General features: G+C 55.9%; 6 protein-coding genes and 1 long non-coding RNA gene across 8 annotated transcripts; 2 read left to right on the forward strand and 5 right to left on the reverse strand.

Annotated features, from left to right (window-relative positions):
• Window positions 1–389: 389 nt before the first annotated feature.
• Window positions 390–7,897, reverse strand: NAT16 (N-acetyltransferase 16 (putative)). The gene is given in 7 exon segments (XM_042922910.1): window positions 390–1,927; window positions 1,929–2,047; window positions 2,050–2,098; window positions 2,719–3,320; window positions 3,486–4,035; window positions 6,962–7,001; window positions 7,872–7,897. Coding segments are annotated over 5 exon segments (1,701 nt in total). The 5' UTR covers window positions 4,032–4,035; window positions 6,962–7,001; window positions 7,872–7,897; the 3' UTR covers window positions 390–1,542.
• Window positions 7,898–19,713: 11,816 nt separating this feature from the next.
• Window positions 19,714–23,430, reverse strand: MOGAT3 (monoacylglycerol O-acyltransferase 3). The gene is made up of 7 exons (XM_042922233.1): window positions 23,078–23,430; window positions 22,767–22,874; window positions 22,611–22,681; window positions 22,116–22,320; window positions 21,558–21,732; window positions 20,041–20,243; window positions 19,714–19,953 (listed from the first exon to the last, which is right to left on the reverse strand). Exons 1-7 carry the CDS (start codon window positions 23,148–23,150, stop codon window positions 19,799–19,801), a joined length of 990 nt encoding a protein of 329 aa, XP_042778167.1. The 5' UTR covers window positions 23,151–23,430; the 3' UTR covers window positions 19,714–19,798.
• A 3,676-nt stretch (window positions 23,431–27,106) lies between these two features.
• PLOD3 (procollagen-lysine,2-oxoglutarate 5-dioxygenase 3) lies at window positions 27,107–34,894 on the reverse strand. The gene is made up of 19 exons (XM_042921908.1): window positions 33,932–34,894; window positions 33,411–33,502; window positions 33,116–33,252; window positions 32,843–33,006; window positions 32,587–32,699; window positions 32,376–32,439; window positions 31,871–31,968; window positions 31,537–31,638; window positions 31,247–31,372; window positions 30,961–31,082; window positions 30,616–30,720; window positions 30,394–30,519; window positions 30,020–30,161; window positions 29,821–29,934; window positions 29,537–29,605; window positions 28,933–29,037; window positions 28,245–28,391; window positions 27,868–27,993; window positions 27,107–27,553 (listed from the first exon to the last, which is right to left on the reverse strand). The coding sequence occupies exons 1-19, from the start codon at window positions 34,044–34,046 to the stop codon at window positions 27,398–27,400; spliced, it is 2,223 nt and encodes a 740-aa protein (XP_042777842.1). The 5' UTR covers window positions 34,047–34,894; the 3' UTR covers window positions 27,107–27,397.
• Window positions 30,095–32,912, forward strand: LOC122209755. Its single transcript, XR_006197726.1, has 4 exons — window positions 30,095–30,186; window positions 30,414–30,535; window positions 30,633–30,726; window positions 32,772–32,912. It is a non-coding gene; the product is annotated as an uncharacterized LOC122209755 (long non-coding RNA).
• A 90-nt stretch (window positions 34,895–34,984) lies between the features above and the next one.
• On the forward strand, window positions 34,985–40,704 carry ZNHIT1 (zinc finger HIT-type containing 1). Its single transcript, XM_042921910.1, has 5 exons — window positions 34,985–35,082; window positions 38,513–38,683; window positions 39,981–40,060; window positions 40,195–40,364; window positions 40,459–40,704. The coding sequence occupies exons 1-5, from the start codon at window positions 35,061–35,063 to the stop codon at window positions 40,478–40,480; spliced, it is 465 nt and encodes a 154-aa protein (XP_042777844.1). The 5' UTR covers window positions 34,985–35,060; the 3' UTR covers window positions 40,481–40,704.
• A 3,892-nt stretch (window positions 40,705–44,596) lies between these two features.
• CLDN15 (claudin 15) lies at window positions 44,597–49,789 on the reverse strand. Of its 2 annotated transcripts, none has more exons than XM_042921709.1 (5): window positions 49,010–49,789; window positions 46,255–46,419; window positions 45,216–45,297; window positions 45,037–45,148; window positions 44,597–44,947 (listed from the first exon to the last, which is right to left on the reverse strand). In XM_042921709.1, exons 1-5 carry the CDS (start codon window positions 49,224–49,226, stop codon window positions 44,822–44,824), a joined length of 702 nt encoding a protein of 233 aa, XP_042777643.1. In that variant the 5' UTR covers window positions 49,227–49,789; the 3' UTR covers window positions 44,597–44,821. The 2 variants fall into 2 exon arrangements, with proteins under 2 accessions (XP_042777643.1, XP_042777642.1); XM_042921708.1 differs by having other exon boundaries at window positions 44,597–44,942; window positions 45,026–45,148.
• Window positions 49,790–51,290: 1,501 nt separating this feature from the next.
• On the reverse strand, window positions 51,291–55,295 carry FIS1 (fission, mitochondrial 1). Its single transcript, XM_042921710.1, has 5 exons — window positions 55,150–55,295; window positions 54,133–54,265; window positions 52,749–52,825; window positions 52,203–52,308; window positions 51,291–51,607 (listed from the first exon to the last, which is right to left on the reverse strand). Exons 1-5 carry the CDS (start codon window positions 55,192–55,194, stop codon window positions 51,510–51,512), a joined length of 459 nt encoding a protein of 152 aa, XP_042777644.1. The 5' UTR covers window positions 55,195–55,295; the 3' UTR covers window positions 51,291–51,509.
• Between the last annotated feature and the right edge of the window lie 11,067 nt (window positions 55,296–66,362).

The following is a 66,362-nucleotide window of genomic DNA, read 5'->3' on the forward strand; positions in this document are numbered from 1 at the left end:
CTGCTGAGAAGTGAAACAGACACAGAGGGTGGGCTAAGGGTCCTTTTTATTGTAATACAGCCACGGCTGAGTGACAGGGAGGGTGGCAGCATGGCCAGGCGCTGAAGGCAGACAAGCAAGGCAGTGTAGCACAACAGCAAAACCGGAACTGGGGGAAGTGATGGAGCAGCGGCTGTCCTCTGTGCCCACCTTCTTCCACCTCCTGGCGCCCTCCTCTGCCCACGTCTCTGATTCCATCCCCAGCGACCCCTGTGCTTACTGTCAACAAATCCCTAGCAACTGTCCATCGTCCAACAAGAAGTTCAAACAGTCATCGCCACAACGAGTGAGGTTCTGAGGCATGCTCTGGCTTGGGACAGACCTGAACTCCAGTCCCTGCCAGGCTCCCAGCTACTCTGAATGACTTGGAAGTCACTTTGATCTTTCTGAGCCTGTTTCCTCCCTCGGTGGTAGATGTGAGGATCCAGTGTAGAAGACAGCGCTGTGCAACTGCAGCTGTTACTACTTGCATTGAAATAGAAAACTGGCAAAGTCCAAAAAAAAACCCCATAAAGGAACCAGAGGAAGGGAGGGATGTCCAGAAATATCTGGAGGCAGGGGTTCCAGTTGCACTAGAAGGAAGCCTGGTTAGAGCCAGAAGACAGCCCCATATTGGGCTGAGGAAACTGCCCTTCCCAGCTCAAGCCCCCTGTTTCATGTCCTGGTTAAGGCACTAGTTGGGGATATAGGAAGGGGGGCTGGGAAATAGCAACATCTTGCAAAGTTGGACGAACCCCATCAGAGGGGGCAGTCTTGTAAAGATGCGTCACCAGAGGGTCAACAGGGCATTATGATTGTTTCATTTATAGGCTTTCTCTCCGTATTGCACACAGGGCGGGTGATGAAGAGTTCATGGGGAAGAGGAAGGGAGGAGCAGACAAATGGGCAATGAGGAGCTAAGTGTCTGGGGGGGGGGGGTCCGGGGAATAGGAGGATGGGAGCTCAGAGAGAAGGAGAGAGGGGACACTGATGTAGAGGCGCAGGAGACTGAGAGGGAGGCAGGAGGGGAGCGCGGGGCAAGCTCTGAGAGCTTGAGAAAGGGCGGGAGGAAGAAAAGTAATACATGTTGGGCAGCTGGACCTTGCACATCCCTCTACCTGCTTCCGCCCACGAGGAGGCAGAAGGGAGAAGCCAGGAAGGACGGAGTTCCCCGCCAGCCCAGGGCGACGGACAAGGAAAGGCTCTGAAGCCTGTGAAGGAACCCATTCTTTGGCCCGTGAGGGGAACGGGCGGGCCATAGCAGAGCAAGGGCCTCCCCCAAACCCGGCGATCGGATCCAGTTGTGGGCCATAGAGTGGGCGCGCTAGAGGCGAGATGGCAGAGAGGCAAGGCTAAAAGGTTGGGGGGGGGGGGGCGCTCCGGTAAGGGTAAGCGGGCTTCCCAGCAGACCACGGAGAGTAGGGGGAGGGGGCGGAGCTTGCAAACACTGGGGGGCGGGGCTTTCTGAAGATCAGCGAAAATGGACGGATCTAAATGCTCCTCTCGCCTCCGAGAGGAGAGGCCCTAGATGTCGGCCTCCAGCGGGTACTGTTCTGTGTAACCCTTGACCAGCTCGAGCCCCAAGCCGGCCTGGCAGAGGTCAGCCAGCTGCGACCATAACTGGGACGCCAGGAAAAGCTGGCGCATGGCGTTGAGACCGGCGAGGCGCGGGGCCGGACCCTGCAGGTGCCGCAGAAGCCGGCTCTGCGCCTGCGCACCAGGGCTGCGCACGGCGTCGACGTTGAGGTAGCGCCACGTGCCGTCACCGCCGTGCGGGATGGGGGAGGGGCGCGTGCACAGCGTGGGTAAGCGCGGGCGCGCGGAGCCGTCTACGCGCCACTCCAGGTCCTTGGCCGCCAGCAGGCGCAGGTTGCTCTCACGTGGCCGGTAGGGCTGCCAGTCCTGGGTGAACGTCGCGCTGCACGGAAGGCAACAGTAGGAGGCGGGCCACGTCGCCGCCAGTCTCCGACACGGTCTCGGTGGGCAGCGGCGAGGTGACGACGGAGGCCCGCAGCGCCGCCAGCTGCACACGCCCAGCCGCGCCAGTAGCACGGAGGCATTGACTCAGACCCAAAGGATGCTCCTGTGGGGGGCAAGAGTGAGCGCGGAGTGGGCAGCGGAAGGGCTGGAGAGCCCAGCGCCTCAGCATCTTCACACCCACGGGCTCCCAGCAGGGCCCCTCAGAAGGACCGACTGTGCCGGGCCAAGTGGAGTGGGGTATGTGAAAGCCTGCCCCACCCCCGAGGGTAGCATGGAGGACCCAGGGGCAAGTCCTCAGGATAGGTTCCTGGAGCCCCAAGGAGGGGCGGGTTTCGTGTGCGGGAGCCAGGGGACTGGGGGTGTGGGCCGTTGGGTCTCGGAGGGGAGTGGAAGGGAGGAAAACAGATCAGTCGGTAGGATAGGGGAGCCGGACGGAAAGGACAAAGATTCACATTAGGATGTTTGGATCCCTGGAGGGAGGCCGGATCAACAGAGAGGAGTCCCGGTCACGGAACTCCGGACGCTTAGGCTCCTCAGCCATCTGGAGTAAGGACTGAGGGTTTGACGGCTGGGAGTCGGGAACTTTTTGACTTCCCCTGGGCAAAAGGGCCTGGGTAAGGACTGGGAGTCCGGGGGCGGGGCTCACGGGCGCCCCCACTCGGTAGAGCCAGCAGAGAAGGAAAGCGGGTGACTGGGCTTGCGGGGAGGACGCCCGGCTACCCGAGCTCCCTTGTCCTCCTCACCTGCTTGGTAATTAGGCCTTGTTTCTTGAGCTCCCGGGGGCCCACTTGGTCGTCCCGGGTGAGCCGTGCCACCTTGACCCCCGGGTTCTGTGTCTTGACCAGCTGCGGGCAGAAGCGCCGCAGCAGCCCGGCCACGCCCTTGCCGCGCTCCCGGGGAGCCACGCACAGCCCCTCCACCAGCGCTGTCTCCCCGGAGTCGATCACGTGCGCCGACTCCAGCGCGATCTGCGGACCCAGGCCGTTAGGGGGCCCTCCGCCCCTGCCGGGACTCTCGGCTCGCAGGGCTCGCCTCTTCCCACACGCTGAGCACTCTGTCGTCACCACCCCGGGCGCCAGGCCAGGCCCGGGCCTGCCCCAGATCTCCTCAGCACTTGGGTCTCGAATTCCAGAGCCGGCAGAGAGGGAGCTCATTCGCCGGGCTCTCGTCCACCTCTTGAGATGCTCCAGCTCCGCGTGCACCCCTGTGCCTGAGCACTGGCCACGCCCCCTTCCCTTGGATCCACCCCAGGAGCTGGCTACGCCCTCCCGCCCCGGGCCTTGCCACGCCCCGCTTCTTCTTAGCTCCGCCCCGGACCCCGTCTAGGGGCTGGTCCTGCTAACCGCGTCCAGGTGCTTTTTCGTACACGAGTTCGGTCTATCGGGGGTCCTGACCCCACTCTTGCTCTCACCCCCGGTCTACCCTCTCTTGCCTGCTCTCTTCTTTTTGTGCTCCTGCTCCCAGGAACTCCAAATGAATGCTCAAACACCGAAGCTATCCCCAGCCCCTCCCTCGGGTTCCTCTGCTACCCGTGTTGTACACGCTCTCCATCCCACCCTCATTGGCTGGGCCCCTGGATCCGCACATCCTACTCTTTGGTTCCAAGGCCAACTGGCTCCTCGGCATCCGGACTGGGGCTGGGGGAGAGGCTCGCCTCCTCTCTTTCTTAAGGTCCACTCACCCAAACGTAGCTTCACCCCCTTTTCACCTGGGCCCCGGCTCTCCTCACTCCTGTTTCGCTTGGCCAGCACCACGGTGCCGTCCTGTTCTGCTGCCACCACGAAGTCCAATGGCTGGGCCGTGGCCTCAGGCCCCGATCCAGACCTGGGGTTGGCCCCCAAGGACTTGGCCTTGGCCTCAGGCCCTGATTCAGCCCCCAGGGGCTCAGTCTCAGCCTCAAGCCCCCATCCGGATCTGAACTTGGCCTCCGCCTCCTGTAGCGGGGTGTTTGAGTGTGGCTCGACATCTGGCTGGTCCTCTTTTTCAGGCTTAGGGAGCTCTGAGCTGGCTGAATCACAACTGGATTGTTTCATCACCCTGCAGAAAATAGACAACCCAGTATCATGGTCAGAGCCCCTGTTTCCACATATAGCACCTGACACGCGCATGCGCGCTCACACACACACACACACACACACACACACACACACACACCCCACAGTACTTTGCTACACAAATACCCCTTCTCTTTCTCTCCCCACACTAACCCTGGGAATTCAGGGCCTCCAACTCTGACCAAATCCCAATCCTACCCTGCCCCACCCTACCAGGGTGCTTCTCAACAGTGACAAACTCAGGAATACCATGAGCTCCTCACGGACTGGCCCCAAATCTCCTTCAACCCCAGTCACCCCCAGGGACTCAGGCAATGGGGCAGAAGGTCCTTGGAGGGGTAAAAAAAAAAAAAAAATGGAAAGACATCCCTCTAGGGTCCCACCATCTCTCTCAGGCCTCTGCAAGAACATGGGAAAGCCCCATCATCCCCACTCCTCCTACAAGAGGGTTCCCTGGGAAAAGCAGAGGGTTCAACCTCCTCCCCTTCCTACCACTGCCACTCTCAATCCCCAGGGCAAAGGGAGGAGGATGTAGACGCCAGATCTTCCCCCTATGTCCACTCCAGTGCCCTCCACTCCCCTCCAACACATACATTCAAACACAAGCCAGAGGAGTGGACAGGTGGACAGCTCCATTAAAAAATTTCAAGTCATTTCTCTCAGGCTAATCAAACCTGCCTTTCCCTTCCTTCTGCTGAAGTTTGTCCTCTCCTTCTCCATTGGAAGACCTGGTTCCACTCTAGGGCTAGATGATTATTTGGAAAAGGGCTCTGTTGGAGCTCCTGCAAACAAGATGTGCACAAGGATCACCGATGCCCCCTCCCCCCATTTGCCTTCCCTACAGAGAGTCTCTGTGTTCTCTCTCTCCCTCTGTTCTGCTTTCAGTTTCTTCCCACAATTCTTGCTCTGTCTCTTGCTCAATACTTTCTGTGCCCTTCCCCTTCTCATTTTTGGGTCAGCTCCTATGGATCTGGTACCCTTTGGCCTCCAGCTCTTCTGTTTTCCCTGCCAGAGACAGGGCCAAAGAGAAAGGCCCCTCCCCAAGTCCTGAAGACTCCTCATTTCCAGACCTCTCTCCTTCAAACCAACCAAATCAACTAATCGTTATTAATTTTTATTTGACTGGGGGAGGGGCAAAGGGAGGGAGAGAGAGAGAGAAACAGAATTCAGGCTCCATGCTCAGCACTGAGCCCAACGCAGGGCTTGATCCCAGGACCCTGGGATCCTGACCTGAGCCAAAATCAAGAGTTGGAAGTTCAACCGACTGAGTCACACAAGTGCCCACCCAAATCCTCCAATTAAATCCTCCTCCTCTCTTTCAGCCAATTATAACTGTCCCTTCATATAACCTACATTAAGCCTCATTAACCAACATCCCAGGGGACACACATACCAGCTACTTTGTGAGAGATAATATGGTGTTGGTTGGCTATTTATTTATTGTTAACAGGAACATGATCTAGGCTTGGGATAGGGGACAAACAATTACACCAAGGAGTTTAGGGATGATCTTAGCCTCCATGCCATAAACATAGCTTACATGAACACAGCGTGCCTGCTGTACAGACAAAGCTTTAAAACAAGAGCCCCATCTCCCTCTTTCTTTTCAGTCTGATGCTGATGTCTAAGGCTCTCCCAGGTAAGCCTGGATGAAGTAAGACAGCATTAGGCCAATGTCATCAGAGGTGGGGGCAGCACAGGCTCAGAGGATCCTAGAGCCCCTGCTAGAGTTGAGGACCATCAGGTTCAACCCACTTCTTTCACAATGAGGAAACAGACCCCCAAGGAGGCTAAGGTCTTGCCTAAAGTGACTCAGCTTGGGCAGAGCCAGGCTAACAGTTAAGTTTTCCTAGCCCCCAGGCTAGTGGTGGGGAGACCTCTTTTTGGTGTATATTTGGATCTCCAAACCCAGCCTGAAGAGCAAGGAATTACTGGGTCCTTGGCAGGAGTCAAAGGTGCCAAGGGCCGAGGGCTAAGAACCAGAGATGGGACCATGGGAGGAATCCCCACTACCCTCTGCCCATGTCAGCAGTTCCTATGCCAACAACAAGCCGGGGACCAGCTCAAGCATCAGATTCCTTGTGACAGGCAGGAATGACGAGGCTCAGAAGAGATAAAAGCAAGTTAGCTGTGGCTCCCATCTATGTCTCCAGGCAACCTCACCAGCTGTTCCTGAGTCCCTAGAAAATAACAAGCTGGTAGTTCTGTGCTGACTCCAGCGATTCCCCACTGCCCCCAAAAGGGACAGAAAGTGAGCAACTTGTAGACTGGGACACATCCAACTAATAATTCAAGACATGAGGTTTTGGTTACCCCTCCTGTGCTTTCAAGATGGGGGAGAGTATTTCCAAAGGGTGTGTCTATGCCTTGGATAAAGTGGTTTGTAAGGGGGTCACAGGGAAGAAGGAAGCGCCTGCAAATTTATCTCTTCCATTTTTCCCCATCACTCTTCCACACCTGCTCCCTTTGGTGGGGAGGCGGGGGACAAAACAGTTCCAAATTATTTAAGCCCTGGGGGAGGTGGGGACTGGGAAAAAAGCAGGTCGGGGGTTCCAGGCCAAGCCAAAGCTGCTGGCTGTCCCCACAACCCTGGCTCCACACTCTGATCCCTTCCCATCCCTCAGAATAGCGCCCTCCAACCGGGCTCCTTGAACTATCGCTCCCATAGGTGTCTAGGCAGAGGAAGGGGCAGCCCTTTGCGTCCAGGGCACTGTGGGAGATGTAGTTCCGGCATCTCCTGGACCAAGCTCCAGGAAGAGGGGCGGCACATCCCCTCCATATCCTCCACATCCTTGGATCTATTCTTTCAATTTTATAAATATAAATGATCGCTCTGGGAGGGGATGATTCTAGTCCTCGCTGGGCATGCTGGGAGCCCCCCTACCCCACCTCCACCGCACCCCACACACCTGAAATATTGATGCCCTTGAGGTCGACAGCTTCTCGGAGCTGGAAGAGGGAGCAGAGAGCGGAGAGGCGGAGACAAAGAGACGGCAGTTACACAAAGCGCCCAAAGAACAGAGCGGGAAGGACAGGAAGGGAGGCAGGAAGGAGACAAAGGCGGACAGGGGGATGCGGGGCAGAAGAGGATGGGAGAGGGGAGTGGCAACAGGCATGGATATCAGACACAGACATGACACCTCGTGACTCAGGGCCCAGCAGATGCCAAAAAAAGTCCTAGCTCTGCACCCCCTCCCCAGAGAGACCATAAATAGAAAACAGCGACACACCCCCTTCTCCCCACGGTGTGCGATGGGGGAAGGGGTCAAGGGGAGGAGAAAGCCAGAAAAGGGTCTGGAAGAGAACAGAGACCTGGGGACAGAGGCAGGGAGACGAGATAACATGGGGCAAAGGCAAGGGGTGAGGAAGATAGACCAACGAGCAGTGTGTGCGTGGGGGTGGGGGGAGGGTGCCCCAGGGCCACAGTCATGGACTGGGGACTGTACTCGGGGGTCTTCCCCAGTTTTCCCTCTGCCCCTTTCCAAGAGTGGGGGTGGGGGCGGCAGGCGCGCGAGATTCCGAAGGAAGCTGTCTACTTGACAGGGGTCCCTCTGGGCACCAGGCTCTGGGGACAGGTGGGAGAGCAATGGCGACGGGGTGGGGGAGGGATGACGGACAGGAAAGTGTCTCTGAACACCTAGGCGAAGTCCAGGTCCCAGTTATCTAGGTCACCGGACAGGGAGAGGTTGGGCTGTAGGGGGCGCAGCAGCTGACTTCCCCGGGCGGGGGTGGGGGATGGGGGGTGGGGGGCGGTGGCCTTCTGCTGCCCCCATTCCGCGGTGGAGGAGCACGCCAGCCCCGAGGCCCGCGGCCCCCTACCTCGCCGGAGCCGGAACCGGGGCGGGGAAGCCCAGACACGGAGCGGGGCCGGCCACGCGGACAGCGAACGGTGCCGGTAGAGGGGTCCCTTCGGAGCCCCGAGGGTCGAGCTCGGGTGACGCGCGGGGACCGGAGCAGTCCCAACTCGGAGTGAGAATGTAGGGTCTGCGCTGCGGCTCAGTTCGGCACGCGGGCGCGAGCGGGGACATTCGGGGTGCGGGCGCTGCGGGCACCTCCCGCGGCGACGCTCCGCCGGGCCGGGCGGCGGCTCCGAGGGGCGGAGACCCCAGCGACGTGGAGGAAACCCGGCCCGGATCTGGAGTGGACTCGGGGCGGCCTTGGGGAGGTGCGGGCGGAGAGCAGGTGCCCTGGCGGGGCGGGGGGGCGTGTGGACCTGGGTGGCGGGCGCAGCAGGATAGCCTCAAGTCTGGCGGACGAGACTCCGCCCCTTGTCCTGGCTAGGGAGCTGGACCTTAGGTGGAGGTGCCTTGGGTTTTGGGGGGGGGGGAGGGGGTACTGCCGGCTTAGTTATTGCCCCCACGTCCATAGCACCTCTGTGCTCTGTCCTGAAGCACCCCCCTCCCCCAATCTCGCAGTCCTCCCTCCGACCTCCCGCCGCCAGATAAGTCAGAGCGACTGGAAGGGGCACGCAGAGCCCTGGGGACCAGGTCAGAGAAACTGATCAAAGAAATTAGAAAGTCGTGAAGATGGGGATGTGAGGGGACACCAGGAGACAGAAGCAGAGGGGCGGAAGGGAGCAGAGCGAGGCCAAGACCGGTCAGAGTGTCCACCCCTCCCCGGGGGGCGCAGGGTAGCCTCGTCCCGCAGGTGCATCAGAGGCCTCAGCTCACGCTCAGCGGCTGGCCGTCAGGCAACCAGGCCCCCACAGGGCAGCACGCAGAAAGAAAAACTCCAGGTACACCCACGAACCCACTCCCTCACCCCCAGCACACGAACACAGACCTCTGCGCGCGCGCGCACACGTCCTGGGGATCTCCGCACAGGCTCTGCACCTCGTGCTAAACCCAGTGTGTGGGGGAAGGGTGGGAAGAACAGGCAAATGTGTCCAGGAGCACTGTCCCCAATGAGCTGGTGGCCCGGGCACTTAACTCCCGAGGGGCTCCTTCCCACCCTCCCCCCCCCCCCCCAAAATGAGGTAAAAAACACCTGCAGTTCTACCCTGTAAGGAACCAGGCAAGTGATGGATGGGGAAAGCCCTTCAGTGACTGTAAAATGCTGCAGGGATTATTAAGGTCTGTTAGGGGTGAGAGCCCCTCTCCCTCGCCCTCCCTCCAGGGTCTGCCCAGCTCTCGTGCTCCTCCTGCCCCCAGAGTTAATTTCTCACCTCTCTCATTCCACTTTTTTTTTAAATTTTTTAAATGTTTATTTATTTATTTTGAGAGACAGAGACAGAGCATGAGCAGGGGAGGAGCAGAGAGAGAGACCCAGAATCCGAAACAGGCTCCAGGCTCTGAGCTGTCAGCACAGAGCCCGTCGTGGGGCTCGAACTCACAAACCGTGAGATCATGACCTGAGCTGAAGCCGGGCGCTCAGCCGACTGAGCCACCCAGGCGCCCCTCATTCCACTCTTTTTTCACTTACCAATGGGCTGTGATCAGATGAAGGTTCATGTCGTGTCCCTCGGCTCCCACACACATGGCCACACAATAAGTAACTTGACAAGTTACTCAACCTCCCCCCACCCTCCTCCTCCTCCTCCTTCTTTTCTTAATAGGACTTCTCCCCATTTCTATTTTTTTTTTTTTTTTCTATTTCTGATTTTTAAAACTGCTAACACACTGCACATCTCAAAGCCGCAGTTCAGGTGGAACTTGCTCAATTGTGGGATAGCACGTCAAAAAGTTAGAGGAATTGGAGGAAAAAAATCACTAGTGGCAGGCGGTAGATGCAACCAGGCTCTAATCCCCCCCCTCCTTTTCACCAGAAGCCCCGCCTTCTGCTACCAGAAACTCTGGGATTGGTCCAACGTCCTCCACTTCCAGTTCCGTCAACCAATCAGAATAGAAAGTCCCCCTCGCCCCGCCCCGCAAACCCTTCAAGTCCAAACCACTCTGAAGGAAGAAGTCAGTGCCCATTGGGCCGATCAAACACCGTCAGGGTCCCAAATCACCAAGCTCAGACTTCAGAAGTCTCAGCTCCCCAGAGGGGCTAGCGGGTGGTAGTGGTTGGAAGATGACTAATCTCCTGGCTGCCCCTCCCAGCGAGGGAGAACAGGAGGCTGTCAATCCTTAAGTGCTCTGAGGATGTTGGCAAGTGGGACATCACCCTGTGCCACTGTGCTTTAAAAGAGGCCGAAGTTAAGACCGATGGGGATGGAAGAGTGCTCTGCTGGTAGAGGTCTGGGTTCCAGGGCCACCCTGTACCCCCTCCTGATGGTGAGCCACAGCACCACCCAGAATGTTTACAGAGCACTTTGATTTAATTCTCACAGGACTGTAGGATGGGTGAGGCTGTATAGTGGGGGTTCCGAGAGGTCGCATGATGTGAGCTAGGGACGCTGGGGGGTTTTCTGACTGCAAACTCAGACCCCACTGCCCACTCACCTCTCGGAGGTGCTTTGCAAGCTGTAAAGCAAGCAAATGTCAGTGCTGTTAATGCTGGAGATTTCCCTTAGTTGCTCTGAATTTTGTAAACACCTATACCTTGGGGTCCCTATTGGCTTTGGTCTTCACGCTGGGCTTGCTTATTTGGGCCTTTTATTTGGGAGAGCCTGATGTTTTGTTTGCCTTCTCTCAGGGCAGGTGGGCCCTACTGTCAGCCGGGCAGTGCTGTCGCTCTCTGTCATTTTTTTGGGGCCCATCCTCTGCCTCAGGGGCCTCCCCATCCTTGCCTTTCTCTCCCACCCCTCGTCCCCAACAGACCACCTTGGGTCTTCCTCCCTACCTTCTGAACACCTCCGCACCCCAGGATTCTTGTGTCCAGGACTTCCTCCTCCAGAGTTTGTGGGTTTTGACTGTTCTCCTCTCTGACCCCTCTTCACCCTCTGACTCTCCAAGCTGTGAGATCGAGGCTGAGACCCCTGCCCTCTCCCTGATCCAGTGACCCCTCTATCTGGGCAGTTCCCTAATCCACAAGTCAGGTCTTGACTTCCCAGGTCGTCTCCAGCTATCTGTGGGATGACATCAATTGGCTGATAGCAGAGAAACAAAATATGCTTAACAGGAACTGAACTGGGCACCTCGTATGCTTTTTGTCGTACAACTTTCGTGACCAGCTCATCTGCAGATAAGGAAGGAGACCAAAGATCAGAGGGTTAGGTAATTGGCCCCAAGTCACAGAGCCAGAGAATCCATAAAAGTCTTACTTAGGATTATAACACTGAAAAGAATCATCCAGATCATCTCAGAAGGCAAAGTATCACAGATGCCACATACCCCTGGTGACTCACGGTTTCCTCATCTGTAAAGAGGGCATAGCACCTAACTTCCAGTAAAGGTTGAATAAGATAACGAGTGAAAAGTGCCTGACATTGCATAGAAATTCAATTAAAGGTAGGTGTTACTATCTAGCTAACGGGAACAGCAGTTCTCACATGTGGGGCACTGTAGCTTATACACTGGAATCCACACATAACCAGAAGCCCGTCTTATTTATTCTTCCTTTGGGGCTGTCAGATGTTAGGAACTTCGTGAACCAGGTGATAGAAAGCTGGGAGACCATTGAGCTTGATGGTGAACTCTTTTTAGAACAAGGCTGATGTTACAGTTAACTTTATGCCTTTGGCACTTTGTTCAGGTCTTGCGCACATAGTAAGTCCTTAATAAGTATGTTACGAATGAATGAATGAATGAATGACTTCAACCTATTTCTAGAGTGGGGTAAGGCAAGACCACCTTTGATCACTTATCAAAGGTCACCCACTGGGTAGAGGTAAGACCAGATTCCCGGTTTCTTAACCCCAAGCCAATGCACAACCCAGCCTCATGCTACATTTCTAAAGGGTCAGCGTGCTGGCTCTGCTTAGAAGTCCCTGAAGTTCCACCTCGTCTCTCCCCACTCATCACCAGGTTCCTCTCTCCAGTCCACATCATGCAACACCAGTAACATCTGTCATTCATTCATTCATTCGGCAAGCATTAATGTCATCTTCTATGGGCCTGGTTGACCCACTTCTGCTCTCAAAGAGTTCAGTCGAGTTAGCCATCCACTTTTATTCTGGACAATACCTAACACAAACAAAAACAGAACAGGGGCACCTGGGTGGCTCAATAGGTTAAGCGTCCAACTCCTGATTTCGGCTCAGGTCACGATCTCATGGTCGAGGGATGGAGTGCCATATTGGGCTCCTCACTGAGTGTGGAGCCTGCTTGGGGTTTTCTCTCTCCCTCTCTCTTTGCCTCTTCTCTACTCACATGCACACTCTCCTTCAAAATAAATAAATAAACATTAGAAAAAAAATAGGACAGTATAATGAAGCCCCACTAGCCTATCATTAGCTTCAACAATTATCAACTCATAGCTGATATCACTCTACATGGCAAGCATCCCAATATTTTGAAACCAATTTCAGACATCGTATTGTTTCACTGGTATTGCAAGAAATCATTTTAATGGCATTATCACAGTGATATGGATGGAATTGTGCCTTCCCCCCAATTCGTATGTTGAAGCCCAAACCCCTAGTGTGACTGTATCTGGAGACAGAGCCTGTAAGGAGGTAATTAAGGCTAAATGAGGTCATAAGGGTGGGGCCCAAATCCCACAGAATTATAAGAGGAAGAGACACCAGAGAGTTCTCTCTACCCATTATGCATTTGCAGAAAGAAAGGCGGAGGAGGCAGAGAGAAGTTGGCTGTCTACAGTTCAGGAAGAAAGCTCTCGCCAGAAGACGAATCTGCCAGCACCTGGATCATCACGGACTTCTAGCCTCAGAACCATGAGAAATGAACGTCTGTTGCTTACACCCTGTGTGTGGTGTCTTGTTATGATGATGCCTGAGCCGACTAAACACACACCTAACACACTTCCTCCCTCCCTCCCTCTCTCTCCCTTTCCTCACTCACTCTAGGGGAAGCCAGCTTCCTTGTCTTGAGAGACTCAGACAGCCCTGTGGAGAAGCCCATTCAACAAAGACCTGAGGCCTCAATCGAACCCCTGGGAACTGAGTCCTGTCACCAACCATGTGAGTGAACTTGGAAGCAGATCCTTCACCCCCAGTTGAGCCTTGAGATACTGCAGTCCTGGTCAGCAGCTTTAATGCAGCCTGAGAATTCTAGACCAGAATCTCCCAGCTAAGCCCGAAACTATGCTACAATAAATGTTTGTTCTTTTAAGCTGGTAGGTTTAGGGGTTATTTCCTCTGCAGGAACGGGGAACTGATCAAGTTGATACATATTTTAGACTTATTTTAATCTACATATTTCCCTTCCACCTCTCCCTCTTTGCAACTATTTGTTGAAGAAACAAGATTGGTTGTTCCCTATAAATGTCCTCACCATCTGGATTATGCTGATTACACCTCCATGGTGTTGTTTATCGTATTTTTCTCTCCTCTGCTTTTCCTGTAGGCTGGGAATTAAATCAACATGCCCTGTCCAGTAGGGTAGCCATTAGTCACTCGTGGCTATTGGGCATCTGAAATGTGGCAGGCACAACTGAGGAACAGAGCTTTTTATTTCATTTCATTTGAATTAAAATTTAAAATAGATAACTGATCTAGTTATTGGAAAACTTGAAAAAAATGTATTTTTAAGTCATGTCTGCACCCAACGTGGGGCTTGAACTTACAACCCCAAGATCAAGAGTAGCTCACTCTTCTGACTGAGCCACCAGGCAACCCTGGAAAACTTTTAAGTATGTTCAGAGTAACTTTTTCACTTGTGAATTTTACAAACTTTAAATATGGATCAAACATTTCCAGTGGATGTTTAGCATCTAAACTGAAATATGTTCTTTTTCTAAAATTTTTACTTTTATTTTAGAGAGAGACAGAGAGTGAGAGAGAGCAGAGAAGGGGCAGAAGGGGGGAAGGAGAGAGAATCTCAAGCAGGCTCCACACTTAGTGTGGAGCCTGACATGGAGTTTGATCTCACGACCCCAGGATTTCGACCTGAGTCGAAATCAAGTCAGACGCTCAACCGACTTAGCCACCAAGATGCCCCTAAATGGAAATATGTTCTAAGTGTACAATACAAACCAGATTTCAAGGACTTAGCCCCAAAGGAAAGTATGTAAAATATCTCATTACTGTTTTTTTATTACACATTGAAAGAATATGTTGGACATATTGGGCTAAATAAAAAATATTATTAAAATTAATTCCACCAATTTTCTCTTTATCATTTTATTGTATTATTTTATTTTAATGTATTTAAGTAGGCTCCACACCCAACATGGGGCTTGAACTCATGATCCTGAGATCAAGAATCACAGGTGTGGGGCACCTGGGTGGCTCAGTGGGTTAAGCAACCAACTTCGGCTTAGGTCATGATCTCTTGGTTGGTGGGTCCGAGCCCCTTGTCAGGCTCTGTGCTGACAGTTTGGAGGCTGGAGGCTGGAGGCTGGAGCCTGCTTCGGATTCTGTGTCTCCCTCTCTTTCTCTGCCCCTTCCCCGCTCATTCTCTCTCTCTCTCTCTCTCTCTCTCTCTCAAAAATAAATAAACTTAAAAAAAAAAAGAATCACACGCTCTACCAACTGAGTCAGCCAGGCACTCCTCTTTCTCTTTTTAAAGTAGTTACTAAGAAAAGCTTAAATCATACATGCACTTTTTTAGGAAGGACTGTATTCTTCCATCAAAGGCTCAAATGTAGTTTATCTTGTTGGAATCTTACCAGATGCTGTCGCTCAAGACTTCAATCCAATCCCTTATTAGGGCCTGCAAAATGTTGATACTCTTATTCTGTCATTCTAGGTGTTTCTGTGTTTGTTTTAACTAGTTGGAAAACGCCTATAAAAGAAAACTTGTTCTTCTGTGCTCTGATTACCCTGAGGCATAGTTTGTGAAGGACAGCCAGGATGAATGCTTAAAATGTTTCCTTTTATTTGTTAATTTTCAAAATAACAAGTTGATGCCTTAGCAATTTTCAGTGGTGATCAAGTCTTATTTTTAGAACCACTATGAACTCATGGACTTTTAAACACGTTTAATGTGACACAGTTACTGTCCCTTCCTGATGTTGCAAGGTATCCAACTGTTCGGATAAACTGGTGCTTTACAGTGACACAGAAGGGTCATGAGCGATCCTTACAGAGAGAGTTACCGGGATGCAGAGGTGGGATGGGCTGAGCCTGCCTGGCAGGCTGGTAGGTTAAGGGAGGTGTCCTGGAAGTGGGACCTGAACTGAGCAGTAAACATTCCCCCCCAGAGGATGAAGGACAAGGTCCCGCCGGCAGGAGGGGAAAGCGAGAGCAAAGCCCGAGGCAAGCAACAGCCGGCTTCACAAGAACAAGCAGTTCTGGGTTGCACGCATCCATCCGTTAGGTAGGGGCTGGCCAGCAGGGGGCGTGTGGTGGAGGGCGAGGGGAGGCAGCAGGCAGGGGAGGGAGGGAGAAGGGAGGAGAGGGAAGGAGAGGGGAAGGGTTTTAAGCAGGAGTGACACATTTGCCTTGCGAGTAGAGACAGCCCTCTGGTGGCCACATGGAGGATAGCAGGGAAGGAAAAAGCCCTGAGAGCAGGCAGAGAGCCGAACTCGTGAAGTTTCTTGGGTTCATGTATTTATAAGTTAGACTCTTCCAGATCAGGAGGAGAAATTACAGTGTTGGGGCTTATTATCCAGCTACACGGGAGGAGGAATGGCACAGGGAAGTTCAGTAACGGTTGAAAACAGAACAGACCCTCAGGACAGGCTAGTGATCCATGTTCTTTCTGTGCACCTGCCTGGCACACGTCCCCAAGGAAAGATCTCATGGCAAATGCTTACCACTTGCACCGAACATAATTTCTACAAGAGACCACCTCTGGATGGGTGCAGTCCCAGGCACAAGCAGAGAGGACTTTTGTGTGATTTTTTTTTTTTTTTAAGTATGCTCCACGCCCAGGGCAGAGCCCAGTGCAGGCCTTGAACTCACGACCCTGAGATCAAGACGCGAGTTGAGATTGAGAGTCGGATGCTCAACCGCCTGAGCCACCAGAGACTGGGAGATGTCGCAGCAGCCAAGGTTGATGACACCACCAGGGGCTGGAAGACGGGAAGGAGGGTTTCTCCTCTACTGGTTTCAGAGGGAGCAGAGCCTGCTGACACCTTGATTTTGGCCTCTGAACAGTGAGACGATAAACTTGTTGTTTTAAATCACCAGATGAGTGGCACTTTGTTACAGCTCCCTAGAAAACCAGTATAGCTCCCTTCCTTCCCATGATGGGTACGCTGCCCCCCTCTCTGGCTCTGTGAAGGGACCCCCAAGCCCTCCCGGCCCTCTGCTGGGCTTCCCGGTGCTGGGCACAACCTGCAAACCGGGCGGCTGGTTCCCTCCACAGCAGGTCTCCTGGGCCGGGTCCCTTCATCTGTTCGGCACTCGTCATGCACTAGGCGTGGCGATCACCATAACGTGGTCGAAACGCAAAAACGAGCAAGACATACTTCCTGCCCTCAACGTTAGCATTTAGGAACATGAGATAAAAGATCATGAGCAAGCCCGATGTTGGGGTAGCAGAACCATGGTCCACCTAATGTGATGGTGATCACGTGACGCAATGCAATGCAATTTCACGCAATGTAATTCTTGTGAGGTGGCTGTGATCCGGAAAAGATCTTGTGTCAAGATAATAGTGACACCAGCTGATGTTTGTTGAACACCCTGCCAGGTGCCACGCTAAGCCCTTTGCATGTGTACCTCATTTAGAGCTCAGTGTGGACACTGTGGTGTAGATGACAGGATCAGAGCCTGCCACTATCCGCACGTGGTAAGTGCTGAACACCGGGGTCGGGGGGGTGTGGGGGGGTGTTGAGCTGTGACTTGACGGTAGGGGTTCCATCTAGTCTCCAGGCAGGAAGGAGAGGCGAGTCAGGCCCGGTTGGGAAGCTGGACTGGGCTCTATCTGAGGGGGACCTCGAATGCTCTGCTGAGGATTTTTACACCTTTTAACAACAAAGATCCAAAGACAGTGAGGATCCAAAAGGGAGAATTAGATGATGAAAACGGCATTTTAGGAGGAGCGTCTTGACAGCAAGAGAGGGTGTTGGGTGGGAGACAAGAGACAAGACCCCTGATCGCTCAGGAGTGGTCCCAGAGGGAGTCCATGGAGGGAGGGGGTCATGGAGGAGAAGGAGACGCTAAAAACCACTTAGCAGGAAGACACAAGAGGCCAGGAATTTTGCGGTTCTGGAAGGTGGGGAGAGAGGAAGGAGGTGAAGCCAAGACAGATGTGTGAAAAACAATGGTTGGAAAGCAGGATGACAGAATAAAAATGGGGACCAGAGGACACTTAGCCGTCAGCGAGGCTAGGATCAGAGCATGGCTGCAGAGGTTACTTGGGGAGGCTCAGGAGAGGGTAGGAGGTGTGCCAAGGCCTCCTGAAGCCTATGGCCTCCACCCAGTCTGGGCTGGCTTCCAGGAGAGGAAGGATGCTGGTGGAGGTGCCTCCAGGGCCAACCCAGTCGTAACTGGGTGTCTAGGCTTCTCCTGTTTCTCTCCAGCCTCGAACCAATCCCTCCCACCCCCTGACTTTATTGGTCTTGGATTTCAGACAGGGGCAACAAATGATGGGGAATGAAGTCCCCTCCTCCCTCTCTCCCTGAGTTCTCAAAGGTCCCCTTCCTCACCTGTCACCCAGCCCAACCTCCCCTCCCTAGAGGCAGGCACCTACTGCTCACAGGGGAGAATGGCAGGGGGCTTCTTGGAGGAAGGCCCGTGGCGATCTAACCCCCATACTCCCAGCTCTTGGTGGCCAGTTCTCACTAGAAGTTGGTGCTTTTGTCCCTCGGGGGGAGAACCCAGAGAAAAACACATGTGATGCTACCCTTAAAGTTTGGGATGAGGTACAAAGGTCCTGCATTCCAAAAGGGGCCAGAGCAGATCACATGCAACGAGCAAGAATGCATTGCCCAAGCAAATAGTTGAGAAGTGACCCTTGAGTCCCTGACCCATGACAAGGATTGGACACAAAGGAGAGAAGTGGGCGGGGGGAGGGGGGCTTTCAGAGCTCGAGGGCAAGGCTTACTTCCACAAGATTGGTGACATAGGTTGCAAGACTCAAAGAGCTCGGTACGCCCCCGTGTTTGTTGGATGTGCCCACAGAGAAGTCTAATGGCCAGACTGTAGCTGGCTGGAGGTTCCCTCCAGGAAAGAAGGAAAGACAGTGGTTGCATTGAGGTCAGCCTGTACTATAGTCGCATCTGGGCTAAGGGTGTTCAAACCTGGGGCGCCTGGGCGACTGGTTGTCAAGCATCTGACTTCGGCTAGGTCATGATCTCATGGTTTGTGAGTTCGAGCCCTACATCAGGTAAGCTCAAGTCCCGCTTCGGATGTCAGACGTTCAACTGACTGAGCCACCCAGGTGCCCCTCTACAGTACAACTTAAGGTGGATGAAGAAGTTATTACCTGAGAATGACCCAGATAAGTCACAGGAGTGCCCAGATTTTCACGCAGGAACAAGAAAAACTTCTTCCACTGAATATATTGTATAGGACAATATAGGACAGTGGGAGATAGGTACGGTTACATCCCAATTACATTTCAACAAGGTATTCTTACATCCTGGACACAGACGCACAGCCAGTCCGTAAATGGGACTGACATAGTCAGAGGACGCTATGACCACACGAGGTCCCCCTAGACTGTTCGGTCTTACCCTCTGGTTGGACCGATGCCATGCCCATCATGTGGATGACAATATTTTGCCAGTCTCTGTTCTAAGCCCTTAATTTTTTTTTTTTAAGTTTATTTATTTCGAGAGAGACAGAGACAGAGACAGCACAAGCAGGGGACGGGCTAATAGAGAGTGAGGGAAAATCCCAAGCAGGGGCTTGGGGCTCAAACTCATGAAACTGTGAGATCATGAACCTGATCTCAAGAGTTGGACACTCAGCCGATGGAGCCCCCCAGGCGCCCCAGCCCTTCAATATTAATTCTTTGATCTTCACCGGAGTTCTGTGCTTGTTGGGTAACTGGGTTCCTGTTGACCTAATGCTGGGCTTGCAGTAGGGCTCAATGCCGGTCAGGTAGGTCCTCGTTTCCCCTCAGCTCCCAGCTACGAGGAGACCCAAAGGACAGAGAGAGGGCGTGGAAGCGAGCAGCGTACCTTTCGTACAACTGGAGATCATTTCCCTCCCCATGAGGCCAGATGCCCTTGACCAAGCTCAGCATTTGCTCACGCTGTTGCACCAGGCATCTTGTCTTCTGCAGCCCACGCTGCAATGCCTAGCACCACCCCCCCCACCCCGGCCCAAGAGCCACCCTCCTCAACTCAATCCTGAGACCCTGCGGCTCTCTGCAAGCAGATGCCTTCATTCACAGAGACAAAAGGGCTCAGCAAAGGAAAGAAACCTATGCACGATCCTGCAGCAGGATTAAGTCTTGCTGGGAGAAGAATTCAGGATTCTGACACCCAATCTAAGGCAGCAGCTCCAGGGGCGTCTGGGGGGCTCAGCCTGTTAAGCGTCCGACTTTGCCTCAGGTCATGATCTCGTGGTTCGTGGGTTCGAGCCCCGTGTTGGGCTCTGTGCTGACAGCTCGAAGCTTGAAGCCTGCTTCGGATTCTGTGTCTTCCTCTCTCTCTCTGCCCCTCCCCCGCTCACATGTTTTCTCTGTCTCTCAAAAATGGATAAATGTTAAAAAAAAAAAAAGATACTAAAGCAGCTCCGTGGCACGTGAGAGTGGGGGCGGGTTACCCACGGAGGCACAGCATGAGCCCTGCAGGCAGCCGATTCTACAAAGCAGTGGTGGGAGAGAAAGAGCTTTTATTGGAGTGGTACAGCTGGCCATAGGTGGAGGTCCCGGTGGGCTGGGGGTTGGGGGGCGGGGAAGAGGCTAGATAAAGGTGAGGTGAGTTGAGGCAGGGACGCCACAGCTTTCCTTGTGCTCTTCAAACAGTGTCTCCAGAGCCTGCATGTACAGCGTGTGGTAGTGGTTGACCTCCTCCTCGGTGGGGCAGAGGATCTGGGGCACCGGGATGGGGCGGCCCACTGCAGGGAGAGGGCAGACAGGGGTGATGGTGCGGGCTTGCCCGTACAGCTGACGGCCGCTCTCCTCCCCCCGAGACGGGCACTCACCCACGGTGGTGATGGGCCTGGCAAAGGGCAGCAGGCCCCAGGAGTTGGCCGAGAAGAGTCCGCGACCCCAGAAGATGCAAGGTGAGTAGCCCGTGAGCTTCTTGAAGGCAACCTGGCACAGGTATTGCCAGGAGCCGGGCGCAAAAGCCTTCAGATGGAAGATATCATTCTCTCCAAAGGAGTACACGGGCACCAGGGAGGCGCTGAGCAGGGACAGCAAGAGAGAGGAGGCGTGTTGGGGCCAGCGGCTCTCGGGGAGCCCCCCAGACGGGGCTGCACATCCCTCCCACGCCTGGCTCCCCTTCCCGAGGCCTTTTCGAGCAAATGACCAAGAAAGATCTGGAAGAAAGGACTCACAATTCTTGAGAAATGATTGCGTACCGGGCCTTCCTCCCCAGCTGAGCCTCACACCACATGGCGCTTAGGGGGCCCTGACCCCCACCCTGGTACAGACAAAACTCCTCATACAGCTCCCCCAAAACTCAAGTCCTCAGGGCATGACCAGTGACACGAACAGTAGATTAGCACATACTTGTAGCTGTTGTTTCTAGTGGATTTTTACCATAAAGTGAGCTAGAGGAAAGAAAGTGCTATTAAGGGGCGCCTGGGGGGCTCAGCCGGTTGAGCGTCCAACTTTGGCTCAGGACATGATCTCGCTGTTTGTGAGTTCAAGCCCCGCGCTGGGTTCTCAGCTGTCAGCACGGAGCCTGCTTCGGATCTTCTGTCCCCCTCCATTGCTGCACCTCCCCTGCTCTCACTCTCTCAAAATAAATAAACTTAAAAAAATGTTTTAAAAATATCCACGCAGAGGGGACCCACGCAGCTCAAACCCGTGTTGTTCAAGAGTCGACTGTACACATTTTCTCATCTAATCTTTGCAACCACAATATCGTTGTAAAATTAGGGATTAGTCCTATTTTGCAAGTAAAGAAACATGTCCAAGGTCTTGCCTTTGAGGTAGCGTCAGAAAGGGATTTGAACCCGGGGCTTCTGAGCACAAGGTCCTGCTACTTGCGCTATGATCCTGCCTCTTTCAGAGAGGGAAGACTGGCCAAAAGTTGGCATGGTGTTGACACAGAGAAAACCCTCAAGTGTTGACATGAGAGGGGGTGCCGGCCAGGGCGGAGGGGGGGGTGCTCAGTCTGTTGAGCGTCCGACTTCGGCTCAGGTCACAATCTGGAGGCTTGTGACTTCAAACCCCGGGTCGGGCTCTACGCAGACGGCGCAGAGCCTGGAGCCTGCTTCGGATTCCGTGTCTCTGTCTCTCTCTGCCCCTTCCTCACTCACACTGTCTCCGTGTGTGTGTGTGTGTGTGTGTGTGTGTCTCAAAAATAAATAAACATTAAAAAAAAAAGTGCTGACACGAGAGGCCGATAGGCGCAGGGCACAGTGTGGGCTCTGGGGACACAGAGGCCCAGCTACAGGGACCCGGATATGTAGGGACAGAGGGTGTGGGCCCCCAGATGCAATGCAAAATTCACCAGCACCCCCGGGCTGGGCACTTGCGCCCCACTCACCCGTGTCTCAGTGCCAGGCGCACGAAGCCTTTGCGATTCCGCAGAACGAGGTGGTGCGTCCCTGGGATTGCATACAGGGCCTCCTGGGCGCCCCCAATTACGATGACCACAGCCTGCCCTGGCTGGGGCTGAGAGAGAATAAAGTCCAGGCTCCCCCGATTCACAGAACAAATTCCTGCACGCATGCCGAGGTGGGTAGCAATCACCACCGGCTCCCGGGCTGCCGGGCCCCTCGCTCACCCTTGTGGCGCGTGAGCCCCACACCCCGTTCCTTCCAAGTCTGCTGTCCCGTGCCCGTGTCAGTGTGACCTATAGTGCCTCTCCCCGCAAGGAGGCAGGACGCTTGCCCCAGTGCTACTCCTTGCCACCTACCGTGAGCCCGGCCAACCTTACCGCTGGGTGCCAGGCCAGGCTTCATCTTCCACTTCCCAATCGGTCAGAGGCCATACCGCGTCCTACGGTGAGGCGCCCCTCCTCCACCCTCGCCGGCCTGCCTCCCACCCGCCCAACTGGCCGGGTGGGAGGCAGTCTACCCCGGGTGGGGGAGGGGCGCCTCACCGTAGGACGCGGTATAGTCTCGGTAGAACGGGAAGTAGAAGATGAAGCTCAGTCCCGCCACCGTGAGTCGAATCCCGGGGAAGTGCTTGGAGAAGTCGTTCATCTCCGTGGCGAAATTAGTGAAAACTCCCAAGCTCATGATCCCGTGTGGGTGACCACCGATCACATAGTTCCGGTCCGGGGGCAGCTCTGCTGTTTTCACCAGCTTGGGGGCGTCGGGCAGGAGGAGGAGGAGGAGTTAGAGGCGTGGACCGCGAGACAGCAGATGAAAAGAGTCTCCCTCCACCCCAAACAGACTTCAGAGTTCAAGGTCCTCCCTGGGCCAACAGCAGGGGCGGGGGCTACTGTGGAACACCACTCGGCCCCCCTTCCGCGTGCCCCATTGTCTGAGTTTAGAAAGCCCAGGGGTGCATAGGCAGGGGTGAGCGGGTGTGGGGGGTGAGGGTGGGGGGAGAGGGAGGAGGCAGAGAGTCTCTGTGGATGGTGACGTCTCACCTTGACCGGAAAATAATCCCTTAGCTGTTTCCACATACTCCAGGTTTTCACGAACGCAAAGCGCCTTCCACCTTGGGGCAGAGAGATGGGTGGAAGAAGGCCTGGGGCGCTCAGCCACCTTTCTTCCTCCCCCAGTACAAGTCCGGCCATGCTCACCTCGGTTGGGAGTGTCCCAGTCCAGGAAGAACCACACCAAGTAGAGAACAGAGAAAGACCAGAGTGGAGTGAAGAGGAGGAAGAGGAGGAGAAGGGAGAAGAAAGGACCTGGGTGAAAGATGAGAAAGAAAAGTCACTTCGCTTTTGAAGCTGGGTCAGCGCACCCAGCGCCGGCTCTCCTCCCCGCTCAGATTGCCCTGGTGCAGCCAGCCACCTCTGGCTCTCTCCTGCTCCCTTTGCAAGGGGGGCTCTAGCTTTTCTGCCCCCACTCCCTGCTCTCCTTAGGGACCCCAGGCCAGCAGGCCTCTCACCCATGAAGAGGAAAGACAGCACGAGTTGGTAGACGCTTATTGCTTCCAGCCACTGCTTCCGCACGGTTTTCATGGCGAGGCGCAGCGGGGGCGTCGGAGACTCCTCTGCCAGTAGCTCCCCTCTGCCAGCGGGGCTCCAGGGGCCCGAGCACAAACCGGGAAGGTTTGGGCACCGACGGGATGGCTTTCTCCCGAGAAGGCCAAGCCCTCGGGGCCCCCTCGGAACCGCGAGTGTGTTGTGCGCGTTTGTGGAGTGGATGGGGAGATCTTGGATCCGAAGTGCCAGTCTCCAGCATGATCTTTGAACTTGCAAGGAGGTCCTCGGGGCGGGGGTGGGAGGCGACAGGAAGTGTGCGAGGGAGGTGGGGCGTCGGTCGTGGAAAGGAGTCTCAGGAGAAGCTGGGGAGCCCGCCGACTGGGCCCCCGCCGCCGGCCCGCCGTGGCCAGAAGCCCCGCCGAGGCCGTGCGCTCTCCAAGCGCGCGTCCCGGAGAGCAGGTCTCCGGGGGTGTCAAGGTCATCCGGAGGCACGGCCGCGCAGGAACACGCACGAACACGCACACGTTGCATCTCTGTTCCCACGTTTAATTTCCCTCCCCCCCCCCCCAAGTCGCCGCGGGGACCTGCGTGCCCTGGGGAAGGCGAGGTGCGGGTGGGCGGGGAAGCCGCAGCGCGCCTTGTGCTCCTGGGACAGCTGCGTGAGCCTCTCCACCTAGAGCGCGGGCAGCGCGTCCACCTGCGCCCCGCTGGCCCGCGAGCAACGGACCGCAGGATTGGGGGGTGGGGCGGTGGGGGGGGGCACTGCGGGCAGAACGGGAGGTGAGAGGGGCGGTCGCTGGCACCCTCATCCCGTCCCCTTCCCGCCCACCCGCCCGACGGTGAGGGACGGAGTTCAGGCCCCGAGCAGTCGCCTAAGGCCAGCCTGTGGGGGGGGGGGGGGGGGGGTGGAGCCGGCGCGGCAGAGGTGCGGCCCGCAGCCGGGGACCTTCACCTCCCTGAGCTGGGAGCGCGCGGGGCCCGAGCTCCGGGGGGAGCCGGTGCGCGGGCGGGGGGAGGAGTGGGCCGAGGCCGGGGCTCCCCGCCGGTGCCGGGGGGCGTGCGAAAGGGCGGGAGGAGACCCAGGCGCCCGTGGAACAGCCGCAGGGCGACCCTCAGCAGCGGCCTCGGCGCCTCCTGCGCTCTCCGCGCCAAGAGCCCGGAGGGCCCGGGAACTGCTGGAAAAGCTCGTTCTCCCCGAGAGAGAAGACAGGCCCCAGGGAGGCCCCAGGAGAGCGAGGGGGCATGCCTGACTCTGCGTCCCTCACCCTCCCACCCCATCCCTGACCGGGGCCGGCCCTCTGCACTCCTCCCGGACAGGGCAGCCCGCGGGTGTCCTGCCCGGCCACTGGCCGCTTCCTCAGTGCCAACTTGACAAACCCCTTCTGATTCCGGATCCGCAAGGTTAGCGCACTCGCTTTTGGGTCCAGCGCTTCCAGGGGCCCTCTCGCGGCCAGGACTGCCACCTGGCCGCCCTCAGGCCGGGACAGCAGATAGGCGGCGCTGGCCTTGTCAGAGGACAGCAAACCTGGGGTGAGGGCAGAGGCAGGGGGCCTCTGAAAGGGGCCCCCCTTTCTTCAAGGGGGTCCTTGAGAAAAGGGGTAGGAGGACACCAGGCAGGTAGAGCTGGGACCCGGAGGCCCCCCCCCCCCCGCGCCCCAGGGCAGGAGGGTGAAGTAGGAGTCGCCAGCTAGGACTGGGGGGTGCTGAGGCTGACCTCCCCCCTCCTCACCACTACACATGGTGTAGTCCCGGAAGGGAGGTGGAACCAACCTGACAGCCCGAGCAGGTGCGGCCAGAGGCCTGGAAAGAGGCCCAAGAAGCCCGTGGTCTCTGTGCAGAAGTTGCTGGCTTCTGCAGGGAACATACCCCACCCTGGCAGCGAGATCAGACTTTCAGGGGTGACCAGAGAAGAGTCTGTTCCAAAGCCTTGCCCCACGCAGCACACTATTCCTGGGTGCCCCTCACCAAGACAGGAAAGCCATCTTGGAAATGTCTCCAGATGGCCCAGTTGCCCACCCAGGCAGAGCAGTGGCCTCCTGCCTGTGGCGAGTCCCTGTCTCCAGAGAGCCAGACCAGGTAGAGGAGGGCTAGGATCCAGGCTCTGCCTAGGATCGCGGGGATGAGCGCGGCCAGGCACACCTGGGCTGTAGAATGGAGCGGCGGGGGTGATTCTCAGGACCCCCTTCTGCCCCCTCTTGCCTGTTGCATGGTTTCGGGCCCTTCTGTCCCGGCTCATTCCTTCTATGCCTTCAAGGGCCCCCAGAGATCCCTGCCCTGCCTCCCTCCTGGAAAGAGGAAAGCGGGTGCCAGATGCTGGGACTCACTCACCGAGCCCCAAAAGAAGATCCACTGAAGGACGGCCACCACTTGGAGACCCTGCAGGAGGCCGGCACGCTGTGGAGGGCTGATCCCACAGGGGCTGCCATGGGCTCTTAAGTACTCTCCTCATGGTCCAGCCCACCAGCCCTGACCCTTGGTCCTGGCTCGGCCCCCGTTTCCACTCTCTTTGCTGCACACTGTACCCTTGTGAGCCCCAGGATGAAGAGTTAACCACTCTGTGAACCCACGGGCCCGTGACCAATAGGACCAAACAGAAATGCCCAGGGGTGTGGCCAGGAGCCTGGGGGTGAGGAAGGTGTTTGGGCCTTGGGCCTTTGTGAATAGCCAGGCTGACAGAGGTCTGGGAAAGCGGGTGTGTATCACCAATGGCAGAGCTCCCCACACGAGTGAGAACAGTTAGAAAACTCTTTAGTCGCCCTGGCCGGCCCCTAAGGAGTAGCTCGGGCCTCTGTGGGGGAGACATCCCAGAGGGAAGGGTTTTTTGGCGAAGGCCAATGATTGGTGAGCCCCGAAGAGCACGCCCTCCAAGTGTGCCTCACATTGCCATGGTCCTCCCCCCAACACTGGCCAGAGCTGCGGACTGCTAGCTTCTCCAGGTCAGGGAATGACACTTCTTAAATTAAGAAAAATGTTTTTAGTGTTTATTTATTTTTGAGACAGAGAGACAGAGACACAGAATCTGAAGCAGGCTCCAGGCCCTGAGCTGTCAGCACAGAGCTAGATGTGGGGCTCGAACTCACAAACTGTGAGATCATGACCTGAGCCGAAGTCGGACGCTCAACCGACTGAGCCACCCAGGCGCCCCAGGAATATCACTTCTTTAGAGGAGTCTGACACACGCCCCATTCGGTGCCTCTATCACTCGCTCTCCTAGCATAAAAGACGTTCCCACTTTTCATCCTTCATGGTGATTTTCTGACTGAGGTCTCCCCCAGGCTGTAAGCAACCGGAAGACAGGTCTGGTTCCCATCAGCACAGCTGACAAGTGCCCAGCAGATAGGGGATGCTCAGTGCACGAGACAGGATGAACCAGAGTCTTCCAATGCCACAGACTGACACATCGTTTCTGTCCCTGTCCCCTGATTCACTCTCGTGCGGGTTTCCCCCTCCAGGGACCTCACCAGGAGGTATTTTCTCCCGTCCCTACTCAGCCGTCTTCCGTCTGCAGGGAGACCAGGGGGGAGATGTGCTGAGAAGTACGGCCAGAGAGATGCTCAGTCCACATGGAGGGGTGACCAGCCCCACCCATCAAGAAGGCAGGCTTGGGGCGCCGGGGTGGTTCAGTCGGTTAAGCGTTCGACTTCGGCTCAGGTCACGATCTCGCGTTGGTGGGTTCGAACCCGGCATCGGGTTCTGTGCTGACAGCTCAGAGCCTGGGGCCTGCTTCGGATTCTGTGTCTCCCTCTCTCTCTGCCCTTCCCCCCACTTGCGCTCTGTCTCTCAAAATAAAGAAAATAAAACAAACAAAAAAAGAGGCGGGGGTGACAGATATGGGATCCACGGAAGTTTCCAGGTTCCCACACTGCTCTACCATCTGCTTCTGCCTTTTCCTCTTCTCTGGTGTTTGTCTTTGGAGTAACTGCAGGCGTCCCCTCTACTCTGGTGGCAGGAGGGATCTGGGGTCAGTAGGGAGGCGAGAGACTTACAGGGACTCAAGGCTTACAAATCCTCCTTTATTGAGAGGGTGAGAAACAATAATTTATCACACGGGGAGCCCTCAGAGCCTTCTCCCCAGGGGTCCTTGGGGACTGTGGGGAAGGGCAAGGGGGGGCTCCAGGAGCTTCCTGAGAGGGCCGCGTGTTGGGGAGGGGGGGAGGCGACACATTCAGTCCCAGGCACACCGAACATCCGCTCAGGAAGCGAGGCGCCAGACAGACCCCCTTCCACGGAGGGGGCCCCGGGAAGGCACAGCGGCAGGGAAGGTCTGGCAGAGTGGTTGAGTGTCAGGGGTCGACAAAGGACACCATGATGTAGCGAGTGCCCCGAGTGGTGGGCAGCCCCTCGTGGTAGTGGGTGAGGCGGCCAGGATGCAGGAGCCCCCAGCCCTTCCGTGGGGACGAGACTATGCAGTCATAGCGCAAGAAGCGGCAGCCACCTCCCTGGAAGAGGACGGGGGACAGAAGCAGAGCGTGAGCATACAGGGGAGGGGGGGCGGGGCGAGGGCGAGGGGGGCGGGGCCTGGGGGGCAGACAGCCACAAGGGGGTGAGAGGCAGACAAGGGAGGCCCAGGAGGCCCAGGAGGGCGGGGCGGGCAGCCCGAGAGGACATGGGCGGGGGGGGGGGGGGGGGGGGGGGGGGGGGGCCAGGGTGGCTGACTGAACGCTGTCAGGAGCCAGGGGCAGGACGGCAAGGTCCAGGGGCAGAGTGTGTGCGCGCACGCGTGAGCGGAGGGCCCCCGGCGGTGCGGGCTCACCTCATAATCCAGGCCCTTGTGGTTGAGGGCGACGTTGAGAGTGAAGGTGGAGGAGTCGTGATGGGGCCGCAGAGACGGCTGCTCATCTGGCCGGTAGCGGACCACAAAGTTCATCACCGCCCGGGTCTGCGGGGGGGGGGGCGCGAGAGAACAGGCTGGAAGCGTGGCTGTGAGGTTGGGGGCGGGGGGGGGGGGGGTTGTGATGCTTCCGAGGGGGTGAAGGCCCTGTCCGAGGGAGGGGGCGGGGCTGCAGGGGTGTTGCTGCTAACTGCCCTCCGCCCCCGGACGCTACCAAGGCCCAAAGGGCGCTGCGTGGAGACTTCCAGCCAGGACCGGGGTGTGGGAAGGTGGAGGCGGGGCAGGGGGCAGCGGCCCACCTTGGTGTGGTAGCCTGGGAACAGGCTCTCCGTCATGGGCCCCACGTACGTCCTCAGCAGCTGCAGCCACTGGTCCTCATAGCCCACCTGCTTCATGTGGATGTCTACGGTGGGCACGTTCTCGTAGCCTCCAGCCAGCCTTGAGTCCTGCGGGCGGCCGGCACTGAGCCCCAACGGGGCGGTGCCAGCCTCCCCCTTCCTCTTGCTCTGGGACCTTAAAGCTCGTGGAACCTGGGTGGGTCTGGAAGCCTCGCCCACTCAGCCTGACTCGCTCCTGCAGGCCCTCTGTGTCTCAGCGAAGACGCCATCTCTTCTGCGAAGCCCCTCGGACCCCCCGTGTCTGGGCCGAGGGCCCCCCCCCGTGACTCCCACAGCATCTGGGCTGCCGGGCGCAGCCTTCAGAAGTAGCTCCTGCTACTGACTATAGCGGGTGAGGTGCAGGGGGGCTCGGCCAGCACCGCCCGGTGCACCACACCGCCTAGGTCAGTGGCCGGCACCTGGGACTTGCCTGCCCGGTTAGTGTTTCTTGAATGAACGAATGAATGAATGAACACAGTTGTGCCCTCTGTGGGTCCTCTCCCCCTTGGGGACCCCCTTTGGTGCCACTCTCTTGATTCCATGTCCCTGGCTCCCGGCCATACCTCCCTCCTCGGGGAGCCCTCCCTCCTCACTACCCAGCCCCCCTCACCTCATGCCGGCCTCCTGACCACTGGCCATAATGCTCCATTTCCTCCACCAGCTCGTCGCACATCTGGTCTGACAGCAGCGGGAACCAGTACACGTCTGGACACGGCTGAGAAGACAGGAGAGGAGCAACAGGGCCGGGGGATGCTTGGTGACCTCTCGGGGAGAAGCCAACCGAGCGGAGAAAAGGCCAGGAGCAGAAAGGGAAGCCAGGGGACGAGAGAAGCCGGGGACCTGGGGACCCGAGCGTGGGGACAGGCCATGGCCAGCGCCGGGCCAGGAAAGGCTGGGCCAGAGAAGGTGGCAGCGGCTCAGAGAACACGGCACAGGTGGCGGGGGGGGGGGTCCTGGAGCCCCGGGTTTGGAGCTTCTTTATGCTAACGGTCCCAGGAGAGAAGAGAGGACCGCTCCGATTGGTGGCAGGGTGGGAAGCTGAAGGCCCGTCCGCTCAGCCTGTGCCTTTATCTGCCCGGGCAGAGCATTCTGCCCAGGAGGGGGGTCTGTTTGGAGACCGCTAATCCAGGCGGCAGACTCAGGGCGCAACGGCCACCAGGACAGTCAGGGGTCCTGTGGCGGGGGGGGGGGGGGGGGGGGGGGGGGCGGTTCACCTGCTCCACGAGTCCCTGCCCTTCCAGGGCCCGGCTGTAGTTCTCGTGAATGTACTGCTCCCGCCAGTCCTGCGGCAGGGGAGGGGTGCGCGCTTTGACCTGTGCCCTCTTCGCGCCATCTGGTCCCCCCAAGGAAGCCCCGGCCCCACTGCCACGACCGCCCGTCCTCAGGCAGTAGCACACCTCGGAGGTGAGCACTGTGCGTGTGTGCGCGTGCACGTGTGCCTGCGTCCTCCTTTAGAGAAGGGCGCGCCGGTTCTCTGAGCGAGGGGCCCATCACTCACCAGGGGGTTGTCGAAGATTTGCCAGAGGTCAGGGTGCAGATGGTCTGTGTCATACCGAGAGGTGGCCAGGAGGCGACCAAATTCCTGCTGATTGCTGAGGTGGAGGAAGATGCCCTGGGGCCGGGTTGGGGGTCAGAGTGAGAAGACGCGGGTGGCTGCTTCCCAGCACCCCAGCATGGGGCCCCCGGGCCCCACTCACCTTGTCACGCAAGCTCTTACAGAAGGCCATGTCCGGGTCGGCGTCGCTGCCCGAGAACACCTCCCTCTGGGGCAGCTCTGTCCTCAGGGTCTCGCCACGGATCACGTACGCCTGGGATATATAGGGCACATTCCACACGCCCCTGGAGGCACCCGCACCGGGGTCAGGTGGGCACGATTCAACCCAGGAGCCCCTTCCCCCAGGGCACCCGCTCGCCAAGCCGCGGCCCCGGTGAAGCGCTGCCGGTCACCCCACCCCACAGCTGTGGCACTGCCGCCTGGAGGCCACGCCGGAGCCCTGGGAGCGGGGCCTCGGGAGGGCACGCGGGCGGCCGCAGGCCGGAGGGCAGGGGCCGCGGCCCCGGCAGGACTCACACTCGCTTCCGCTGCACTAGCTCCACGTAGTCCTCGGACCGAGCGTAGTACTCGTCGGGGCTCAGGGCTCCCCAGAAGTTGGACCACAGCTTCCCGTGGCGGGACAGCATGGGCGCTATCACCTTCCTGTGGACGGGCAGAGGTGAGCCCCGTCCCCAGGGAACAAGTCGGGGGCTCCCCGGAGACCAGCTGGGGTCCCTCCGGCCGAACGGGGCAAGCGACCTGTTCTCTTCAATGAGGATGCGCAGGGTCTGCTGGTTGGTGATGACGGCGTCAGCATCCAGGCTGAAGTAGAATTCGCACTCGGGGTCCTGCCGACAGCTGTCCCTGGAGGTGACAGATCAACGAACAGATGAGCTAAGACGGGAGCAGGCGGGGGGAGGAGGGGGCCGTGGGGGGGGGGGCGGTGCGCTTGCCTCCCCAGGACCCCGAGGTTCTCCTGGCTGGGAGGGCGCCCCTGGGAGGCCGAGCAGAGACCACGTGGTGAACGGAGAGGAACGACAGAGGCTACGTCCCTTCCTCCTCCCCCCCCCCCCCCCCCGTCCGCCCCTCCCAGTGCTCACTCACATGGCCATGTCCCTGGCCTCGCCCGGGGTCAGGGCCTCCTCCGGCCCCACGAGCTTCACCGCTGAGAAGTGGCCCTGGAGCTGGGGCCAGGAGTCTGCAATGTGGGGCTCATGGTACACCTCCTGGAGATGGGGGGAGAGATGGGAGGAGGGGAGAGAGAGGGCAGAAAAACGGCGCCTGAGGAACAGGAGGGGGAAGGTGGTGAGCGGAAGGGGTGTAGGAAGGAGTCTGGGCCGATCCGGTGGGGGCAGGGCCCTTTGGGAGGCTGCGCAGGGGGGCGTCTCACGTTGTTATGCAGGAACAGGGTGACCCTGTCAGGGGGGTAGTCCAGGAGCAGGAGCCGCTGCAGGAAGCGGGGCAGGAACGGGGTAGGCTGTTCCACGAACACGGCCAGAAGCACCCGGGGGGGAGGCTGCAAGATACGACACCTTGGGGCTCAGAGGAGAGCCCAGGCCTCCCCCTGGTGTGTCCCGGGGGTCCCCAGGAGCTTTGCCCCGTGCGCTGCTGTCCCGCATGCTCTCCCCGCACCCCTTGCCTCAGTGCCTTGTCCTGCCCGACCCTGGCACCCCTCCTCACCTGCCCCCCCGGGAGTATCCTCCGGTCCCGGCCGCAGAACCCACAGCCTCCCTGAGGAGTCCAGCCATTAGGGACATAGTTTCCCAGGTAATTCAGCTGGAGCTGTTGGAAGAGGCAGTGAGAGGCTGAAGCAAAGGAGCCCAGCAGGAGAGGGGCGGAGAGTCAGGAGGATGGGCAGGGGACAGGGCAGGAGGGGAAGGGATGGACACTTAGACCCTCTCCCATCGCCTCTGCCTCGGGGGCTGGGGAGGAATGGCTGTCCAGAAGGGATGGAGGTACCCAGGGGCAGGGGGCAGGTCTGACTGGGGCAGGGGCAGGGTCTGTGGGTATAAACCTTAGTCGGACCGTTCCCATGGACCACAACGGGAAGTGTGTCATAGGCCACATTCCGGATACGCACGCGATTCCGATCAAACTTTAAAACTATCTCATCTGGGGAAGAAAGGGCCAGCTTTACACTCCCTTCCTCTCAAGGCTGCCAAGCAACAGATGCTTCTAAGTATGGTGGGCGGGGGACCCCAGCTTCTCTAGAGGGTGAAGGACTGTGGCTCCGGGGGGGGGGCGAGGATAGGCTACCTTCTCTCTCCGAGGGTACTGACCAGGCTACTGCCACCCTGGGGCGCTCCACCACACTACCTGGGTGACCGGGGCGAGTCCCCAGTCCCTCGGAAAGGCAGCGTCCTCACCCGTGACAGGTGGTAACCACAGACCCTCCCTTGGTAGGATTGTTGGGTTAAACGAAATTACAGAAGTAGAGCCCCGACCCAGAGCCTTGGCACAAAGTACGTGTCCAACAGATGCTAGGCACAGCGACCCCCTCCGGCTGCCTTTCTCCTCACCCAAAGCCCCATTGAGGTTCTGAAAGATCCGGGATTTATGATCCAGATTGAGGCTGAGTTTCTCCTGCATGGGATGAGATGGGGCAGTTAACCGAGGAGCGGGTGGGCCATCATTCCCCACTCTTTTTACTTCCTCCCTGAAGCTCTATAGCCCGAATGACGCCTGCAGCCCTGCGGGGCTGTGAGGGGCCGCCCTCCCCGCCATCCCCACCCTCAGCCCTGGGTCCAGGTAGAGCCGTGTGTAGAACAGCTGGTCGTCATCATCATCCTCGTACTTCCACTGGCGGACGACTCGGTGGATGGTGGGGGCAAAGCCGATGAACCCTGCGAGGGGTGGGGAGGTGCTGGCTCCAAGACTCTTAGGGTCCCAGACACCCGTCCCCACCCCCTCTCTAGCCCGAAGGCGCCTGGAACATCCCAAGCCCCACCACTCTTGGCCCCTCAGCCTTGGGCACTCTGCCACTCACCACCAGAGTTGAGGAAGCGCTTCCCCGTGCCCACCTCAGGGTACTGCTCCGCCAGCCCCCACTCGGGCCAGCAGAAGCCCTCGGCAGAGAAGAGCAGGCGGCTCCCACTCTGGACGAACTTCTTCAGCAGCTCGGAGGGGCTGCCAGCCAGAATCACGTCGTAGCTGGGCGAGGAAGAGGGGCCTGAGCAGGACAGCCACTAGAAACCTCAGTATCCTTACCCGCCCCTCCAGCTTGCCCCTCCCCCCTGTCCCCCAGCCCCAGCCCCTTTACCTGTCCACGAACATGATGACCATATCCTCCCGGTCAGCATATTTCTCCATTTCCTTCTTTAGCCACCTGACCTTCTGTCCTCCACCAACCGTTCGGGCCACATCACCCCCTCGCCACTCCTGTCCCAGGCCCAGGGTCTGTGGGGGCGGAGACCCGCGGTGCCGGGGCAGGGCTCAGCCGGCCCGGTGGGCCCTCCTGACCAGGCTCACCGTGGGGCCCCAGGCATCCAGCCCTCAGCCCGCTCCAGGGGCAGCAAATCCCCTCCTAGGGGCCACGAGGGCATTCCTCTCCTCACCCGCACTGTGTAGTTGAAGAACTCCGCTGACCGCAGGAAACGCCGGTATCCTTCCGTCTCGGCTGTGGCCACCGTGATCACCAGCAGCTTCTCTGTCACCAGCCGGGTATTGGCGCTCGGGACCCGCTCACCCAGCTCACTGCCCCACGAGCTCCGCTCACCGCAGGCCCCCTTGCCCTCCCTCCGACTCTGCCCCTGCCCTTCTATTATTATTATTATTATTATTATTTTTTTTTTCCGATTCCCTCTTAAACTCTTCTCAACCAAAACTTCGGCCCCAGTTGAGAGCTGGGTGGGAGAGACACCCAGGAATCCGGGATGAGTTCACATGCAGAGGCTGGAAATCCCAGCTCGGGGTGGAGGTGTGGGGTAGGTGGGCGAGGGGCCGCGCGATTCGTCCCACGGAGGGCCCAAGGGCTTGGGAGAGGCCGGCCACCCCCTCCAGGCCTCCACCCCCCCTCCCGGACCCTGCGGGCAGACACGCAAAACCCGCATCCACTCGCCGCTCCCGGGGCTCTCACCTGGGTTGACCGGGTCTCTGCCCCGGGGACGGTCGGAAGCAGGGGTCGCAGGAGGCGGGAGCAGCAGCAGCAGGATTCCCAGCAGGAGCCGGAGTCCCGGGCCCCAGGAGGCCATGGCGAGGAGCCGGCAGAGAAGGCACAGAGGCCCGCAGGGCGCCTGGGCTGTGCGCCTGGATCCCAACTCCGGGGAGGGGCTGTGGGCAGAGGGACCGGGGCTGCCTTGCGGCCCGCTGTGAGGAGGTACAGGGCTCGGGCTCCGCCCTGGAAAAAAGGCGTAGCCCGAGGCTACTGAAAACTCGAGAAGCCGGCGCCGTAGACAAGGCGAGGATTGTCCCCGGGCGTGAGCGCGCGGGCTGCACGGAGCCAGCAGAGGGGGCGCCCGGCCGGGAGGCGGGGGGCTCGGGCCGGCGGTCGCGAGCCGAGGACTTCGGTCTGAGCCAGCCCGGCCCAGCGCCGCCTGACACACGAGGAAACTGAAACCCGGAGAGGGGAAGTGACCCCCAGCAGGTCCGGCGGGATGCGGAGGCGGGTCTTTGCCACAGCTCTGCCGGGAGCGGCCGGGCGGAAGGCCGGGAAAGCACGGCGTGGGGGCGCTCGGAGCGGGGACGAGCGGAGCAGCGGGCGGCAAGGAGGGAGAAGGCCGAGGAGTCTGCGGCGCCAGGGGCGCAGGGGGTTGAGGTTTCGGCAGAGGGTCACCAAGGGCCTCTCGGATTGCCCACTCAAGCCTACGCACTCTCTTTGGTAGTCCAGCCCATCATCTCTGCCGCCCCGGGAAGAAATCTCCAGGGACTGCCTTTGTGATGGTGGCATCTTCAGAAGGACGACGAAAGGGAAATAACATTTCTCAAAAGACCACTGGTACCACCTCTTTAAAATGATCCACGTAGGGGACCCCACAAAATACACAGCCACCCTGAGGCCGGAAGTGGTTTTGCCCCTATAAAATATGGCGGAAAGCTTTCTGGTCTCCTAGGGAACATCACGTAATGGGTGGAAGCTTTGGGAATTCTAGTGGGATAGTTCTGCGCACGCGCAAAAGCACGCGCTGCCGGAAGTGATGACACGCCTTCCACAGCGGGTGCTTTAGCACGCGTGCGCAGGAGGCTCTTCCGTCAGCTGTGTTGTGGAAATGGTGGAGAAGAAAACTTCGGGTATGTGAGCCCCGGGCGGTTGGCCCCTTACCGCCTCCCAAATCCGAACCTGGCCTAGGATGTTCTCAACCAGTTATTAGTCTCAAATCCCTTCCCCGGCGCTCGGGCCCTGGCGTCGGGGTCGCCCCTCAGACCATCCATTCATGTTTAATTGATGCCTGCCTGCTCCACGTCGGGCGCCGGGGTTGGAGAGAGGAAAAAGATCCCTATCATCCCCAAACTGGCTTTCTGGGAGGGGAACAGACACGCAGGCCTGCCACTGCACTTCAGGGTGATACGTGCGATGGCAGAGGGGAGCACAGCTCCTGGGCGCGGGGAGGAGTGGCACCTAACCTAGCTTCTGGGATGGAGGGCACCGGGAAGAGGGAGGGGGAAAACGCTTGGATGGAGGCTTGAAAGTCGGGTTAAGGTTTCACTCGGTGCAGTTGCGCCGAGGCTCATTCCCGGCAGCGTGAACCGCGCGTGCAAAGGCAGGAAAGCAAGAGAAAGCAAGTCGCTTGGGGAGCCAAGTTCACGGTTCGGGGCTTGCGGAGGAATAGCAAGAATAGTCTGGAGGGTTGGGGAAAGGTACACCTGAAAGGCATCCTGTATAGTGCCAGAGAGTTTGAATTCTCTGGAGAGGGCAGTGGGGAATCATTACAGGCTCTCTTAAGGCAGGGGAGTGACCGAAAGAGATTTATCTTTTAGAGAGGCAGTTCTGGCTTCAGTGCGGAGCAGCGCTGTATGGCGGAACTTTCTGGAATGATGGGAATGGTCTTAGCACCGTGTAGGATGGCAGCCTTTAGCCACCTGTGGCGGTTGAGCATGTGAAATGTGGCTAGTGCCACGGAGGAACTGAATTTTAGATTTTAAACTTACTTAATCCACATCATTTAAACAACCACAGGTGAGTAGTGGCTACCCCCTTGTACAGCGCGGGTCTAGAGACTGGAAGGCAATTAAGGAGCCATTGAGTAGTCCCCACAAGAGATGTGGGTGGAGCAGTCCGCCAGATTGACTTTTTAATGAATCCGATCGTGTCAGCATTTCTTAAACTCTTTGCTGGATCTCCATTATTCTCAGTATAAATCCCCAAATCCAAAGTTCTTTAGACACTTACAGGTAAGACTGTTAACAGCGGGCCTGACTTTATAACCACACAGCACCCCCTCCCTACGTGCTTTATATTACCAGCCATACCGAACTTTTTATAATTTATTGAAGGCACCACAGTCTGCGATCCAAGCCTTCTCCCATGCTGGTATGAAAGCCTGAAACACCCTTTTCTCTCCCCCAACCAAAGTAACTTCTATTCATTAGTCAGATCTCAACCTAGACTTCTTATTTTCCTCTGGAAAATCTTTTGACTACCCCAGGGCCAGTTGGGTGTTTCTGGCATGTGCCCCCGTAGCACCGTGTACTTCCTTGTGCTAACATATCCTGTGCTCTGCTCATTTGTTTGATCATTTGTATTCCCCACTAGACTATAAGCTCATGTATTCCCAGAACCAAGGGCACCGCCCGGTACCTGGGAGGGAGGCAGTATACAGTGATCCAGAGCTGGGAAGCTCTGCGTTCTTCCCAAGCCACATACCAGCTACATGAGCTTTGGACATGTTTCTTAACCTCTGAACTTTAGTAAACTGGGGATGATAATGATATCTCTCGCGTTGGGTTGATAAAGAGTTAAAGCTCTTACACAAAGAGCTTAGCATAGCGTCTGGCTCATAGTGCGTGCCCGGTGTTAGCCCCTGGTGCTGATGCTATTTATTTTGGTTACAGGCACTCGATAAATACCTGTTCAATGAATAAAGAGATAATTTTGTGTAGAGTTGTGAGACCCTGATAAAGAGAGAAGTTTAAAATAACTCCTAGGTTTCTTGTTTAGGATGCCTGTGCAGATGGTTCTGTTTACTCAGTTCAGGAAGAGAAGCAGACTTGGAGGGGAAGATTTAAAATTTTGGGCTGCAGTGCCGAAGGGGTCATCTCTGATTACTGCTCGAAGCCTGTCATGTGGCCTGCCCTCTCGCCTCTAAGGAGAGGGCTGTCCCCATCTCTTTCTGAGTCTGATCTCTCTTCCTGGGATTGCAAACCCAAACATAGGGCTGTCTCTCCCAAAAGCAAATGACTCCAAAAAGTGGTTCTCTCAATCCTGAACCTTCTCCTGAGCTCCACAACTGGCTGTTCAACTGGTTGCAGGAAGTCAGCTGCTGACCTCACCATTTAATTTTTAAGTTTACTTATTTTGAGAGAGAGACAGAGAGAGAGAGAGAGGAGTGGGGGCAGAGAGAGAGGGACAGAGAGAATTCCAAGCAGGCTCTGCACTGTCATTACAGAGCCCAACGCGGGGCTTGAACCCACAAACCGTGAGATCATGACCTGAGCTGAGATCAAGAGTTGGATGCTTAACTGACTGAACCACCCAGGCGCCCCATTGACCTCACCATTTTAAACCTCTCTCTTCTTACCTACCGGCTGTTCACTGGGATCAGATAATTCTACACAAAATGTCTCCTTCTTCATTAAACACATTTGCTGAGTGCTTTTCACCATCAGAAAAACCTGAAGTCACATCAGGGATGCAAATGAAGGGATTCTTTCCACCAGAGGGAAATAGTCAGTAAAGTCTCAGGGTGTAGTAAAAGGAAGATTTTAGAAATACACACTGGATTTGGCCCTAGGGCATCGCCAGGGTCCTGAGTGTGAGTAGTTCCCACTGAATGGGAGTCATTTTGCTGGGGGTTGAAGAGTGGATGGGAGGTGAGGAAATGAAGCTTCCCATGGGCGATTCTCTCAAAGATGAGTCTTTGTGAATTTGGGTCAACACGTGAGGGTTTGGCAGGTTTTTCCAGTGAAGGGAAGGTCCCTGTTGGGGAAGAGGGTTTGAAGATGCAGGAGGGACAGAAGGACCCGAGCTGGAGATGGAGGGTTGGGTTTAGCAATGGGACTCAGTGGAGGGGTAGGGGGTGCATCCTCTTGGAATGGAGGGAAGGCGGGTGCCAGGCAGTTATATTTGAGAGCGGGCTGGAGGATGAGCATCTCTACGCGTGTCCTTTGAAGTAGGAAATGAGATTGCTAAGCATGACGGCTGAGTGCATGAAGGTCCCAGTGGAGGCTGCAAGCCCTGCGTGTACAGTGGTCCCCATCTGCACGGTTGTATGATTTCTGCCAGCAGTGAGAGGTCTCCAGGAGGCATCTCGTTGGCTGGGTCTGGGGATTGGGAGGAAAGGCCAGGGCCAAAGGCATGAGTGACTGAAATGACAGCCTTGTTAGCCAGGAGGGAGGCAAGCCAGAGGGGCTAATATATTGGGCGACGGTACAGGCGCCAAGGGCTTGGTGACTCAGATGACATCAGAGAGCTGTGGTTCCGTCCGCACGCTTCCCGGAACCAAGGCCAGCCCAGCTTCTCTCTTCCTGTGCCCTCATGACTCCCTGGCTCTGCCCCACCCAGTTCGCTCCCAGGACCCTGGACAGCGGCGGGTGCTCGACCGGGCCGCCAGACAGCGCCGCATCAACAGGCAGCTCGAGGCCTTGGAGAATGACAACTTCCAGGACGACCCCCATGCAGGACTCCCCCAGCTCGGCAAAAGGCTGCCTCAGTTTGATGATGATGCAGACACCGGTGAGGCAGGGGTAGAAGGAGGCAGGTGGAGGGAGGGAGGACCGGGCTGGGGAGGCAAGGCCAAAGGAAGGGGGAGGGGTCTGCCTGGAGACAGATTGTAGAGGGACATCGGGTTGGGGCAGGGGGTGGGGGGGCAGATGACACAGGAGCCCCTCTGGCTTTGTCAGGGACTGGCTTCTGTGACTTCTGTGACTGTGAGCCAGCTGCTCTCCCCCTCTGCGTCACCTTCCTCTAGCACATGTAGAGTAAAGAACATGGAGAGCTGAGCTCCGGGAGCACTTCCAGCTCTGACTTAGAGCCTTGGACTTAGGGGAGCGTGGAGATGAATGTAGGAGCAGGTTAGAGAAGTGAGGGGAGGGATACACGGTGGTGAGAGGCCGACTCAGAACCCAGGTGAGCGTGTGTGCAGGGAGTGGACACATGAGTGTCGAGAACGATGGCACAGAGAAAGATGGTGTCTTTCCTGGCACGTGCCAGGTAACTATAGTTGACCTTTGAGCAACAGGGGTTTGAGCTGCAGGGGTCCACTTGTACGTGGGATTTGTTCAGTCGGTGCTGTAAATATATTTGCTCTCATGATTTTCTTTCTTTTTTCTTAAGTTTTTTTTTTTTTAGTGTTTGTTTATTTTTGAGAGAGATGGAAACAGCATGAGCGGAGGAAGGGCAGAGAAAGGGAGAGAGAGAATCCCAAGCAGGTTCCGTGCTGCCAGCACAGAGCCTGATGCAGGGCTGGAACCCCATGAAACTGTGAGATCATGACCTGAGCCGAAAGCAAAAGTTGGACGTTTAACTGACTAAGTGCCCCCCCCCTTATAGTTTACTTAATATTTTGTTTTCGCTAGTGTTGTTTTAAGAATACAGTATAGGGGCGCCTGGGTGGCTCAGTCGGTTGAGCGCCGACTTCGGCTCAGGTCACGATCTCACGGTCCGTGAGTTCGAGCCCCACATCGGGCCCCTGTGCTGACAGCTCAGAGCCCGGAGCCTGTTTCAGATTCTGTGTCTCCCTCTCTCTGACCCTCCCCCATTCATGCTCTGTCTCTCTCTGTCTCAAAAATAAATAAACGTTAAAAAAAAAATTAAAAAAAAAATACAGTATATAATACCTGTAACATACAAAACATACGTTAACCGACTGTTTATATTGTCAGAAAGGCTTCTGGTCACCAGTAGGCTATTTGATGTTGTTTTCTGGGGAGTCCAGAGTTATACACAGGTCTTGGACTACGTGGAGGAGGCCAGCACCCCAACCCCTGTGTTGTTCAAGAGTCAACTGTAATTAATTGTTTTTCCTCTGTAGGGAAGAAAAAGAAGAAAACTCGAGGCGATCATTTTAAACTTCGCTTCCGAAAGAACTTTCAGGCCTTGCTAGAGGAGCAGGTGAGAGGGCGTGGCCCCGGGGACTGGGAGGGCCCCACGGGCAAGGAAGGAGCCCGCAGAGGTCCTTGTCCCAGGTCGGTGTTTGCCACGTGGGTGGGCGGAGGAGGTGTGGAGCCTTCCCCTTGTCTCTACAGAACCTGAGCGTGGCCGAGGGCCCCAACTATCTGACAGCCTGTGCGGGTCCCCCCTCCCGGCCTCAGCGGCCCTTCTGTGCCGTCTGCGGCTTCCCCTCCCCATACACCTGCGTCAGCTGTGGCGCCCGGTACTGCACGGTGCGCTGTCTGGGCACCCACCAGGAGACCAGGTGAGCTCAGAACCTCCCCTGCGCCCACATCCTCTCCTTCCTATCCCCCGGCCTCCCGGGACCTCTCCTCCTCCTGGGCCTCCACTGCCTGCAGGTGCCTGAAGTGGACTGTGTGAGCCTGGGAGTCCCCAGAGGGGAAGGCCCTCTGCACCCCACCTCAGCCTCGGAGAAGGCTTGGCCAAGGAGAGAGGTGCTCTTCTGGACCGAGAGAGGAGCCGTTCACGCCCAGCAAAGCTGTGTCCTACCTGCCAGGGAAGACAGGCCTAGTCCCGGGGACTGTTTGGGGGGAAATGGGCTGGGCCCTCAGCGTGCTGTAGTAATAAAAGGTGTCATCCGAGGAGGAACCTGCCTCTTTGGTCACGTGGTGGTTTGGGCATGAGGGTCACGGGTCTCCGTGCTGTTCACTGCTCCGTGGGTTTTCCTTCTATGCGTCAGTCACCCCTCCCACTGTCTGTCTCCCTGGGTTCCCTGACCGAGGAAGATTTTGTCCCATTCTGCTGCCACGCCCACATCTCAGCCTTCTTTGGCTGTCGCTTTATGTCATTTTTTGATGATGGATTCGGTGCATTTGCTTTTGCTTTTTGTTTCTGTAGTTCTCCCGAGTATCATTTGAGCACAGTTAGGACTGGGTGACAGGGAAGTGGAGTGAGGGCTGGGGGTGGGGCACAGGAGGAGACTGAGGGAGGAGCCAGCCCCCTGTCTTCATCCTCTGATACTTAACCAGGTAGAGAGATCAGCCCTCACCCTTGGTGCTGCCTCCAGAGGAGGCTGCTGTTACCAGGGGCCGCAGTGTGCAAAATTATTAGTATCCGAGAAAACCCAGACATTTCTGGAGGCATGGGGGAATTCACGATATAGAGGCCTCTGTTCTTGGTGGCCCTGGGCGCTGTAATTCTTGTGTGCTGTTAAAGCTTCTTACACTCAGGCCTCCTCTAAGTGGATTGTGTGCTATGAGCTTATAAGCTCCTTGGAGTTGTCTTAAGGCTCTGTATCCTGTTGGAACTTAGCAAAGCACATGCTTAGGAAGCATTTTTGAACAAGTAACCTCAGTGAGATATTAATGAGATCCAGTAAATTCGGTGTTAGACATCTTTATAGGCTCTCCTCCCCCCTTTTGGGACTTTCCTACAGCTGGCTCAGGTGTCCCAGGGCCTGCCTGAGAAACTGCCTGCCCTTTCTCTGGAGACTGGAGGTGGGGTCAGTGGTGTCGGTGGCCGCCCCAAGTTGAATGGTGGTGAGGGTGCGGTTTGAGGACAATCCCAAGTGGTTTTAAAAGATGGCTGTACGTTTTTTGACAACCCTTTGATCGAAAGGTAGGGTCTTTGTCCCCTTTCCCTGGGATCTAGGCAGAATTCTGACTGCTTCAACGAGTACAGGGTGGCAGAGGTGAGACCGTGTGACATTCAAGGATAGGTGATAAAAGGCAGGGAAGCTTCTGCCTTGTCAACTAGGACACTTGAGTTTTAGATCCCTCAGCCACCATGTAAGAAATCCAGCCATCCTCCAGGCGCCTGGGTGGCTCAGTAGGTTAGGAGTCCAACTCTTTAAAAAAAAAAAAAATTTTTTTTTAATGTTTACTTATTTTTGAAGGAGAAAGAGACAGAGCGTGAGCAGGGGAGGGGCAGAGAGAGAGGGAGACATAGAATCTGAAGCAGGCTCCAGGCTCTGAGCTGTCAGCACAGAGCCCGATGCAGGGCTCGAACTCATAAGCTGTGAGATCATGACCTAATCCGAAGTCAGATGCTCAACTGACTGAGCCACCCAGGTGCCCCAGGAGTCCAACTCTTGATCTCAGCTTGGGTCTTGATCTCAGAGTTATGAGTTTGAGCCCCGTGCGGGGCTCCACGCTGGGTGTGAAGTCTACTAAAGACAAAGGAGGAAAGGAAAGAAAAGGAAGGGAAAGGAGAAAGGGAGAGGCAGAGAAAGAAAGAAAAATCAAGAAATCCAACTATCCTGAAGCCGCCTTGCTATGAGGAAGCCTAGGCCACACAGAGAGGCCACACGCAGGTGGCTGAGTCAAGCCTTCAAGCCATTCTAGCCTAGGCTTCCATTGTGATAGTGAAGACACATCCAGGTAATTCTGGCACCCAGGCATCGAATCACCCTCAGCTGTTTGAGTCTTCATGACTGTGTCCTCACTGTCATGGAGCAGACACAAGCCGTCCCTGCCACACTCCAAATTCTGACCTACAGTATCCATGTGTATAACCAAATGGTTTATGCCACTGAGTCTTGGGATGGTCAGAAAGCAATAGTAACTGGGACACCAGGAACCCAGTTTGCTGGCATCTAACTTCTGGCCTCAATTTGTGTCTCCCTCCCACGAAAGGAAACTTTTCTAGGCCCTAACCTTTCTATTTTCCTCTCTATCAAGAAGTACATGCAAGGGGGAACATTGCTGCCTCAGTCAGTAGAGCATGCGACTCTTGATCTCAAGGTCGTGAGTTCAAGCTCCACACTGGGCGTGAAGCCTACTTAAAAAAACAAAACAAGTACACGCAGGAAAGAAAATAGAAGGGCACCTGGGTGGCTCAGTCAGTTAAACAGCCGACTCTTGATTTTGGCTCAGGTCATGATCTTGTGGTTCGTGAGTTCGAGCCCCGCATTGGGGCTGACAGCACGAGCCTGCTTGGGATTCTCTCCCTCTCCTTGTGCCCCTCTCCAGCTTGCATGTGTGCGCTCTCTCTCTCTCAATAAACTTAAAAAAAAAAAAGAGGAAGGAAGGAAATAGAAGAAAAGACTATTTCTTGGTGGAGAAATACATCAGTGCTTCGCTGTGATCACCTCCATTGGAACTCCTGTCAGATTTGCACTGAGTTAGTAGTCTCTGGTTTCTTTCCTAAATTCACTGGCTTTGTTTCATATTTTGCTGATATGAAAAGAATCACTTAGATTCTGCCTGGTGGAAGATGTGTCTACTCAGGGGCACGCCCAGCCTTCCCCAACTGACCTTCACAGGACAGAGCTGGACCCAATGGCTTCCCATTGCTCTGAGCTGAGTGGCTCCGGGAGTCGTCTGTTGACATCCTCTAGGAAGGGATCGCTGGACCCCTCCACTTCAAAGCACACATCCCTTAGGGAAAGCCTTGAACAATTTTGCCCGCTCCCTGTGTGCTAGGGAGATGGGTTTTCACCCGGGTCTTTGGGAAATCTACACTGTGCCAAAAGCTTGTAGGGGCTGGACCCCGTGTCATGGGATGGAGGAGACAGCCTCCTCCTGGGTACACAGGGGAAGGAGGGGCTAACCCTCCGGACTGGAAGGCTAGAGCCTGGGGGCTTACTCCCAAAGCCCTCAATGGCAGGTGAGTTCAGTTGATGGGAATGAGTTTGGAAAGCCAGAAATTCCAGGGAGCAGGCCAGTTGTATCTTTGGTCTCGAACAGATCGTGGTCGTACTGCTCACTAACTGTGTAGCGTGGACAGGTCACTTCACCTCTCTGAACCTCTTCCAGCCACTAGCCAGATAGAGGGAAGAATAAATGGGACAGAGCACCAGCCCAGTGCAGGGGCTGGGCGTGGGGCGGGGGGGGGGGGGGGGGTTGTCCCTCTCCTTCCATTGGACGCCAGGCCCCTCTCTTGTGGCCTCGTTTTCCTGTCTCCCAGGCCAGCCCAGGGCCCAGTGCCATGTCTGAGCCGGACACCATCAAGTCAGACACGCACCAGCAATGTGCAGGCCTCTGTGAAGAGACGTTCAAAGACTTTGCTGGAAGCTATTGAACCTTTCCCTAGAAAAATCTGCCTGCACCAGACGTGGTTGATTTGACGCACAGTTTCAAAGGGCTCGTTGGTTTGTGATGTCCACTCGTAGGCACAGCCGAAGCAAGTGTTCAAGACCAGCTGTCTCCTTGCACTGCTGTGGGAAAAGCTGAGAGTAAAGAGAGTGAGTTGTCGTCTCGGGCCGGCCAGGGGGCATCTCTGCCATTTCCAGTTTCCTCGAGGTGGGTCTTACCACGTCTGCTGCTCGATGACTCTTGGCCATAATCATGGGTGCCCCGCTCTTGAAATCACTTGCAACCCCTCCTCTCTTTTTCGGATGAGACAGTCCGAAGGGGATAGAGAGAGGGACTGGTGGCAGCCTGAGGTCCAAGAACTGAGACGACCCTGGGGGCACCCCAGCCAACCCTTGCTTGGCTAGCCACTTCATGACACGAGCATGACACCCCCAAACTCTGAACAGTTCACAGTACAAATTTATTTCTGCATAGATCATACAGAATACAAACAGTCGGGGTCGTCTCTGCTCCCTTAACCAACCAGAGCCCAGCCCCAGAAGGTCCTGCCTCAGGAGTCCGAGGTGAGTTCTCAGGAGGCAGGTTCTCGGTCAGACGAAGGAGGCGCGGTCAGAGCCGGGCGTGGCTCGGGGGCACGGGGCGGAGTCGGGGCGTGGCCTGCAGCCCGGGGTTGGCGGGACCTCCGGCCGCCGGGGGCAGAGGCAGGGGCACGGGGTCCACGGGCCTCCTACACGTAAGCGTTCTTCCCGTATTTGCCAAAGCTGCTGTCGCCTTCTTCGTCCGAGACCGCGGGGTGCAGGGGGGCGGCGAGGCCGGGGGACCGCACCGCGGAGGCCTGGTAGGGGAGCCTGGGTCGGAGGGGCCTGGGTCAGCGGTGGCGCGACCCCGCTCCCGCCCCTCCCCCTCGCCGCCAGGCGTGCGCCGCCCCTACCTGGGGGCCGGGGCCGGGGCCGCGTCGGGAGTGCGGCAGCAGGTGGAGCCGAGGCAGACGCCGCCCAGGATGGCGAGCAGGGAAGCGCTCCAGCCCAGGTAGAGGGCGGGGCCCAGCTCGTACCTGGGGACAGGGACGGTGAGGGCCGAGTCTCACCCACTGCCCCCTAGGCCGGGGCTCCCACACTTACTTGGTCCCGGGATACAAGGGGTCGAAGAATTCCTGGGTGATGTTGAAGGCGTACCAGGAGATGGCCACCATCCCGCAGAAACCTGGGGAGGGAGAGGAGGGCGGCGCTCGCGCCCCAGGCCCAGCGGAGGAAGGGAGCCGGGGGAGGGCCACACGGGGGCGGCCCGAGATCTGGACGCCCAAGAGCAAGTTGCACTCCCTCCCTTTCTTTTGCGCTCCCTAGCTCATGACCTTTCCCCTCGGGTCCCAACCGCAGCCCCCCTTTCTTGCCTAGTCTCCTACGCTCTCCCCTTCCTGCCCAGCATCTTGATCACATCGTTGCCTCGTTTGGAATCTGCCCCATCCAAATCCTACCCGCCCTGGAAAGTCCGGCTGTCCGGGCAATCCTCCCGCAGGGTCTGCCCCGACACCCCTTTCCTTCGGCCTCCCCGACCCCCCCCCCCCCCCCCCGGAGCCTGTGACCTGCCTCTGTCACTGTCACCCAGCGCAGTGAAGGCCTGAGGCCAGTGAGACCCCTGGGCTACAGGACCAGCCTTGCCGCTCTCCGGGGGCGCCTCCAGTAAGTCACCTGAGCTTTCTGAGCCCGTTCCCACATCTGGAGAACAGGGCAAGACCCACCCTACCTCGCAGGCTGGCTGTGAGGTGATAACGTGCGCATGCTTTACAGACTGACAAAGGTGCTGTTGCTGTGCGCAGTGTGCTTGCACCCCGCGCACCCAGACTCCGGTATCCCCGGCCAGGCTGTAACCTCTGGGGGACAGTCGCTCACTCACCTTTGCTCATGCCTGGCTCCTAGTGGGGGCTCAAGAAACATTACTGATGGGTTGATTTGGGGAGCATGAGTGAGGCTGAGGTGAACGGGGAGGCAGGGAAGAGCTGAGCAGGGAGGGCGGGTGTCCATTCAATGGGGAGGGTGAGACGCCCGCCAGAGTGGGGAGTTGGAGGCGACAGGGGACCCCGGGTCCGCTGGCGCCACTCTCAAACCCCCCTCCCCCCCACGACAACGCAGGACACACCCACCACCACCTTCCCCCAGTTACCAGCCAGTATGTGCAGGGCCCCTGCGACGGCGGCCAGCCTGGCCTTCCTGGAGAGCTCCATGCTCCCGATGTTTACGCAGCGCAGCCCCGCCATGCCTAGGAAGAGGCCCAGGAAGCCCAGGAAGATGGCGGTGATCATGAGCGCCCGGCAGGCCTGGAGGTACCCTGGGGAGGCGGGGCGCAGCCATGGGTCCCTAAGCTGGCCCCTTCCCCCTCCGGGGCTGAGCCAGCCCCTTACAGCCAGCCCCTGCTCGGGTCTCAGTCCATAAAGGCCCTCAAGTCCCCTCCTTCCCCTTGGGGCCCTATTCCGCCGGAGCCCTGACGCCCCTCCTTCCTAGGGGCTCACCTCAGGCGTCCCCCCGCCCCCGGTTCGGCGCACGTGCTTACTGGCTGTCTCCTTGGCACTACTGACACTTTGGCCAGCTACTGCTTTGGTCTGGGGGCCGTCCTGGGCCCTGTGGGATGTTCAGCAGCATCCTTGGCCTCTACCCACTAGATGTCAGCAGCAGTCCGCTCCAAGAGGGACCATCAAAATGTCTAGACGTTGTCAATGACCCCTGGGGGACAAAGTCGCCCCCAATCGCAGCCGAGAACCACTGCTCCGTCGCGAATGACAGAAATTGCACTTGAGTACTCAGCCCCTGCCCCACATCTGCTTCTCTCTAGGTCCCACGTGGCACAGCCCCTAGACATCATGAAGTGAGCTTTCTCCTGCAGCGACCTGTAGGGGGCAGCAGTTGCCCGTGGGTTACTGGGTGGGGGCCGGTTCTGATCTGGAAAGTGGGGTATCTAGGCGCAGGACAATCCAAGCCCATCTAGCTCATATACATTGGATGCCTCAGTTTCCCCTTTCTCAAAGCTGAAGGAAACGGCCAGTTTCCTTCCCGGCCCCTCTTCCCCCTTCTCTTTGATACTTGCCAACCTCCCCAAGGACCTTGTTCCCCTTTCCTGGGTGGGGCCGTGCCACTGGTGCTGAAGACGCTGGGTCCCTGCCAGGAGGATGTGAAGTGGCCCGGAGTTGGCGGGTAGAGAGGAGGGACAAAGTTCTCTGGGAGCACTTTCTCACTCCCAGCCACTCCCTCTGGGGTTCCCCCCTCCCCCATATCCTCTCTATCCAGGGCTGACCAGCCCTGGGTCCCTAGGCCGCCGTGGTAGACAAAGGAGAGATTATTGATGGGCCACGAGGGAGCGTGGGGGATTAAATAATAGTCAGGACCCCCCTCGGGACCAGAGCATCCGCCAGCCTGGGTTCCGGCACCCCTACCACCTGTGGGGCTGTGGGCCGGTTAACGCTTGTGCTTGTAGTTTTCCAGCTTGGGTGAAACGGGGTTGCCCGTGCCCCACGCAGCCAGGCCAGCGGAGACGGCACTGTGATGGCCTGCGTGAAGAACCATCGCAACGTGGGGTGCCCTGACGACCCCCGATGCCGGGCAGCTGCCCTCTGCCCTCCCCCCTGGAGCAGGCTCTTGCCCCTCCGTCAGCAGTTCCAAGTGGGGCCCTTCTCGGGCCGACAGGCTCACGGCAAACGCCCCTCCTCAAACCGCAGTGTGGCTGAGGGATGGGTGAGGCGGGAAGGGCCAGCGCTGCTAAGCCGGCTGCCTGCAATGTCCCTTCTGGCCACCCGGCATTCGGGGCTTCTGGTCCAGGTGGTACCCAGCTTTCATCGGGAGCTTGGGGAGGGCACGTGCCCCGCACATGGCAAATCCCGGAGAGAGGGATGAAGGCACCAAATCCCTGCTGGATCGGGAGATTCTGGGAATCGCAGGGGCACGAGAGACCCACGCAGACCCCTTAACTGTGCAGAGCATCTCTGGCATTCCCGCAGCCCTGTTCCAAACCCGGCGTTGGCTTTAGTTCCATCCGCTTCCCGGCACCTACAGTGGGGAACCGGAACAGCACGACGGCTCCAAGGGGGGTGCGGGAGTGGCACCAAAAAGGGGACCTGGTCCTCCCCTCCTGGTCTCCGGCACGGGCCTACCCAAAAGACTCCCCCGAGGATGCTGGGGACTACTCGGTGAGCAGGAAGCAGGAAGACGCTATACCACCAAGGAGAACCTTTCTGGAACAAAAGACCTGTACGTTCCGGCCCTCCGAGAACTTCAAAAAATCCACTGCCTGAGAACGCCGAACACACATGCACACACACCCCCAGCTGCTTCCACCAGACACAGCGCCGCGGGAAGTCTCGCTTGAAGAGGGCCCTTGAGAATTCGCCGTGGCAGTGGCACCGATGCCTTTTAAGGGTCTCAATGCCAAGAACCCAAGATGGGCCTCCTCTTCGCCCCCACGACCCCCAGCACTCTCACCACAAAGCTGAGATGCTGAAGTCGGTCGTGTGCGCGCACGGGCCAACGAGAATCACGCCAACGTCCCGGGCTGTAGCTCAACACTCACAACCATGCCACACGCCTGCGCATGTTCCCCCGCTTTTACGGTTGGGGTGAACGAAGCTCGTTTCATCACCTGCCGGGGGCACCGAGCTGGTCAGCTGAGCCCCGCAGTCTGGCCCTGGTGCCTGCGCTTGGAACCACTAGGGGTGTCACACTAGGGCAGGGGGACACGTGGGACGAGGTCTCCAGTGCGGCTCCAGATGGGGGCCGCCGGGCACTCCCAGCTCCCCGAGCTCGATCCAGGCCTCCCCTTATCGGCTCGGTGCCCAAGGCCCGACCGTGGGCAGCAGTCACCCTCCCCGGGGGTCTCTCCCCGCCTCCCGCCGCCCCCTGGAGCGGGCCACCCCGCTCTCTCCACCCCATACCGGAGAGGGCCAGCAAGGACGGGAACTCCCGGCAGCTGTAGACTCCCAGGGAGTCGGTGGCACAGCTAAACCAGAGGTTCTCGAAGATGGTGTTGGTGGTGATGACGCTCCCGTGCACGGTGGACACTCGCCAGTAGCTGTGTGGCAGGGTCACCCCCAGCATCAGCAGCCCCAGGGCCGCCATGAAGAAGCCGAAGATCTCCACGGCCACCGACATGGTGAGATGCAGGGCCCTGAGGGGCGCCTGGGGCCCCAGAGGAGGGGAGGGGCTGAGCCCCAAGGGAACTTGAGGGGCTTTGGCTAAGGAGGGGTGTTGAGGCAGGCTGGAGAGAAAGGTGGAGAGAGCAGGGGGGGCCAGCAGCAACCTGGGGTGCAGATCTGCCCCCACCCCCCCGGCTTCTGCCCCCTGCCCTCCCTCTGGGTTCCTGCTTCCCCGAAGGTCCGGGCAGAGGAATGAGCCCAGAGCGCCGGGCAGCTGTTGACGCGCAGATGGAGGGAAGCAACGGAACGGGCCAAAAGTCCACCCCCTCCCCCAGCCTCTGGGCTCCCCGCCCCACGAGGGGGGCGGAGAGGACTAATGGGAGTGACCAACGAACGGATGGGGCTGAGGGGGGCCCCCATGGGAGGCACTGGGAGCAGAGGGGAAGCAGGGAAGTCGCTCTGACTCAGCTCTCATCGGGGGCCGGAGAATGGAGCCAGGACAAGGAAAGAGAAGGTGACTGAGAGACAGGGGCCACAGACAGACCTTTCGCGGGGCAGGATCCGGGGAGCGGAGCCCCCCTCCTGGATGTTGGTGAGAACAATTTAAGAAACTCCAAAGACTTAGGGTTTGGGCTATTGAGTCACCGAGGAAGATTAAGGTTGAGTAAGGCATCAGGGCGTCTGGGCGGAACCCGCGGCTCTGGAGTCCAGTCAACCTGGATTCAAACCAGACCCACCATCTACCAGAGCCACCAGGGCCTGGCGTCTGAGCCCCTCGGGCTTGTTCCTGCTTCTGTGAACTAGAACTGGCTCCCTCACCGCTGTGACCCCAGATCAAAAGCTCCCTGCACGTGGGAACTGCTCCATCCTCGGGGACCACTCTGGCTCCAGGTGCCGCGGGCACAGGGTGAGGCCACCAGTGGGTTGCTTCCCTCCAAACTTCAACTTCTTGAACTTGAATTTCCCCCCTCGTCGGGTTGATCTTTGACTCTCGGCAACAAGCTTGATCTCACTGCCAAGGGCCACCAAGGGGGATAAATCACAGGCCCAGAACGTGATCCTGTGGCTAATCTAAGCAGCTCAGTTATCAGAACTGTCACCAGCTCTATTAATTATGATGGGTTAGAAACCGCCGGGCCCCATCCCCAAGCCGAGGCTGAGCACCTGTCCTGGTGCAGACAGTATCATTTCCTGCCTCAAGGCCACAGCCAGGGCAGCTCTGGTTCTCCTCTGGCAAGCGCAGCAGGGGCTTGGTGTCCAGGGGTAGGAGGGAACCGATGCTACCCCCCAGGCAGTCACAGGGGACATCAAGGAGCCGAAGGGTATCCCATCACCCCCACTCCCCATGTCAGGATCCTCTGCGCTCCCCTCAGGTGCCTCCGCCCCAACGCCCCCCCCCGCCCCAAGCCAGGCTGGCTTGGCTGTGGAACGAGAGGTATGCGGTGAAGCAAGACGGGCCCACGCTGAGCCTGGCACCGGGCGGGTGTGGGGCAAAGCAGGCTGGGTGGGGACTGGGTCCTGACCTTCCATCTTGGAGCCTATGACTGGGATGTCCTGGGTTTGCAACCTTTCTCAAGAACCTGAGGAGTCCTCGCCGAAGGCCCAGCCCTGCCCCTGGGCGGCGGCCCCTCCCCAGGAGAGTACGGGGAGGAGGGGGGCACAGGAAGACAAAGGGAGAGAAGGGTGGAGATTTAGGAGGAAACCGAGTGGGGGCCCCCCCTGGTGTGGAAAACTCCACGTGCTAAGAGGCAGCTGTGTGGGTCAGAGGAGACAGGAGACATAAATCCTGGCCTGTCCCCTCAGCTCTTCCCTTCCCGCCTCCCATCACTGCTTTCTCCCAGGATTCCAGCACCGTGCAAAGGCCATGTCCCGTGTCCCTGTGTCCCCATGCTGCCTACCACTGCTTTGGGGGAGGGGAAGGAAGGAAGGGTGTGGGCTCTGGGCAGCTTGGCGGACAAAGGCGAACCCCACACCGGCCTGGGGGCGGGTAGGAGTAGGAAGGCGAGCAGGAAAGGACCACGGGTGACCCCCACCTTTGGGCCCAGCGGAGCCCGCCCCTTCTTCCACACAGACACAGCGGTTCCGAGCCAAAGCCCAGTTTTATTTACACTCGTCCCGGAGCACGTGGTTTGGGGCTATTGGACAGGTCTCTGGGGAGAGGAGGCTGAAGGCAGAGGGCAGTGATGGGGTACAGGGGAAGGGACGGAAAGGATGGACGGCCACCCCCCCCCCCCTCCCCTTCGAACGTCCTCCACAGGCTCCCAGGCATCCCTGGGCAGAGGCGGAGGCGCGGTCTCCTTTAGGATTTGGACTTGGATACAGCAAGTCCGATGAGTCCAGCCAGTCCCGCCACGCCCAGGGCCATCCCTCCAACAATGGCCATGCCCACTAGTCCGTCTGGGGAAGGGAAAAGGGAGACTGTCAGGAGCCCAGCCCCCACAGGGACCCTGCCCGGTGCGCCTCTTCCCCTGGAGTCATGAGGCAAGGGACTCCGAGGCGTACAGAAAGAAGGGACTGAGGGACTGAGGAGGATGTGCTCGGAGAGGGGGAAGGGGTCCTTCAAAGGGAGACCAGAGAGGGGGCGCCTGGGTGGCTCAGTCGGTTGCGCGTCCGACTTCAGCTCAGGTCGTGGTCTCGAGGTTTGTGGGTTCGAGCCCCGCATCGGGCTCTGTGCTGACAGCTCAGAGCCTGGAGCCTGCTTCGGATTCTGGGTCTCCCTCTCTGTGCCCCTCACCTGTTCACACTCTGTCTCTCCCTCTCACAAAAATAAATAAACATTAAAAAAAAGTATCTTCTGAAGGGCAAATTTAAAAAAATTAAATACATACAAAATAAAATAAAGGGAGACCAGAGAGCCCAGGCGTGGGGGAAGGAAGACGACTCGGCGAAGAGCAGAGAGGTGCCCTGGGAGGACAGGACGACGGGGCCAGGGAGACAGGCAAGCAGGGGGAGCGGGGGAGCAGGGGGGTGGGGGGCCGAGGGGAAGGTTCACCTTTCTTCATGGCCTTGTCAATAAGCTGCTCCAGTTCCTTGGCCTGGTTGTTCTGGGGCTCTGTCTGCAGCAGCCCCCGCACATACTTTAGTGCCTTCTCATATTCCTGCGCTCAGGGAAAACACAGACACACACCCCCCTCAGTATCCCAGCCTCTTCCAGCCCCTCAGAGGGACCTGCACTTGCCCCGGAGGCTCCTCCCTCTACCCCCACCTCCTCCCTCCCTCCGGCCCCACCCAACGGAGTAGAGTCCACAAACAACCCCAACTGTGTGGGGGTGATAAGCCTGGGGAGATAACCACCCAAGGCTCGGGGCTGCACCCCAATCCTGAGGTCACCCACACCCTTGGCACCTGGATCTTCTGTCCCTCACCTTCCCTCGGCGTCCGGACCCGTCGCCTTGCACCTCTGTACCCGACACCCCCCCTGCCCACTTGCCCTGTCCGGCCTCCCTGACGGCCAGGGCTCTACCCTGGAGGGGAAATGACGGGGTGGGGTGGCCCACCCGGAGAGGGAGGGGGGGAAGAAGGGGGCTGCCTGCCTTACCTTGAGCCGGTAGTTCCCCACAGCCAGGTAGAAAACATAATCCCGCTGCTCCTCTTTGCTCCCGTTGGGCAGCAGCTCTGGGGAGGGTGGCGGCAAGAGGGTGAGACCCGCTCCTCTCCTCTCCTAGCGCCTGTGTCCCAGAGACCCCCTCCACTCTCCGAATCCCTGTACGACCCCGGGACAAAGTCACCGTGCTGAGCTTCCGTTTCAGCTCTGGCCCTTCTTGGCTTCCCAGTCAGGGCTCCGGGGCAGCACCAACCCAGGCTGCCAAATACCCCGGTGATGAACGCCCTGGTTTCAACACTATATAGTCAGCTCTGGTTCATCTAAGTGAACTGGAAGGAAACTGAGGCACTGGAGAAGCCAAAGGTACCCGCTGTGTCTTCTCACTGTAGCTGTTTGCTGCCCAGATTGGGGTTAAAATAAATTTGCATTCCCCCCCCTTAAAAAATCAGCTCAAAACTCCCCTTCAATTAGGATTCTCTGAATGACCCCCGCCTGACTCTGTCTTAATTCAGTGACTTTGCAGAGGCTTCTGTACAATTTGTGGCTAAGTAGCTTTGCAGGTGTTCATCAATCTTCCCCAGTGCCCGTACTTTCTCCTCAGCTAGAAGTGGCAACGCTCAGAGACATCTTCTACAGGTATGCCCCGCAGTAAAGGAAGCCTGAGAAATCCGAATTAGCAACTTAGGCAGATGCCGGGTGAGGTTATTTGCATTTAAAAAGATTCTTATTTTTATAGATTCACAATAGCCAGCCTTCGCTAGCGTACTGTTTGCTTCCACGTGAATACTTGGCCAAGAGAAAGCGGGTACAGGGTACAGAGAAATCTGAAGGTCAAGTATGGCCTCTGACAAAACAGTGACCTATCGAAAACCAACGGGAGACGGGATTCCAATCAAAAAAGCACCATCTGCTCGCAGGTTTGCACTAATCCCATGCCACCCTCGCGAAAGGTTTTCAACTGCTGCTGAGTAAGCAACATGGTGGGGCCAAAGAGCAAGGGCCTGGGACACACAAGACAGGAGCTTCTGGTCCTAATTCAGCCATTAATTCATCAGCTGTGTCACCTCAGACAAGTCACCCTCCTTCTGTCAGACTGCCAGATCACTGAGTCCTGGGGGGGAGCGACACGCCATGGTTCTGTCTGGCTAAACAGTGATGACGCCACAAGCAAACTGGGCGAAGCCAGGCCAGGGTGCAGCCCTCTGTTGCGGTGCGTTTACTGGCAAAGAACTGTGAGGTGACAGCTACAGGGCCCCGTGTCGACACAGGATCCCAGCGCTTGAGATGGAGGGAGGGAAGGAGGCCACGGTGGTTGGGAAGGGCAGGACGGACCCAAGGGCCACTGGGAAGGGGAGGGTCGGGTAGCCTAGCACCTCACCCTCCAGTAGTGCGATGCCTTTGCGGATGTCATCATTGTACTTGCTTCGCACCAGGCACCAGGCGTACTCAAACTGCGTGCTCTTGGACACGGAGCCTCCCGCCTTCTCAGACTGAAATTTCTTTTCAAACTTCTGCCATAAGAGAGGAGAGGAGTCATTTAGAAAGGAAGGGACGAACCATTCTCTACCAGGACCTGGGTGTCCGTTTCCCAGCTACACTCCATCTTCCCCAGTCTCTGTCACGTTTCCCTCGCGGGCCTTGGCATCTGGCATCCCGGCTTCCGCCATCTCCATCCCTGGGATCCAGGGACTCTGCTTCTTGGCAGCAGGGTGTCTCCCCCGACACTACCCCTGTCCACTGCCCTCCCCCTAGTGGTACCGAGCGGAGATGCCACCTGGTGGCGGCTCCAGGCACCGCCGGCGAAGCAGCTGACCCCGAGCGGCTGGCTGAACAGTAAACATGCTGTCCGAACAGCTCAGCAACAGCCCACGCCGTCCCTCGTCGGTGGCTGCTTCCCCCAGCCAGCCCCACCCGGCTGGGTCCGGGCCTTTTCTTATCTGCTAAGTGGGAATAAGAGGAGTGCCCACTTCCTAGAGCTACAAGGATTGAGATACCGCCGGCAATGCACTCAGCACCGTGCCGGTTTCGGTGAGTAACATATGAAACTTCATGCTAGTCGCTATATTCCCCTGTCACCGAAGGAACACTCAAACACAGGTGTCCGCACCCTGACCTCCTAACTCCCGCACGCACTCAGAACTGGTCAGTCTTTCCACGCCAGGCTCCAGGCCCCGAGTCTGGGGCGTGGTGGTGCAGGAAACTACAAGTCCCATTGGCCTCCGGGACAAAGAAGAGCCTCTGGGCAGGAGCCGGACGCTGCAGAGGGTGCCGGGAGCCGTAGTTCGGCCTCCCTAGGAGAGCCTGGTGCTGGGTAGAGGGTCTGGCCCCACTCGGACTCTCCTCAGGACCCGCCCGTCCGAATGTTCCCTCTCCCTCCCTCGGGGCCAGGCCTCACCAGCAGGTCGTCCACAGACACCAGCTCGTTCAGCACGGCCTCCATGGCCGCCGCCCCTGCAATCCTTACACCTAGGTCGCTACTGTGCCACCGTCTCCATGGCCCACTGGTAGGGCCGGAGAGCCGCTTCCGTCGTCCGGCGGAAGCGAGCCCCCTCCCCACGCAGAGCCAATCACCTCATGTTGCTGATGCCGAGCCCGCCCCGCCGCCGGGGGACGCCCCGCCCCTTCCTTCCGGCGCCCTCGGCGCACGGGTTGGGGCGCTAATGCGCAAGCTCCGCCCGACCCCCTTCCCTCTCCGCCTGCGGCCGGCGCACGCTGCAGCTTCGAGTCCCCCGTTCGTCCTCCCGAGTTCCCTGTAGGGGCCCTCCTTCACCGAGGCTGCCTTAATAAAGTTGGGAACTGTGTCTTCTAGCTGGCCCTTGGGCTCAGAAACAGCAGAAAGAGGAAGTTGGAGGACCCGGCTTGATCTAAACCTTCCTCCCCTCCGGCCCCACCCCCTCTAGGCCTAGGAACCCGGAGGCTACGTGACATTTCGGTGACAAAATCATAACTGGTCCCAAGGTTTTTAGGGCCTCTGCTGACTCGTACAAGAGGACTGACAACTGGACCTGTTAACATACACCCAGAAACCGCAGTGCCTACGCATAGGGGATAATACGGAAATCTTTAAATGGGAATTTAAAGTTGTTACCCCATTACTTGCAGACAGGGCCCAATCTTTTAATACTTAGATAAAGCATCCTCCGGGTGTGCCTGAGAGGGAGCATCGGCCGTGGGCCACGCGGGCAGCGAGGAACAATCAAAACATGGGAAAGGTCAATGTGCACTCCTCTGGTTCCTGTGCTGTGCAGTGATGGGACTGGGTGGGTAGTGACTTTCGAATTCTTTTCACCTCGACCCACAGTGCTCCAGTGCACATTACAATGTAAGTTCCATGAGGGCACAGATAGGCTCTTGTTCATTTGTGCGTCTCCAGCACCTGACACAAGATCCATGTCCAATGAATATGTGTTAAATATACATGAAATAAAGCGAACAAAAGTAAATAGGGCAGTGCAGATGCAGGAGATTATCATCCAAACATCTTTCGTGTTTGCAAAGCTCTTTTAATTTTTTGTTTGTTTGTTTGTTTAATTCTCATAGTAGCCTTGTGAGTTAGGTAAGCACGAGTTATTCTTCTCTATTGAGCTCGAAAGTTGAGATGACTCATATGAGGAGTCCCATTAGAAGATAAAGGAGAGGGTAGAACAAGTTCATAAGTACACTCTAGCTACTCATCTTTAAAAACCTCAGGCCTTGTTTCCGATTCTGTGTCTCCCTCTCTCTCTGCCCCTCCCCCGTTCATGCTCTGTCTCTCTCTGTCCCAAAAATAAAAAAAAAAAACAAAAAAAAAAAAAAAACGTTGAAAAAAAATAAAAACCTCAGGCCTAAATTTGTCATTTTTTGCTGGTTTACAATAGAGGACCCCCCTTAAGCAGCAGGGTGAACTAGAGAGAAACAATTGGCTTTAACTTAAAATCTAAAAGGCAAGGCAACCCTGAGAAACCATTTGTTAGATAGCACAGTGGGAAAATTAAAAAGAAACCCCCGCAAACTACCACCAGTGCTGCTGAAATCATAATACTGGTTTCACTGGCTTGGCTGGCGGCCAGTATTTTTAATTCACACTCCTTGTCTGTTTGCAATTACACACTTGTGTGATAACCTGATGAATGCCACCCTCCCATTAGAGGCTGGAAGCCACATGCCAGCAGGGTCTGTGTCTATATTGCCCATATTATACCCCTAGAGCTCAGCTCAGTGCCTGCCACTAGTAGATACTCGATTTGTAATTGTTGTGCAAATACTGCAGTCGCCATCATTAACTTTTTGGAAAAGCAACGAGGGAGTATGTAGTGAAAGCTACAAGATGTAATATTACTTAACTGGTAATCTGTGAAATGGTCAACAAAAGCAAAAAACAAAAACAAAAACAAAAAAAAAGGAAAAGGAAGCCATGAAGATACTCATTCCTGCATTATCTTTGGAGGTAAACAGACAACAAAAGCTCCAGGGAATTGTTTTATTAAATGATGACACATCGATATAACAAAATAACACACAGCTTGGAAGTCAGAGTCACTGGACTCTCTGGATGTGGATGGTGATATTCAAAACAAAACGAAAAAGCATGCACTTCTCAAATTTGGTCCTGTAAGTGGTCAGAAAGGAAGCTGACATTTTTTTTGGTGGTTGTTAGTGGGACTGAAACCTAGAGTTGGTACTTGTTAGCACACTCGGGGCCCTGGGCCCCTCCCTTGACTACAGTGTTAGTTGCAAGCCTGCTCTGGTCTTTTGCCCTACAGCTTCTTGTTAGTGGGCAGCCCACGAAAAGAGCTCAGCAAACACCCACTAAACAGGATTCCACTATTTGTGTTCCTCGCGTCTCCGGTGATCGCTCACCTACACTTCCCACTTTCCTCTGCTATCCAATCAGAAAGTCCTACCCACCGCAAGCTCGCTCATCCATCCATCCATCCATCCAATCAACAAACAGTAGTTTGAGGCCTACGTGTGCCAGGCACTCTTCTGAGTGCTGGGCAAGAGAAATGAACCAAACAGACACAGTCCTTCTCTCACACAAGTTCCATCTCCATGGAAGAGACAAGACTGCTAACGAATAAATGAATTATCAGCCCACCTCCGCCTCCACTCTGTCACCATACTTCATACATACTTCAGATTTTTTTCCTCCTCCAACCCAGCCTGGCTGCCAGTTGTACTTTAAAGTGTAAATCAGGGCTGAGTAAAACGCCGTCTGGGCTACGCAGAACATTGTGCAAATGTCTTATCACGCACGTGAAGCCCGTCAGGGTCGCCCCTGCTTACCTTTCCAGCTTTATCTCCTGGCACCCACCCGTCCTGCACGCCGAGACGTTTTCCTGGCAGCCACCTTTCTTCCACCCGGAATGCTCTCCGTTCACCAAACACCGGAGTGCCAACAGGGCAGGCGACTGCCAGCCCCAGGGCCGTCACGCCTCCCGGACAGCTTTCTTCTATCCGGTCCCCGCGCCTCCAGCTCCTCGGAGGTATAGCGTTTATCACCCAGCCCTTCAGTCCTTGATGTGGACAGGGACTGGGTCTCGTTCATTTCTCTGTCAAAGGCCAGGCACCCAAGCGTCGTTCGTGGGGTGAATGAAAGAGTAACCACTGGCGCTGACAACTACGGAGACATTTGCACTTCCGGGTGGCGGTTAAATTGGCTCCCGAGGAAGGGAGGAGCGGATGCCTTCTCCGGGGCTACTCTAGGAAGAGGGCTCGGTGGTCCCGGAGGACCCGCGGAGCCGCAGGGAGAACGTCTGCGCAGTAGCCGCCTCCCCGGGGAGGCGGGGCCGAGCCGAGCCCGGCGGGGGGGGGGGCGGGGCGGGGCGGGACGCCGATGGCCAATTAACGGGCTCGGCTCCGAGAGAGAGGCGGAGCGTGGCGCGATTTGCAGGCGGGGTGGTGGGCGCCAAGGCCTGGGACTTTGGGAGCTCTTCCCCTGGCTCTGTGACCCCGGGGTGACCGAAGTGCTCCCTGCTAACTGTTGCCCAGAGATTTGTCTCTGTAAACTAAAATTTACGTGTTGTCTCCTTTAGAGTCTGTCTCGGTTCAAAAGTGTGTGATGGATACACACAACGTGCACACAAACCCGATGTGCGCACGAATCGCCTGGAATCTTGTTAAAAATGCAGTCTGATTCAGTAGGGCTAGGATGAAGCCCAAGGTGTTGCATTTCTAAGAAGCTCCCACAGGAGGCTGATGCTGTAGATTTTCTAAGACGCTTTCAGGAGCCAAAGTGTGAAACTTTGTCAAAGTGCAGTCTCTGGACCATCAGCATGGGCATCACCTGGGAATTCTTTAGAAATGCAGATAATTGGGGCTCCTGGGGGGCTCAATGGCTTAAACCTCCTGCTTCAGCAGTGAGGTCGTGCTCTCACAGTTAGTGGTTTCAAGCTCTGCTTCCGGCTTTCTGCTCTCAGCACAGAGCCCGCTTTAGATCCTCTCTCTCTCTGCCCGCTTCCATTTGTTTGCTTTCTCTCTCAAAAATAAACGCTAAAAAAAAAAAAAAAAAAAAAAAAAAAAAATGCAGATAGGGGTGCCTGAGTGGCTCAGTTGGTTAGGCGACTGACTTCTGCTCAGGTCATGATCTCACAGTTTGTGAGTTCGAGCCCCGCTTCGGGCTCTGTGCTGACAGCTCAGAGCCTGGAGCCTATTTCAGATTCTGTGTCTCCCCCTCTCTCGACCCCCTCCCCTGCTCATGCTCTGTGTCTATCTCTCAATAATAAATAAACTTAAAAAATTTTTTTTTAAAAATGCAGGCTATTGGATTTCACACGCACTGAATCACAAAGTCTGCTGGGGGGTGGGCAACAGTTGGTGTTTCTACGGGCCCTATGGGTAAAAAAAAAGTTTTTTCTTTTAGAGAGAGTGTGGGCAAGCCAGGGAGAGGGGCAGAGGGAGAGAGAATCTCAAGCAGGCCCCATGCTCAGCGCAAGCCCAAAGCAGCCCTCCATCCCACGACCCTGGGATCATGACCTGAGCCAAAATCAAGAGCTGGATGTTCAACCGTTCAACCGACTGAGCCACCCAGGTGCCCATCCTATGGGTAATTTTGACGCACACTGGACTTCGAGAACCAGTGGGCAGTGGAAGAGGCCAACTGAGTCTCAACTGTCTATAGACTTGGGACCGTAGTCAATTTGCTGTAATCTAGCTAAGCTTCAGTTTCTTCAGCTGAAAAATCAGGATAAAAATCCTAATGCCTTCCTAGGGAATCTGTAATGAGAAGGAAATGTGAGATGATGAAAACAAAGACCTTGGCACACAGAACAAGCAATTTATAAAGGTTAAGCTATCATTACCATTCAAATGGATGATAACCCACCTGGCCTATGGTGGTAGGAAAGTCTTCAGGGAAGAAATGTGAGTTGACACTTGAACCAGGGTCTTGAAGGATAGGAATGCCAGGTGGAGAAGGTGAGAAAAGGTATTCTAGGAACAGGAAGCACTCTAGGTAGTCTCGAGGAGAAGGCCAGGTGTGGGAGGGAAAGTGTTGTGGGAGGACTACCGGAGAGGCGGCTGCAGAATAAATCACAGAGAACTTGTGTGCCGTGCGGTGATAGTTACACTTCATTTTTTTTAGGCAGAGAAAATGGCTTTCCAAGAAGGACAGGATCTGCCATATTTATGAGAAATGGCAAATCTTACAACTGTAGTGGGGAGGCTGTCCTGAGGGGCAGGGAGACCGGTTTGAAAGAGATAGTGTTAGGTCAGGCTAGAATCAATGAAGACAGGCTAAGGCCCTGGCAATGAAAGTAACAGGAAAATAGTAGGAGGAAATGTTTCTCTGAGAAAATGAACAGAACTTGGTGACCAAATGGATGTGGAAGACGAGGGAGTGCTTCTAGATTTCTAGCTTGGTGTAAGACTGAACCATTCTTTAAATATGTAGAAGGAAAAACATGTAAATAGAGATTGTACAAATAGAAGCCAGAACTCCAGGGGCTGGAGAACCTTCCCAAGTAGTCACAAGAGAAGAGAGGCAAGGAGATAAGAAGTAGACATAGGAGCTGCCAAAAAAAAGGCCAGGAAAGTTGGTGTCTTGAGAGCCAAGAGAGATTTCAGTAGATGCCAGTGGACAATTATTTTAAAGGTTGCAGAGACACGGGGCGCCTGGGTGGCTCAGTCGGTTAAGCGTCCGACATTGACTCAAGTCATGAGCTCGCAGTTCATGGGTTCGAGCCCCATGTCGGGCCCTGTGCTGACAGCTCAGAGCCTGGAGCCTGCTTCCGATTCTGTATCTCCCTCTCTCTCTCCTTCCCTGCTTGCGCACTCTCTCTCTCTCTCTCAAAAAAATAAACATTAAAAACATTTTTTTTTAAAGTGAACAGACATTAAGTAGGATGAGGACCAAAACTAGGCCCTTAGATTTGACAATAGTTGGTCATTTGTGGTGAACTGATGGGGAGTAATTTCACTAGTGTGATAAGGACAGGAAAAGATTTTTTGAAGAAGGAGGCATGGGCAGGGAGAGGCAGAGTAAGCATATGGAAAAATAACCTTTTTTAAATGTTTATTTCTGAGAGGGAGAGACAGAATGGGAGTGGGGGAGGAGCAGAGAGCGAGGGAGACACAGAATCCAAAGCAGGCTCAGGCTCTGAGCTGTCCACACAGACCTGACTGGAACTCACGAACTTCGAGACCATGACCTGAGCCGAAATCAGACACTCAACCGACTGAGCCACCTAGGCACCCCAAGAGGCATTTTTTTCAGACAACAGATGTACCTTAAATTAAACTATTTAGGTGTGATGTTCCTGCTTGTCTATTCTGGAAATAACATCACCTTTGCCATTTACCCCTTTGGTTTTAGGATTTGGGAAAGAGAAGAAGAAGGAAAATTCAGAAGGAGGCAAGAGAATTTTCTGGGTCAGTGAATTTTCATTCATTTTGTTCAGCAATGAATTCAAGCTGCCGAAAAAGGATCGAGAGCATCTTTTACCCCAACCTCGTATGCCGTCCTTGTCCGACCCTGAGCGACTGGGCTACATAGGAATTCTTTCAGGACCCCACTGACCTTCCAGAATGTGGCTATATATGTCACCAACGATGAGTGGAGTTGCTTGGACCGGGGCCAGGGGCCCTTTTCCCAGAATGTCATGGGTTTACTGGGTAAAGATTCTGCCATATAGGGAGGAAGGTTTTGCATTTTTGTTGTAATTCACATTCACTGCTGAGGCATCCGGTGGCTCGTCAGTTAAGCATCGGACACTTGTTTTTGGCCCAGGCCATGATCTCACAGTTGGTGAGTTCAAGCCCTGAGTTGGAGTCAAGCTCTGTGCTGCTGGTGCAGAGCCTGCTTGGGATTCTTTCTCTCTGCCTCTCTCTCTGCCCCTCCCCTGCTAGCTCTCTCTTTCTCTCTCTCAAAATAAATAAATAAACTTAAAAAAAATGTCAGTAGATTTTTAAAAATGTTTTATTTATTTTTAAGACAGAGACAGAACATGAGTGGGGGAGGGGCAGAGAGAGAGAGGGAGACACAGAATTGGAAGCAGGCTCCAGGCTCTGAGCTGTCAGCACAGAGCCCAACGCGGGGCTTGAACTCACAAACTGTGAGATCATGACCTGAGCCAAACTCGGACGCTTAACCGACTGAGGCACCCAGGCGCCCCAAAAGTTGGTAGATTAAGATAGATTAAATCATTGACCATTTAATTCTGTAAATTGATCAGAAGTCACAAAGACCAACTCTCTTTAGAGTCTATTGGTAATAAGATTGTGTTGGAACAACTTTCTAGGCCCAAGATGGAGCCCTTCCTGCCCAAGGTGCTGCATCAGCAAACCGAAATTTACATAGCTTTGATGTCCCCATGAATGTTCTGCTTGCCCAAAACAGTCTAGGCCATCAGCCAATCCCCTAACGCCAGGCCAACTCTGGGCCTTCTCAACCCAAACCAGGCTGACTACATGGGCCCAGCCAATCAGATATTTTCTATCTTTCTCTTCCTTGTTCTTTAGTCTTTATCTTATCAAAGCTTCCGGCCTGCTGCTCCATTTTGCAGCTTTCTGAAAGGAGAGTGTCCACTTCTTCAAGTGTTAAATAAAGTTTGTCTTCTTTAATTACATTTTAATAATTGCTCATCCAGGGGCACCTGGGTGGCTCAGTGGGTTAAACGTCCGACTTTAGCTCAGGTTGTGATCTTACAGTCCGTGAGTTCGAGCCCCACTTCAGGCTCTGTGCTGACAGCCCAGAGCCTGGAGCCTGCTTGGGTTTCTGTGTCTCCCTCTCTCTCTGCCTCTCCCTGACTCACGCTCTGTCTCTCTCTTTCTCAAAAATAAATAAACATTTAAAAAAAAACCCATCAAACATGGATGAAAGAAATTGAAGAGACACAAACAAATGGAAAGGTATTCCACGGGCATGGATTGGAAGAACCAACATTGTTAAAATGTCCGTATTATCCAAAGCAATCTACTGATGTAATGCAATCCCTATCAAAATACAAACAGCATTGGGACGCCTGGGTGGCTCAGTCGGTTAAACGTCCGACTTCGGCTCAGGTCATGATCTCATGGTTCGTGGGTTGGAGCCCAGTGTCGGACTCTGTGCTGACAGCTCAGAGCCTGGAGCCTGCTTCAGAGTCTGTGTCTCCCTGTATCTCTCTCCCTCTCTCTCTCCCCCACTCACGCTCTGTGTCTCTCTCTCTCTCTCAAAAATAAACATTAAAAAAAATTTTTTTAAATACAAACAGCATTTTCCCACAGAACTAGAACCAATAATACTGGCATTTGGATGGAACCACGAAAGACCCCGAATAGTCAAGACAGTCTTGAGAAAGAACAAAGCTGGAGGTATCACAATCCCAGATTTCAAGACGTAATACAAACTGTGTAACCAAAACAGTACGGTACTGGCACATAAATAGACACATAGATCAATGGAACAGAATAAAGAGCCTGGAAATAAAACCCACACTTACTTGGCCAATTAATTTTTGGTACAGGAAGCAAGAAAATCCAGTGGGAAAAAGCCTCTTCAACAAATAGTGTTGGGAAAACTGGACAGCTACATCCAAAAGGTGAAACTAGGCCACTTTCTTACACTGTATACAAAAAAATAAATTCAAAATGGATTAAAGACCTAAGTGTGAGACCTGAAACCATAAAATTCCCAGAAGAAAACATACGCAGTAATTTCCTTGACATCAGTGTAGAAACATTTTTCTAGAAATGTCTCCTCAGGCAAGGGAAACAAAAGCAAAAGTAAACTATTGAGGCAACGCCAAAACAAAGATCTGTTACACGGCAAAGGAAATCATCAACAGAAGGGCAAGGTAACCCGCTGAGTGGGAAAAGATATTTGCAAATGATGTGTCCAATAAGGGGTTAATATCCCAAATGTGCAAAGAACTCCTACAACTCAACATCAATAAAGTAATCCAATGAAAATGGGCAGAGGACCTGAATAGACATTTCTCTAAAGACGACGTGCAGATGGTCAATAGACACACGAAAAGATGCTCAACATTACTAATTGTCAGGGAAAAGCAAATCAAAACCACGAAATAACGCTTTACGCCTGTCAGAATGGCTGGAATAGGAAAATACAAGAATCCCAAGTGTTGGTGACGATGTGGGAAAAAGGAACCTTCGTGCACTGTTGGTGGCGATGTAAATTGGCGCAGCCACTGTGGAAAACAGTACGGGGGTTCCTAAAAAAATGAAAAATAGAAACACCATATGATCCAATAACTCCACTACCGAGTATTTACCCAAAGACAATGAAAACGCTAGTTCGCAAAGACAGATGTATCCCTATATTTATTGCAACGTTATTTACAAGAGCCAAGATATGGAAGCAGCCCAAGTGTCCATCAATAGATGAATGGATAAAGAAGAAGTGGTATTTGGGGCGCCTGGGTGGCTCAGTCGATTAAGCGTCCGACTTCAGCTCAGGTCATGGTCTCACGGTCCGTGAGTTCGAGCCCCGCGTCGGGCTCTGTGCTGATGGCTCAGAGCCTGGAGCCTGCTTCCGATTCTGTGTCTCCCTCTCTCTGACCCTTCCCCGTTCATGCTCTGTCTCTCTCTGTCTCAAAAATAAATAAACATTAAAAAAATATTTTGTAAAAAAGAAGTGGTATTTATATACAATGGAAAATTAATAAAAAAAGAACGAGATCTTGCCATTTGCAACAACATGGATGGACCTAGAGGGTATTATGCTAAGTGAAATAAGTCAGACAGAAAAAGACAAATACTGTATGATTTCACTCCTATGTGGAATTTAAGAAACAAAACAAACCAAAAAAGAGGCAAACAAATAAGCAAACAAAAAGACTCTTAAATACTAAGAACAATCTGGCAGCTGCCAGAGGGAAGGTGGGCGGGAGGATGGGATGAAATAAAGGAGATTAAGAAGCACAAGTCTCTAGTTACAAAAGAAATAAGTCACGAGATGAAAAGTACAGCCTAGGGAATGTGGCCAATAAGATGATAATAATGTTGGGGGCGCCTGGATGGCTCAGTCAGTTGGGCAGCCGACTTCGGCTCAGGTCATGATCTCGCGGTCAGTGAGTTCGAGCCCCGCATCGGGCTCTGTGCTGACAGCTCAGAGCCTGGAGCGTGTTTCAGATTCTGTGTTTCCCTCTCTCTCTCTCTGTCCCTCCCCCGCTCACACTCTGTCTCTCTCTCAAAAATAAATAAACATTAAAAAAATAAAAAATTAAGATGGTAATAACATTGTTTGGTGACAGATGGCGACCACTCTTACCGTGATCACTGAATAATGTATAGAATTGTTGAATCCCTATATTGTACACCTGAAACTAATGTAACCTTGTATGTTAATTATACTTCAATTACAAAAATTCATTGAGCTGTAAAGTTATGGTTTGTGCACATTTCAGGGTGTACGATTCACTTCGATATAATGTTAAAAAAAGAAAAAAAAAAAAGCTGATTGACTTCCCGGCCAACAACAGCTCTGGAATTGGGAGACATCCCCAGGGGACAGGCAGCCCTCCAGGCCAGGCTCACATCACAGAGTCTTTGTCCTTTCCTGGATTTGGGTTGGTAATTCTTCACTCTTTTGTTAGCTCTCTGATGCCTTCAAGTGGATGTTTTTTATATTCCAACTGGCTTTTGGTCTCCTCAGCAGGAGAGATGGGCTAAATCACCTAGCCTACTATTGCCAGGAGAAGTTACCAGAAGGTAAAAACTACCCCCGTAGTTTTCTCGAATGGGGGGTGGGACTGAGAATTCTAAGCTTCTACTCATGGCTTGGTCTTTCTGGTGACCAGCCCCCAACCAGGAGCCCACCAGGCATTGTCTCATTAGAACAAAAGATACTCCCAACACCCAGAATGTTCCCAGGGATTTACGAGCTCTGCCTCAGGAACCAGGGTCAATAATACCTAACATTAGAACAAAAGATGTTCCTAGGGCTTTTTTTTTTAATGTTTATTTATTTTTTGAGAGAGAGAGACACACACACAGAGTGTGAGCAGGAGAGGGGCAGAGAGAGAAAGAGATACAGAATCCGAAGCAGGCTCCAGGCTCTGAGCTGTCAGCACAGAGCCCGATGTGGGTCTCGACCTCACAAATCGTGAGATCATGACCTGAGCTGAAGTCACATCAGACACTCAACCAACTGAGCCATCCAGGTGCCCCGAAAGTACAAGGCATCTTTAA

Source organism: Panthera leo, chromosome E3 (genome assembly GCF_018350215.1).
Source record: "Panthera leo isolate Ple1 chromosome E3, P.leo_Ple1_pat1.1, whole genome shotgun sequence".
NCBI lineage: Eukaryota > Metazoa > Chordata > Mammalia > Carnivora > Felidae > Panthera > Panthera leo.

Excerpts from the sequence above, each read along its gene's own strand:
- PLOD3 (XM_042921908.1), bottom strand. The coding sequence starts at position 34,046 with ATGGCCTCCTGGGGCCCGGGACTCCGGCTCCTGCTGGGAATCCTGCTG. Across the intron at positions 32,700-32,842 it reads GCGCTTCCTCAACTCTGGTG|GGTTCATCGGCTTTGCCCCC; the intron begins GTGAGTGGCAGA and ends CACCCCTCGCAG. Across the intron at positions 31,969-32,375 it reads GAACCTCAATGGGGCTTTGG|ATGAGATAGTTTTAAAGTTT; the intron begins GTGAGGAGAAAG and ends TTTCTTCCCCAG.
- FIS1 (XM_042921710.1), bottom strand. The coding sequence starts at position 55,194 with ATGGAGGCCGTGCTGAACGAGCTGGTGTCTGTGGACGACCTGCTG. Across the intron at positions 54,266-55,149 it reads TGTCTGTGGACGACCTGCTG|AAGTTTGAAAAGAAATTTCA; the intron begins GTGAGGCCTGGC and ends CTCTTATGGCAG. Across the intron at positions 51,608-52,202 it reads TGACAAGGCCATGAAGAAAG|ACGGACTAGTGGGCATGGCC; the intron begins GTGAACCTTCCC and ends TCCCTTCCCCAG.
- MOGAT3 (XM_042922233.1), bottom strand. The coding sequence starts at position 23,150 with ATGAAAACCGTGCGGAAGCAGTGGCTGGAAGCAATAAGCGTCTACCAA. Across the intron at positions 22,321-22,610 it reads GGGATTATTTTCCGGTCAAG|CTGGTGAAAACAGCAGAGCT; the intron begins GTGAGACGTCAC and ends GACGCCCCCAAG. Across the intron at positions 20,244-21,557 it reads CGCCTGGCACTGAGACACGG|CGCCTCCCTGGTGCCCGTGT; the intron begins GTGAGTGGGGCG and ends GTCCCTGCTCAG.
- ZNHIT1 (XM_042921910.1), top strand. The coding sequence starts at position 35,061 with ATGGTGGAGAAGAAAACTTCGG. Across the intron at positions 40,061-40,194 it reads AGGCCTTGCTAGAGGAGCAG|AACCTGAGCGTGGCCGAGGG; the intron begins GTGAGAGGGCGT and ends TTGTCTCTACAG. Across the intron at positions 40,365-40,458 it reads GGCACCCACCAGGAGACCAG|GTGCCTGAAGTGGACTGTGT; the intron begins GTGAGCTCAGAA and ends CACTGCCTGCAG.
- CLDN15 (XM_042921708.1), bottom strand. The coding sequence starts at position 49,226 with ATGTCGGTGGCCGTGGAGATCTTCGGCTTCTTCATGGCGGCCCTGGGG. Across the intron at positions 46,420-49,009 it reads GTCCTTGCTGGCCCTCTCCG|GGTACCTCCAGGCCTGCCGG; the intron begins GTATGGGGTGGA and ends CCGCCTCCCCAG. Across the intron at positions 44,943-45,025 it reads GCCCCGGCCCCGGCCCCCAG|GCTCCCCTACCAGGCCTCCG; the intron begins GTAGGGGCGGCG and ends CCTCCGACCCAG.